This window comes from Tachysurus fulvidraco, chromosome 2 (assembly GCF_022655615.1).
Source record: "Tachysurus fulvidraco isolate hzauxx_2018 chromosome 2, HZAU_PFXX_2.0, whole genome shotgun sequence".
In the NCBI taxonomy this organism is placed as follows: Eukaryota; Metazoa; Chordata; class Actinopteri; order Siluriformes; family Bagridae; genus Tachysurus; species Tachysurus fulvidraco.
This window is the reverse complement of record NC_062519.1, coordinates 33032739-33104827: the sequence shown is the minus strand read 5'-3', so window position 1 is coordinate 33104827 and position 72089 is coordinate 33032739.

Sequence of the window (72089 nt, the reverse complement as noted above, 5' to 3'; positions counted from 1 at the left end):
GTTTAACAGGATGTGAGTGTGAAGCAGAGCTATCAGCCCTGTCCCAAACCTAATACTCAGCCACTACTTGGTGTTCTCATCACTGCTATCCCGTAATAGCATTTGGGATACAGCCCATGTATAACACAGGGCACAGGGGAGTATTAAAGACACATTATAATGAAATACGCTTTCAGATCCTATAATAGCAGACAGGGAGAGAGAGAGAGAGAGAGAGAGAGAGAGAGAGAGAGAGAGAGAGAGAGAGAGAGAGAGAGAGAAATAGTGATTAGTTAAACAGGATTAGGAGTTTGAATGAAATAAACACTGTGTTTCTGAATGCTATGGGGAAATAGGAGTGCATGTGTGTGTGCGTGTGTGTGCATGCGTGCGTGCGTGTGTGTGTGCGTGTGTGCGTGTGCGTGTGTGTGTGTGCGTGCGTGCGTGCGTGCGTGCGTGTGTGTGTGTGTGTGTGTGTGTGTGTGTTAGAAAAAGAAACAAAAGACAGATTAGCCATCTGTGTGTCTTTTTGCTGCTGCAATTAACATAAGCACACATTGAGAGGCAGACAGACAGAGAGACAGACAGATAGTTAATATCAGAAGCACCTACTATACCTTCAAAGCACCTACACAGCTATCGATCAATTCAGATTCATGTGTCGATCGATTCATCTACTGTTATATTGAAAGAAAAAAGAACCCTTGGCTGGATTATTCAGTGACAACTTGAAGCAGCATACTTCCATGTTAAAATACAAATTTCCTACACAAAATCCTTGCATCCATGTTGCCAGGTCTGACATTTTAGCTTCAAAGCTTTGAGGTTCAAAAAGGTAATGCGTTTAGAAAATGAATCAAATCCAATTTATTTTGGTAGTTTTTCATGTAGCAACCCGTTAACTATCTCTGCAAATGTAAAGATACAAAAATATAAAAACTAGTTGGTGGAACATGAAATTCTGTTTTTTTCCCCTATTATTTCCCTGTTTGTTTATGCTTTTTCAACTTTGAATGCATTAATAACATATACTAGAGGTCAGGACTTTAAAGGAATTATCAGAAGATAATTGGAATTATCACTAGGCCCTAAGAACTTGTGGCTGATGAGATCTGACTGAATGATGGCAGCCACGCTTCTCAAACGAATTAGAATATCTCTCTCTCTCTCTCTCTCTCTCTCTCTCTCTCTCTCTCTCTCTCTCTCTCTCTCTGACTTGGTTGGCTACAATGATAAGTTTCAGGTTTAAATAGGGGATTACTAAGGAATGATTTTTAAGTGAGTCATGAAGTGCACTTGATGTAAGTGCTCACTGCATGACTCATCTTTCACCACCACATTTTTTCCGTTGTTCTGTATATAATACGTGCTAAGTGTGTTTCCTGTGAATGTTTAAGAGGTTGTGATTACCTTTATCATGTGTGCATGCATATGTGTGACAATGACACACAAACGAGAAAATACAGTACACTCCTGTGTATTGAACATGAACCGGATTAGCAGGAATTTTTAATAATCACTTCTGAAACTGCAGCAGCTCAGTTTAACTCTAAAAGACAGACTCCATTAAAAATTCTGTTTAACTCTGTACAATGGTTTCTTCCCAAACTCTATACAGTGGGCTCTGTCCCAAACTCTGCTAAACTCTATACAGTTTGCTCTGTCCCAAACTCTATTTAAGTCTATGCAGTGGTTTCTGCCCCAAATTCTGTTTAACTCTGTACAGTGGGCTCTGTCCCATACTCTGTTGAACTCTATACAGTGGTTTCTGCCCCAAACTCTGATAAACTCTATACAGTGGGCTCTGTCCCAAACTCTGTTAAACTCTATACAGTGGTTTCTGCCCCAAACTCTGATAAACTCTATACAGTGGGCTCTGTCCCAAACTCTGATAAACTCTATACAGTTTGCTCTGTCCCAAACTCTATTCAAGTCTATGCAGTGGTTTCTGCCCCAAATTCTGTTTAACTCTGTACAGTGGGCTCAGTCCCAAACTCTGATAAACTCTATACAGTGGGCTCTGTCCCAAACTCTGCTAAACTCTATACAGTGGGCTCTGTCCCAAACTCTATTTAAGTCTATGCAGTGGTTTCTGCCCCAAATTCTGTTTAACTCTGTACAGTGGGCTCAGTCCCAAACTCTGCTAAACTCTGTACAGTGGTTTCTGTCCCAAACTCTGTTAAACTCTGTACAGTGGGCTCTGTCCCAAACTCTGATAAACTCTATACAGTGGGCTCTGTCCCAAACTCTATTTAAGTCTATGCAGTGGTTCTGCCCCAAATTCTGTTTAACTCTGTACAGTGGGCTCTGTCCCATACTCTGTTGAACTCTATACAGTGGTTTCTGCCCCAAACTCTGATAAACTCTATACAGTGGGCTCTGTCCCAAACTCTGTTAAACTCTATACAGTGGTTTCTGCCCCAAACTCTGATAAACTCTATACAGTGGGCTCTGTCCCAAACTCTGATAAACTCTATACAGTTTGCTCTGTCCCAAACTCTATTCAAGTCTATGCAGTGGTTTCTGCCCCAAATTCTGTTTAACTCTGTACAGTGGGCTCAGTCCCAAACTCTGATAAACTCTATACAGTGGGCTCTGTCCCAAACTCTGCTAAACTCTATACAGTGGGCTCTGTCCCAAACTCTATTTAAGTCTATGCAGTGGTTTCTGCCCCAAATTCTGTTTAACTCTGTACAGTGGGCTCAGTCCCAAACTCTGCTAAACTCTGTACAGTGGTTTCTGTCCCAAACTCTGTTAAACTCTGTACAGTGGGCTCTGTCCCAAACTCTGATAAACTCTATACAGTGGGCTCTGTCCCAAACTCTATTTAAGTCTATGCAGTGGTTCTGCCCCAAATTCTGTTTAACTCTGTACAGTGGGCTCTGTCCCAAACTCTGCTAAACTCTGTACAGTGGTTTCTGTCCCAAACTCTGTTAAACTCTGTACAGTGGGCTCCGTCCGAAACTCTGATAAACTCTATACAGTGGGCTCTGTCCCAAACTCTATTTAAGTCTATGCAGTGGTTTCTGCCCCAAATTCTGTTTAACTGTGTACAGTGGGCTCTGTCCCAAACTCTGCTAAACTCTGTACAGTGGGCTCTGTCCCAAACTCTATTTAAGTCTATGCAGTGGTTTCTGCCCCAAACTCTGATAAACTCTATACAGTGGGCTCTGTCCCATACTCTGTTAAACTCTATACAGTGGTTTCTGCCCCAAACTCTGATAAACTCTATACAGTGGGCTCTGTCCCAAACTCTGATAAACTCTATACAGTTTGCTCTGTCCCAAACTCTATTTAAGTCTATGCAGTGGTTTCTGCCCCAAATTCTGTTTAACTCTGTACAGTGGGCTCAGTCCCAAACTCTGCTAAACTCTATACAGTGGGCTCTGTCCCAAACTCTGCTAAACTCTATACAGTGGGCTCTGTCCCAAACTCTATTTAAGTCTATGCAGTGGTTTCTGCCCCAAGTTCTGTTTAACTCTGTACAGTGGGCTCTGTCCCAAACTCTGCTAAACTCTGTACACTGGTTTCTGTCCCAAACTCTGTTAAACTCTGTACAGTGGGCTCTGTCCCAAACTCTGTTAAACTCTGTACAGTGGGCTCTGTCCAAAACTCTGATAAACTCTATACAGTGGGCTCTGTCCCATACTCTGTTAAACTCTATACAGTGGTTTCTGCCCCAAACTCTGATAAACTCTATACAGTGGGCGATGTGCCAAACTCTGGTAAACTCTATACAGTGGACTCTGTCCCAAACTCTGATAAACTCTATACAGTGGGCTCTGTCCCAAACTCTGCTAAACTCTGTACAGTGGGCTCTGTCCCAAACTCTATTTAAGTCTATGCAGTGGTTTCTGCCCCAAATTCTGTTTAACTCTGTACAGTGGGCTCAGTCCCAAACTCTGATAAACTCTATACAGTGGGCTCTGTCCCAAACTCTGCTAAACTCTATACAGTGGGCTCTGTCCCAAACTCTGCTAAACTCTATACAGTGGGCTCTGTCCCAAACTCTATTTAAGTCTATGCAGTGGTTTCTGCCCCAAATTCTGTTTAACTCTGTACAGTGGGCTCTGTCCCAAACTCTGCTAAACTCTGTACAGTGGTTTCTGTCCCAAACTCTGTTAAACTCTGTACAGTGGGCTCTGTCCCAAACTCTGCTAAACTCTATACAGTGGGCTCTGTCCCAAACTCTATTTAAGTCTATGCAGTGGTTTCTGCCCCAAATTCTGTTTAACTCTGTACAGTGGGCTCTGTCCCAAACTCTGATAAACTCTATACAGTGGGCTCTGTCCCAAACTCTATTTAAGTCTATGCAGTGGTTTCTGCCCCAAACTCTGATAAACTCTATACAGTGGGCTCTGTCCCAAACTCTGCTAAACTCTATACAGTGGGCTCTGTCCCAAACTCTATTTAAGTCTATGCAGTGGTTTCTGCCCCAAATTCTGTTTAACTCTGTACAGTGGGCTCTGTCCCAAACTCTGCTAAACTCTGTACAGTGGTTTCTGTCCCAAACTCTGTTAAACTCTGTACAGTGGGCTCTGTCCCAAACTCTGCTAAACTCTATACAGTGGGCTCTGTCCCAAACTCTATTTAAGTCTATGCAGTGGTTTCTGCCCCAAATTCTGTTTAACTGTGTACAGTGGGCTCTGTCCCAAACTCTGTTAAACTCTGTACAGTGGGCTCTGTCCCAAACTCTGATAAACTCTATACAGTGGGCTCTGTCCCAAACTCTATTTAAGTCTATGCAGTGGTTTCTGCCCCAAATTCTGTTTAACTCTGTACAGTGGGCTCTGTCCCAAACTCTGCTAAACTCTGTACAGTGGTTTCTGTCCCAAACTCTGTTAAACTCTGTACAGTGGGCTCTGTCCCAAACTCTGATAAACTCTATACAGTGGGCTCTGTCCCAAACTCTATTTAAGTCTATGCAGTGGTTTCTGCCCCAAATTCTGTTTAACTGTGTACAGTGGGCTCTGTCCCAAACTCTGCTAAACTCTGTACAGTGGGCTCTGTCCCAAACTCTATTTAAGTCTATGCAGTGGTTTCTGCCCCAAACTCTGATAAACTCTATACAGTGGGCTCTGTCCCATACTCTGTTAAACTCTATACAGTGGTTTCTGCCCCAAACTCTGATAAACTCTATACAGTGGGCTCTGTCCCAAACTCTGATAAACTCTATACAGTGGGCTCTGTCCCAAACTCTGATAAACTCTATACAGTTTGCTCTGTCCCAAACTCTATTTAAGTCTATGCAGTGGTTTCTGCCCCAAATTCTGTTTAACTCTGTACAGTGGGCTCAGTCCCAAACTCTGATAAACTCTATAAAGTGGGCTCTGTCCCAAACTCTGCTAAACTCTATACAGTGGGCTCTGTCCCAAACTCTCTTTAAGTCTATGCAGTGGTTTCTGCCCCAAGTTCTGTTTAACTCTGTACAGTGGGCTCTGTCCCAAACTCTGCTAAACTCTGTACAGTGGTTTCTGTCCCAAACTCTGTTAAACTCTGTACAGTGGGCTCTGTCCCAAACTCTGTTAAACTCTGTACAGTGGGCTCTGTCCAAAACTCTGATAAACTCTATACAGTGGGCTCTGTCCCATACTCTGTTAAACTCTATACAGTGGTTTCTGCCCCAAACTCTGATAAACTCTATACAGTGGGCGATGTGCCAAACTCTGATAAACTCTATACAGTGGGCTCTGTCCCAAACTCTGATAAACTCTATACAGTTTGCTCTGTCCCAAACTCTATTTAAGTCTATGCAGTGGTTTCTGCCCCAAATTCTGTTTAACTCTGTACAGTGGGCTCAGTCCCAAACTCTGCTAAACTCTATACAGTGGGCTCTGTCCCAAACTCTGCTAAACTCTATACAGTGGGCTCTGTCCCAAACTCTATTTAAGTCTATGCAGTGGTTTCTGCCCCAAATTCTGTTTAACTCTGTACAGTGGGCTCTGTCCCTAACTCTGCTAAACTCTATACAGTGGTTTCTGTCCCAAACTCTGCTAAACTCTGTACACTGGTTTCTGTCCCAAACTCTGTTAAACTCTGTACAGTGGGCTCTGTCCCAAACTCTGTTAAACTCTGTACAGTTTGCTCTGTCCCAAACTCTGCTAAACTCTCTACAGTTTGCTCTGTCCCAAACTCTGCTAAACTCTGTACAGTGGTTTCTGTCCCAAACTCTGTTAAACTCTGTACAGTGGGCTCTGTCCCAAACTCTGATAAACTCTATACAGTTTGCTCTGTCCCAAACTCTGCTAAACTCTATACAGTTTGCTCTGTCCCAAACTCTGCTAAACTCTATACAGTTTGCTCTGTCCCAAACTCTGCTAAATTCTATACAGTTTGCTCTGTCCCAAACTCCGTTTAACTCTATACAGTGGTTTCTATCCCAAAATACGGTTTGACACAGTAAAACTCTGTTTAGGATTAGGATTAAAGATTAAGATTGTAGGATTGCTAACAGGCTATGTGTGTTTGTTTCTTATTTTAATTAATTATGTCAATTTTTCCAAATGTATCTGACTTGGGACACAACCCTGTAGTGTGAGACAGGCCCCAAATAAAGTTTTGTTTGTAAGACGTCAGAGAAAATTTTCACATGGAAAATTTTTATTCCGGATGTATCTGCATTATTGGAATGCTAGCAGTGCAAACAAAGAAAATAAAATGTGAATGGGAGACAAAAGACTTCATATCTGACATTTTGTTTGCATGTAGCTTTGCCAGAATAAACTAGACTCACCAGTTCCACCTGTTTTCTCTCTCTCTCTCTGTCTCTGTCTCTCTCTCTCTCTCTCTCTCTCTCTCTCTCTCTCTCTCACACACACAAACACACACACACACGCACAAACAAACACACACACACTCACACACACACACACACACACACACACACACACACACACACAACAAAAACACAACACACAACACGCACAAACAAACACAAACACACACACACACGCACAAACAAACACACACACACACACACACACACACGCACAAACAAACACACACACACACACACACACACACACACACACACACACACACACACACGCACAAACAAACACACACACACACACACACGCACAAACAAACACACACACACACACACACACACACACACATACACACACACACACACACGCATGCACACAGAGTAGTAACACTTATTAAAAAGTGACACTTGCTGAAATGATGACTTGGCGTGTTGTTTAGGTTAGCATATGTATTTTGAATCTTATGCTAATTTGTGGGTGTAATATAAATTTCATCAGAATAAAAGACAAAGTATCAAACATCGGTTTTGGTCTTAGCCGAATTAGAATTCGGCTGGAAATGTATCTAAATTTATTATAAATTGTTATAAATAAATTTAGATACATTTATTTATCTATTTAGTGAATACTCTGTACTTAACAGTGTTTATATGTGTAAAAACCTCATAAAGCTGAGTTTCAGATATAATGTTATTAATATTTTAGCATTTTATTGTGAGAAGGCGGGATGAGCCGTCTTTCTAATAGGTTTTTTTTTAAATGTTAATTCTTAATATTTACAATAAATTTCAAACACTATGAGATACACAGCTTAATAATTCATGGGCATAGACAGGAGAAGGTGGGGCTTCATAGATATGGGCATGGATGTGGATGGTGGTGAAAGTATAGTGTATATTGCTATAAGAAGGTTTGCCATCATGAACATGTGTTTGAAGAAGATGCAGGATTTTGTATATATTATGTGGGTGGGTGAGTGGTGGAACTTTGTGTACTTGTGTGTGGATGGAAGGCTGGGCTATCTATGCATGAGTATTGACAGAAGGCGGGGCTTAGTGTACATGAGTGTGGACAGGAGGCAGGGCTAAATGTACATGAGTGTGGACAGAAAGCGGTGCTTAGTGTACATGAGTGTGGACGGAAGGTGGGGCTTAGAGAACATGAGTGTGGACAGAAGGCGGGGCTAAGTGTATATGAATGTGGACAGGAGGCAGGGCTAAATGTACATGAGTGTGGACAGAAGGCGGGGCTCTCTATGCATAAATGTGGACAGGAAGCGGTGCTTAGTGTACATGAGTGTGGAAGGAAGGCGGGGCTTAGAGAACATGAGTGTGGACAGAAGGCGGGGCTTAGAGAACATGAGTGTGGACAGAAGGTGGGGCTTAGTGTACATGAGTGTGGACAAAAGGCGGGGCTTAGTGTACATGAGTGTGGGCAGAAGGCGGGGCTTAGTGTACATGAGTGTGGACAGAAGGCGGGGCTTAGTGTACATGAGTGTGGGCAGAAGGCGGGGCTTAGTGTACATTAGTGTGGACAGGAGGCAGGGCTAAGTGTACTGAGTGTTGACAGAAGGCGGGGCTCCCTATGCATGAGTGTGGACAGAAGGCAGGGCTTAGTGTATATGAGTGTGGACAAAAGGCGGGGCTCTCTATACATGAGTGTTGACAGAAGGCGGGTCTCTCTATACATGAGTGTGGACAGAAGGCGGGGCTTAGAGAACATGAGTGTGTACAGAAGGTGGGGCTCTCTATACATGAGTGTGTACAGAAGGCGGGGCCAAGTGTACATGATTGTGGACATAAGGCGGGGCTTTCTATACATGTGTGTGGACAGAAGGCTGGGCTCTCTATACATGAGTGTTGACAGAAGGCGGGTCTCTCTATACATGAGTGTGGACAGAAGGCGGGGCTTAGAGAACATGAGTGTGTACAGAATGTGGGGCTCTCTATACATGAGTGTGTACAGAAGGCGGGGCCAAGTGTACATGATTGTGGACATAAGGCGGGGCTTTCTATACATGTGTGTGGACAGAAGGTGGGGCTTTCTATACATGAGTGTGTACAGAATGTGGGGCTCTCTATACATGAGTGTGTACAGAAGGCGGGGCCAAGTGTACATGATTGTGGACATAAGGCGGGGCTTTCTATACATGTGTGTGGACAGAAGGTGGGGCTTTCTATACATGAGTGTGGACAGAAGGTGGGGCTTTCTATACATGAGTGCGGACAGAAGGCGGGGTTCTGTGTACATGAGTGTGGACAGAAGGCGGGGTTTTGTGTACATGAGTGTGGACAGAAGGCGGGGCTCTCTATACATAAGTGTAAACAGAAGGTGGGGCTAAGTGTACATGAGTGTGGACAGAAGGCGGGGCTCTCTATACATAAGTGTAAACAGAAGGTGGGGCTAAGTGTACATGAGTGTGGACAGAAGGCGGGACTTTCTATACACAAGTGTAAACAGAAGGCGGGGCTTTCTATACATAAGTGTAAACAGAAGGTGTGGCTTTCTATACATAAGTGTAAACAGAAGGTGGGGCTTAGTGTACATGAGTGTGGACAGAAGGCAGGGCTTAGTTTACATGAGTTTGAATGGAAGGCGGGGCTTTATGCATGTATGTGTAGATGTAAGGCAGGGCTTTTTAAATGGGAGTTTAAATGCAAGGTGGGTTTGTATACATGCTATACATGGAATGTAATGTAAGACAGGGCTTTATGCACATGGCGTGAATGGGAGGTGAGACTATTAATGAACAATGATATTAGTTTACACTTGGATGTTTCTTTGACATTTGGAGTTCGAATTCAGGAGCAGATCAATAAAACCAATTAGAATGAAAATGAACATCAGCTTTGTGTGTATGTGTGTGTGTGTGTGTGTGTGTGTGTGTGTGTGTGTGTGTGTGTGTGTGTGTGTGTGTATGTGTGTGTTCACACCCATCTCTAACTGCACAGGTTTGCGCAATGCAGAGATGCAGTTACTCTGCAGCAGTATTTTCAAATCATATCTATCAAACATTTAATCACGTCTGTACCTCATTATATGATTGTAGTCCCAAAGTATTAGCACCCTTTCAGAAATGATCCTGATCACCAACAAAACATACTGGGAACCAGCTGTTATTTTTACTCATAGACCTTTTTTCTCACCTAGTGATGAACTCCTCATGCTGAGTTTTATCTTTAAAATGATATATCAGATTACTTGTGTTGTAGAAAGATGCTATAGTTTACTAGAGTTAGGTCTCTTAATATCAGTTTATATCAGATTGGCATTATACATTTTTTTTAGGATTAAACAAGCACAATATCATTGATTTTATTCAGTATTGGCATCAGTGCATCCATAAATTTGTGTGTAAGGATATTATATTATATAATATTTGGTTTAATGCATATCTTATTCCTGTAATTTCCTGAAGTGCTTTTGCCGTCCTCTTCACTAGGGTCACCATCTGTTTTTGTAAACATTTTTCATGAAGATGTTGATTAGGAAAGAGCAGTGAGTTTGATGTTTTATCCTGCTTGTGCTATTCAATGCAATTATCTTCTCTCGTTACACGTCACATCAGTAGAATGCCGAAGTGCATAAAGCAGAAATAAACACTTTTTCATCCTGAGTGCTGCAGAAGGTAATCGAAGGTAATTTGGACTTAACATCCATGCATTTGCCCTGTGTTAATGAATTACAGCATCGGGATCGAGAAGCACTTTGGCATAAATAGAGAAACCTTAAACTGCACATCATCAGGAATTCAGCCATGACTGCTGGCAAGAAGATTTTTCCTAATTTTATAACATCACTATCTTTCCATCCATTAGTTTCAAAAATATTTTTTTTACTTACAGAGCTGATGAATTTCTCTGGACCTTTTTTTTATACAATATTCTCACATTCAATTGCAGCTTTTAGAGGAATCCTGTACTGAATGTGTAACTGAATTCTATATGAAGCTGTAATTAGTACATATACAAGCTATATAAAAAAGTAGAATGTGCAACAAAAAAATAATATTTGATTACATCATTACTAATAATAAGTATTAGTTAGTCAGTTAGACAAACCTAACATCAGTCAAGATACAATTTGCATGAAAGTTTATTATATAAAGTATTAAAAATATATATTTTCAAGGTTCATTTGCACCATTCTGTATAAACTGTATATACTTTTTTGTATGAAATTCCCAGGAGATCAGCAGCACTCAAACCAGACCAGAACAACCACACCACAACTGTAGAATCACACTTTTTCTTCATTCTGTTGTTTGATGTGCACATTGACTGAAGCTCTTGACCTGTATCTGTGTGATTTTATGCATTGTGCTGCTGCCACATAATCGGCTGTATGGATAAATGAATATAAATGAGTAGGTGAAATTGTGTTCCTATTAAAGTGGACATATAATAAACAAATTAATGTAAATATATAATCTTATGTGGGAGCTCTGGCTAGACAGATTTAGAATAAAATCCCAGACCAGAGATTATGGGAGAATAATTATATTACACACCTCTTCATGGAAAACTAATCCCATATGAATATGGTGAAAAACTGCAGCACTTTGTGTGTGAGTGTGTGTATGTGTGTGTTTTCAGCCCTGCGGTTATGAACAGATGGATACTCTCCACTGCAGTGTGCTTCTTTTTCTTCTTCTTTTTTCTTTTTCTTCTTTTGTTTTTCCTGTAAACTTTGTTCTAAAAATAGCAATGCAGCACATTGCAAACGGATGTGTGTGCGAGTGTGTGTGTGTGTGTGTGTGTGTGTGTATGTGTGTGTGTGTGTGAGTGTGTGTTCCTGCTGTCTGTAGCGGCTTTTGATCACAGTGATGTTGCTGGCTCTTCTGAGATCATGCGATTAGGAATGACATTAAAGGAGCTGCAGTGAGGCTCAGTGATATTTATTACAGCTGTGTGTACATTTTCTAATGTGTGCATATCTGTGTGTGTGTATGTGTGTTTCTTAATCTGTGTTTATCTGTATGTGTATACTTCTTAAAGTGTATGCATCAGTAAATGTGTCTGTTTCTAAGTGTGTGTGTTTCTTAATCCCTGTTTATCTGTATGTGTGTACTTCTTAAAGTGTGTGCATCTCTGTATGTCTGTGTGTGTGTGTGTGTGTGTGTGTGTGTGTGTGTGTGTGTGTGTGTGTGTGTATCAGCTGTCAGCTGATCAATCAATCTCTCACTTGCCGTTTTATCGGATACATTCCTCTCTCTCTCTCTCTCTCTCTCTCTCTCTCTCTCTCTTTCTCTCACTCTGCACTCACCTTTCATCCATCATCTCTGTCTTTAGAGTCACTGATCATCACTCACTCTTTCTAAGCTCTTTCTCTCCATCAGCTCTGAACAGAAATCTGTCCATCACTCAGTGGATCAGAAACCTGGGGCCACTGAACAGCATGAATGGAATTTCAGTGACATGAATTCTTTTCCCACATCACCGAAACTGGAAATCTTATAAAGAGGCATCACATTAATACTGATACAAGACAATAATGTGATTTAACACAATAGTCAATGCATTAATATTGTGTTCATGGATACGTAACATTCCAGAGTAAGCATTCTTAACAGAAATAAGCCACAACCCCAGGTCACGCCCCCAGGTCACGCCCCCAGGTCACGCCCCCTGGTCACGCCCCCTGGTCACGCTCTGCAGGTCACACTCTGCAGGCCATAGCCCCAGGTCACACCCCGCAGGTCACGCCCTCAGGCCCTCCTCGGGCAAATCGGCTGTAGGTAAGAAATAAATATTGTGCCATGAGGTGTTATGAGTTCTGAATTGTTTAATGTAATACAATGTCAGTGAAACAAGCTACTTCCTTTCTCACTTCTGTTAAAATAACTACAAGAGTAGTTCCCTTTTTTGTGATAAGGCAAGAAAACATGACATTAGAGATTCCTTTCATTGATGCTAATAAAGAAATGCTGGTTGTTTTTGTTCTCCTTCGCCTGATCCCTGTTCGGTTTAATTTTTTCTCACAGGTTTTACACTGGATGCCCTTCCTAATGCAACCCTCCCATTTTATCCATGCTTGGGACCAGTATTGAGAGTTAATCCCTCAGTGGATGGGTTAGATCCCTGCCTGGGAATTAAGCCCGGGACATGGCTGTGTGAGCGTTGGATCCTCCCACTGGAACATCAGGGATCCCCTCTTCAACAGAGCAATGGTTTTTATTAAATCTGTTTATGTGGAGTGTCCACCACACAATATAATGAATAAGCAGTTGCTATAGAAACAATAACATCTTCAAAAAAAAAGTATGTCAGGGAACAGGGGTGTCTTCAAGAAACAAATGCATTGATAACATAAAAAATGAGTTTTTATTGAGGGGAAAAAAATAACAAAGGGCTAGAAACACAAGGAAACCGGGAAACACAAGACACAGGACCACAGAAACAGGAGCAAACCAAAGACAAATACACACACAAGACAACTGGTATAAATAGGGAAGGCAATTATTGAAACACAAGGAACAGGTGTGTAGAGGCGCGACCGGATTAAGGAAAGTTTGGGGCTAACACACGTGAACACATCAAAAACAAAAGTGCAGTAATATAAATTTGTAGATATAAATTTGTGACTGTCAGAGCTGCCGTTCTAGAAGATTCATTAACAAGTTCTTACCAATCAGAGTCCAGAACTAGATCTGAACTCACATGTTTGAATTTGATGTTGTTTAGCAGAACCCACCATAAACTTTCTTTCTTTTCCTGTAATTTTATTTCTCAGAGCTCGTTATGTGCTGCACCCGGAGAGATCAGACACTACATTTCTCCACATGCTCAGTGCATTCTGGGTAATGAGCTGGGCGTTTCTGCGTCTCTCTTTCATCTGTTCTTTTATCATTTCTCTCTCAGTGAGTCGGTGCACAGAAACAGAGGGGAAATAACGAAAGGACAAAACGAACCGAGCACACAGCGAGGACGCGGAGGATGGACAGAGATGGAGCTTCTGTTCTTTCATTCTCTGTTCTTCACTCCCTCGCTTCCTTTATCTCTCACTTTGATCCCAACCCTTTCTGTCTCACCCTTTCTCTCTGTCTGTCTCTCTCTCTCTCTCTTTCACTGTCTGTGTTTATTCTTTACTAATAGTGTGAATATTTGTATTTCACACAAATATTATAATACAGAGATATTAGAGTTAAACTTCTCTCTCTCTCTCTCTCTCTCTCTCTCTCTCTTTCTCTCTCTTTAAATAAAATGCTGTCTGCTATTTATTAAAACATATTCTAAATAAAGAAAACCTGTGAAGGAGAATAGAAATAGGGCAGAAGAAAGAGCAAAATAGTGAATTTGAATACAAAGGGAAATATAAATAAAAAAATGAAGACATAAAATATAAGTTTGATTTTGAATGGATGATAACATTTTCTTTCTCTACTTATTGTCAAAAAGACAATTTCTTTTTTTTTTTTCCTTTTCTGTTTTCTCTGTTCACTTTTAGCTTTCCCTTGGCTCTCTTTATATTTGTGTTCTTTTATTTCAACATTTTACATTAAATATAAAATCTATTTTATATTTGCTAATTATTAACAAAAAAAGGCTTTTAGGAAATATATTATTTTTATGTTCCACTTACTTTATTCTTTGCATCTTTAAAGTGTTTCTATAACCAATGTTTATCCATCAGTCACCAAATGTGACCATTGCACCATTTTCTCCTGCTCTTATTAACGACTCATTCTCGTGCCTGTCTCTGTACAGCGCTAATTAATGCTCTGAGAGTTAATTAAGAGTTTCACTGCAGGAGAGACACTGGTGCTAATTAAAGAAGAGGATTAAAACTGTCTTGTTTCAGCAGCGGTCTTCTTCTTCTTCTTCTTAAATAATGAGGCTCTAAACAGCGCATGGTGCGATGAGCATAAAATCAAATCGCCTGTTTACTGTGAGATAAAACACTAAAACAACAAACACAAGATGAATGAATAAATAGTAATTAACACTGCCGCAGATATACAGCTCAATATAACACACATAGCTTGCTAACTGCTAAAAACAAAAATTTCACTCACAACTTTCTAACTGCTAAAAATAGTCACACATTACCCTTATAGCTAATACATTTTACCTACTTCCTTAAGTACACCTTGATAGCATGCAGTTATAATTCCTTCCCTGTTTCTTGACACTGATGTGCTGTCCCTAATCTGCCTTTTTTTCAGACAAAGCACAGAAACTAGCCTGTTATTGAAATAATCTTAAAACTAATGTTAGGTTATTTAATTAGCTGATGATTATTTACTCCAGTGACAGTTCCTCTGTAAACCAGTAGCCAGCTAGCATTATATAATGGCTTAAGTTTTAAAAATACTCTCCTCAAACTTTCCCTCACACAGACTAATTGCTTATGTGTTTTAATCCTCCACCATGATTCCTTCTTCTGTCTCACTCTCTCTATACCTGTCTGTCTTAATCTCAGCTGTGTGTCAGATTTAGAAATGAAGAAGCATCTCTTGGGACTTGTACAGCTTCAGGCTCTACTACTACTACTAATACTTTACTCCCTGTCTCACTCTCTCTTTAACTGTCTGCCTCTCTCAGTCTCCATCTCTCGATTTACCTGTGTATCTCTCGGTCTTGATCTGCCTCTCTCTCTTTGTCTGCTTTTTCCCTCTCTGTCTGTCTGTCTGTCTGTCTGTCTGTCTGTCTGTCTGTTTTTCTGTCTCACTCTCTGTGTGTCTGTTTGTCTGTCTCTCAGTCTCAGCTGTATGTCAGATTTAGAAGTGAAGAACCGTCTCTAGGGACATGTACAGCTTCAGGCTCTACAACAACATCTAATACAGTTTCTACTTCACTACCCATCTCATTCTGTCTATCTGTATCACTACCTGTCTTACTTTTTCTTTCTCTCTCTGTCTTTCTTTTTGTGTCTCTCTGACACTCTCTTTGTCTCTCTTTCTCTTCTCGTCCATTTTAGTGTCCAGATTCCTCTTCCTGGATTATTGCATGAGTGAGATTCAGCCTGCTGATTTCTCTCTCTCTCTCTCTCTCTCTCTCTCTCTCTCTCTCTCTCTCTCTCTCTCTCTCTCTCTCTCTCTCTCTCAGTGTGTTTCAAGAATTTATCTTTTTTTATTTTTTTTTTCTATTGTTTTATTAAACATTAAGAACATTATTAACCCTGACGCTGCTGTCACCTGCACTCTGAGGGTTAGTTAGTGTTCTGATGTTTTTGTCAGTCTGCATTATTTATTTATCTTAGTCAGAGAGGCTGTCAGCTGTGCATCAGTTCAGCATGATGGAGTTGTGTGTTTTATGACAGTAGGGATTCAGTGTATGAAAACACAGGAAACACTTGTCTTTCTTGAGCTTTTCTTATCTCTGAGATTATTGTTTTAACATGACAGAGAGAAAGAAAAAAGTAGGAAGAAAGACAAGGAAAGAAAGGAGAAGAATTTCAACAAAATAATGAATGACTGCTGTAGTTTCTGTGTGTGTGTGTGCGTGTGTGTGTGTGTGTGTGTGTGTGTGTGTGTGTGTGTGTGTGTGTGTGTGTGTGTGTGTGTGTGTGTGTGTGAATTTTTGTGTTTTTCACAATCCTAAATACAGGTAACTTGCTCTTTGTAGAGTTGGTTGCTCACTTGTTTAGGGAGCAGGTTGTCTTTCCGGGTAGCTGGTGGTGTGTTTGGGATGCTGGTCATCTGTTTGGATAGCTGGTGGTGTGTACGTTTTGCTGGTAATCTCTTTAGGTCTCTGTAGTGTGTTGGATTGCTGGTTAGCCATTTAGGTTTCTGGTCGTGTGTTCGGATTGCTCATAGAGTGTTTGAGTTGTTGGTTACCCCTTTAGGTTGCTGGTTGTATGTTTGGGTTGCTGGTAGTTTGTTTAAGATGCTGGTCATATGTTTTGTTTGTTGATTACCCCTTTAGGTTGCTGGTAATATGGTATGCCACACACTGCACCTTAACTTTGGACTATCCACACTGGACTATACATACACACTGCATTATACACACTGGACTATACATACACACTGCATTATACACACTGGACTATACATACACACTGCATTTAATGCCATGATCCATCTGTTACCACTAGATACCATCCGATGCACATCCATATCACTTCTGTACCTGTACAATCTGTTTTGCACTGTATAGTATTTTATATATAATATATTTACATATATTTACACATATACATATATAAGTACATATTGCTTATAATGTGTAATGCTACTGTAAGGATGCCCAATAGTACACTGTGTGTACTAACTATATGTATGAGTATATTGCACATGTTCATTGGTTTATTCCATTATCTGTTTGTTAATTGTACATATTGTACACACATATTGTACATAACTATATGTATGAGCAAATTGCACATTTTCACGTCAACTCATTATCTATATCTTATCTGCATAACTGTTCTGTAATTTCTGGAGTTTGCTCCTAAGAATTTCACTCACCAAGGCACATGTGCTGTGGTGATGTGACAATAAAAGTGACTTGACTTGACTTGACTTGGTTGTGTGTTTGTGTTGCTGGTAGTGTGTTTGGGATGCTGGTCATATGTTTTGTTTGTTGGTTACCATTTTAGGTTGCTGATTGTATGTTTGGTTTGCTGGTCATCTATGGATAGTTGCTTGTTTGTTTGGGTTGCTGGCCATGTGTAAGTTTAACTGTGGTGTATTCAGTGTGTGGATTTCTAGAATTTGTTGATGGCATGTTCAGGTAGCGGGATAGTGCCTTCGGGTTATTGATTGTGTCGTTTATTTGGGTGTTTGGTAATGTACTTGGTTTGCTTGTTGTGTGCTTTGTTGTTAGTCATGTCTTGGGGGTGCTAGAGATGTCTGAGTTGTGGGTCAAGTAGTTTGGGTTATGGGTCACGTGTTGTGGGTAATACAGTCAGTTTATCGGTTGTGCGTCCAGTTTGTGGCTTATGTGTTTGTATTGTTCGACATGTGTTAAGGTTATGGGTTGTTGGACTTTGTTGTGTCTTTTCATCTGTGACATTATAAACATTCTTCATGTAGATAAGGTATAGTGGTAACCATTTTAAGGATGTTTTTTATTTCCTGTATGTGTGTGTGTGTGTGTGTGTGTGTATCCGTGTGTGTGTTTGTGTGTGTGTGTTTGTGTGTTTGTGTGTGTGTGTAAACAGAGCTAATGGATCCATTAATCAGCTTATCAGTGCATGCCTCTTTTTCAGTTTCTTTTCTTTTCAGCTGCTGATTAACATCAGAAAACAAGAAAACTCCCTGGCCACCAGTTGCCAACTCTCATGCTTTTTTTTTACTCTTTGGTGTAAAGCATTACGTGTTAGAAAGGTGCTACGGAAGACTATGTTATAAAAGTTCTAAATGATAATAAAAAAAAACATTCTTTGTATGATTATTATAGTATATTAGGGCTGTGTTTTTTTGTGTTAACAACAAATAGAAATTGTAATAATTTGTAATAAGTCATTAGTTGTGAAGGTGTAGCATGCTCCAGGATTAGCATTGGTAATACCACTGATGGAATTTTAAGTTACCTGGAGCCGAGCTAATTCCAAACCAAGTTTCCGCCTGCTTCTGGAATCAACATGCAGTCACAGCTAGGCATCAGTCCTCAGGTGTTGTAACCCTGCACAACAGCAGCACTGAGTGTCATGTAAGCACATCTCAAGGGATTAAAGTGAATTAAACTGGAAGGTTAACTACATGAGGAGAAAGCAGAAATCCTGAAAATGTTGATTTTAAACTCACTCACTGAAAAGAAATATACACTGTGAAATCAGTTACAGCTTTATACACAATATTTAAACTCACCGTTTCTTTCTTTCTTTCTTTCTTTCTTTCTTTCTTTCTTTCTTTCTTTCTTTCTTTCTTTCTTTCTTTCTTTCTTTCTTTCTTTCTAAATGTAATCTTTTCTTATGTATATTATGGTTTTAATATTATACAGTTTTACTTGTTGTTTGTGAACTGCGGATTAAGTGGCTGAAATGTGGTGTGTAGCAGAAATAAAACCTCATATTTCTTTGTCTCGGTGAAAAGGCACTATAGTGACAGTAGTGAAACAGTAATTGTGAAGAAGCACTTAAAACAAAGCTTTCATATGTTTTATTCATGAGAACTTCCAGCTGCTTAACATGCCTTTATTTCATCTTTAAAGCATGTAGTGCTATAGACCTATCAAGGTATGTGTAATGTTTAACGTATAGAGGATTATTACATAGTGTTTAATTGGTAGTGTTTAAAGAATGTATTGTGTAGTGTGCAGTCTTTAATGTGAAGTATGTAATGTGTAATGTATAGTGTGTAATGTGCAGTGTTCAATATATAGTGTGTATTGTGTAACATGCAGTATTTATTGTGCAGTGTTTAATGTGTAATGTGCAGTATTTATTATGTAATGTTTAATGTATAGTGTGAAGTGTGCAGTATTTATCGTGTAGTCTGTAATGAAAGTGAAAGTGACGTGACAAACGGCTAAGTATGGTGACCCATACTCAGAATTCGTTGGATTCGTTGCATTTAACCCATCCAAAGTGCACACACACAGCAGTGAAAACACACACACCGTGAACACACACCCAGAGCAGTGGGCAGTCATTTATGCTGCGTTGCCTGGGGAGCAGTTAGGGGGGTTTGGTGGCTTGCTCAAAGGCAACTCAGTCGTGGCTGGCCCGAGACTCGAACCCACAACCTTAGGGTTAGGAGTCAAACTCTCTAACCATTAGGCCAAGACTTCCCCCAATGAGCAGTATTTATTATGTAGTGTCCAGTATTTACTATGTAGTATTTAGTGTGTAGTATGAAGTGTGTGAAGCGTAGCATTTATTATGTAGTGTCCAGTATTTATTCTGTAGTGTGTAAGGTGCAGTATTTATTATGTAGTGTATAATGTGCAGTATTTAGTGTGTAATGTGTAGTATTTATTATGTAGTGTCCAGTATTTAGTGTGTAGTATGAAGTGTGTAAAGTGTAGTATTTAGTGTGTAGTATGAAGTGTGTAATATGTAGTATTTAGTGTGTAGTATGAAGCGTGTAATGTGTAGTATTTAGTGTGTAGTGTGTAATGTGCTGGGACGTGACTCAGTGTCTGCAGAGGACAGAGCCAAGCCGAGGCAGATGGAGACAAAGCGAGACAAGTGCTCAGGAATGAAAATGAATGGTGTGTGTTTGGCAGAATGTAGAGAAATCCTCCCTGAACACTCTCAGTGAGCTTATCACTCTCAGACGCTGAGATAAATCTGAATCACACTAAACACAAGAAATGTCATGGTCAGGATCTGCACAGACGTCTTCCTCCACTCTCTCTCCTTCTCTGTAACATACCTCAGGGTTTACTCTCCAGTCCTGCAGCTTAAAAAAGCATTAACACTAAATCTTTAAATCTACTCAGGACAAGGCGACTCCTTCAGGCCTAAACACACTCAAACTAAATTTATTTTATTTACAAGTTTAAATAATCCTAAAGTTTAACTTTCCTCTTTCAATCTGGTGTTTTTCTCTCTTTCTTTCTTTCTTTCTTTCTTTCTTTCTTTCTTTCTTTCTTTCTTTCTTTCTTTCTTTCTTTCTTTCTTTCTTTCTTTCTTTCTTTCTTTCTTTCTTTCTGCTGTTTTAATGTAGTAGAGATTAATTTCCTGATGCACATTGTATATAGACATTTAACATACAGATTATGAATATTAATAAGGTGGTTAATAATTAATTATCCATTAATATTCATGACACCAAAAGGCCTGTTTGTGGTGTTTGGGTTTCTTATAAATAGAGCACTTCCTGTTTCATTTCCCAGCTTCCTCTGTATAACAGACCTACATGTGTTTCACTAGAATATGTTCATCTTGTCATTAGCAGACATTAGTGGTATTTTATTCATCATTAGTCATTCATATCGCCTAATTAGAAACAGATGATGTAAATGATGTCATGCAGCAAATAACAGACCACTAATGACTACTAATGAATAAACACTGTGACAAACATTTTCATAATATTTGCATTATTTTAGATCCAAACTTGCTTCTGAACACATCAACAAAAACATCACACACACACACACACACACACACACACACACACACACACACACACACACACACACACACACACACACACACACACACACACACACACTGTTGGCTGCATTATTGTATGTGTTGTAAAACCTAGCGATCGGATTTAAGCTGTTTTTTACTGTGACACTGATACATAAAAAGAATTCAAAGATCTTTAAAAATAAGTTTAAAATTTCATAAACAGTGAAATAGCAATTTTTTTTTAAAGATTTTTTTGTTACTATTTTTCTTTATTTTCTCAGTTGTTCTGATTTCTTTTTCTTCTGCTCATTCAGTGTTCTTTCTCTATTTTCTTTCTTATCTTCTTTCTTCTATATTACACACAGGACACCTGCCTATCAATACCATATGTTTCCATTCAAATCATACGGGCATTGATGTAGAGTTGTTTCTATAACATACTCCTCCACCCTTCTGGGAAGGTTTTCCACTAGATTTTGAAGCGAGACTCTGGGATTTGTGTGTATTCAGCCATAAGAGCATTAGCGGGATCACACACCGATGATGGGTGAGGAGGTCCGGGGCACAGTCTGGGCTTCAATTTACCCCAAAGGTGTTCAGTGAGTTGAGTTCAGGCCTGTGTGTGTGTTTTCATGGAGCTCACTTTGTACACGGGAGCATTGTCATAATGGAATCAGCTCCAGTGAAGGGAAATTTATATTGCATGCAAAATGTACAAAGACAATCTAGACAATTGTGTGCTTCCAACTTTATGGCAAGAGTTAAAGGAAGATCCACAGATGAGTATGAGGGTCAGGTGTCCACAAACCTTTGGCCATACAGGATATGTTTCTATGACAATTTTCCTGTTTGTTTTTTCTTTTTTGTTTCCTTTAGTTCTGTTTGTTCTAGAGAAATGAAGCTGAATTTTTAAAATAGTTTTGCAGGTGTGTGTGAGATAGAGAGCTCTTTCTTATCCAGCATTTCTATTTCTGTCATTTAGCAGACACCCTTATCCAGAGTGACTTACAATTTATTTCTATTTCTACAACTGAGGGTTAAGAGTCTTGCTCAAGGGCCATGCAGTGCTAGCATGGTGGATCTGGGATTTGAACTCATGACCTTCCAATCTGTAGACCAACGCCTTAACCATTAGGCTACCACGTCCCCCTACCAAGCAGTTCCCTTTTTAAAAGTGTCACTAATCCATTGCTAAAGCATAGATGAACCATATCACTGAAGCCGTATCTCTGCGTCAGTCCTAACGATCACCACCTGCGAACATGTCCGATCTCATCCATCGTACTGACTCAACTGTCGTCCCGACACACTCGGGTTAATACGAGTCTGACTCTTAAACGCTGCACACGCTCAGAGCGCTCAGGATAAAGTGAGAGAAAGTGGAGTTGAGGAGCGCTGCTGCTGCTTCGGCATGATTAATTAGCGTTGAAGGAGAAAAACGTAAAGCGACAGCTGTTTTCATTTCCATATCAGAGCAGAGACAGAGCGTCAGAACTGCACCGGAGTCATCCATCAGAGCTACAACACTCTCTCCATCTGCACATTTATCATCAAAACACATTCCGATTCAACGCTTTAGTTCAGCACAACTGCAACACGATCACTTATTGATTTGCTAAAACTCTTGCTAGGCTTCTAGTTAAGCAACTCATTGTCCTAGCTTACTTTTAGGGGCGGAGCTAAGATCATGTGATTGTAGGGCAGTCCTGGTGAAACATTAGGAAACAATCTTTTTCCTCTCACTCAGTCTTTCTTTCTTTCATTCTTAAACTCCAGACCATTTGACTGCTCCCTGTCACCACACTTTGAATTTGGTTTTTACATAAGATGCCTCCCACTTTATCCGGAAACATTAACATTTCTAGCATTTGGCAGACGCCCGTATCCAGAGAGACTCACATTTATCTCATATAGCTGAGCATTTGAGAGTTAAGTCCAAGGCAGTGAGAGCATGGGATCCTGACACTGAACCACCAGGTCTAAAATACTTGATGTTTTAATGAACAGTGAATACTAACAAAGCATGCAATGAATATAAATAAGCGTGTCATAAATATTAAACAGGATATAATGTCACAACACATAATAGGAACATTTTGTCCCTTCTGTAAGCAAAGAAAATGGGCAAGCAAGCAGATTCTTCTTCTTCTTTGTCTTCTTCTTCTTCTTCTTCTTCTTCTTCTTCTTCTTCTTCTTCTTAATTGTCGATAGATAGATAGATAGATAGATAGATAGATAGATAGATAGATAGATAGATAGATAGATAGATAGATAGATAGAAAGAACTCCATAGCTCTCTGTAGTCACCTGACCCTGTCACTAAACCTCTCTCTCTATATATATATGTGTGTGTGTGTGTGTGTGTGTGTGTGTGTGTGTGTGTGTGTGTGTGTGTGTGTTTGTGAGTGTGTATGTGTGTGTGTGGGTGTGTTTGTGTTTGTGAGTGTGTGTGTGTGTGTGTTTGTGTTTGTGAGTGTGTGATTTCAAGGATGTTTGAGAACTTTGGGAACACAGGAAACACACAAAATGTGTATTTTTTGTCACGAAGAACTGTTCAGTAGGAAGGCCACTATACAGTAATATTCAGAAGAATAAAGTATGAGGACATGATTATTTAATAACATTTATTATTTTCACTCACATAAGATCAATAAATTCTAAACTGAACAGCGTGTTTGTTCCCTCTTCATATACTAAAAGACAGTGTACTGAAGCCTGCCTGGAGCTCAAGGTTACCCCATGTTCTGTGCAACACGAGTGAGCAGATGTACTGAAGCCCCGTTCGTCTTGTTAATTAAATAATTAGTGCCAGACTTTCAGGGCAGACGTCTCAGCGGGGATGAACTGAGACGCGGCCGTCTGTTTTCCGCTCCTGCTTGCTTCTAAATGCTTCATATTATTCAATTAAACAAGCAGAACCTGGCTAAGCATCCTCTTGAGGACTTCACACTGAACTTTGACCTTCAACAAACTGACTATGACTTCATCACATCTGAGCAGGACACTTATCATATTAAAAAATGAAAATAAAACAAACTCAGATTATCAGGTTTCTTTAAGAGAACGTGATGAAACAAAGAAATTATGTACTTTACCGCCTTGGATGTGTAGAGTTTAGCCCCGCCCCGTCATACTTTTAAAGCCATCCACCTGGCCCCGCCCCATCTACCTTCCCCACTTTCACAGCTCTCTGGACACCCCCCACACCCACCCACACCCACCCACACTCCCTTCAGTTGTCTGAAAGTAATCATCCCCCATTCAGCTCTTTAAAGCCTTATCATCTCTGCACCCACATGGCTCCACACCTTCTCCTGTCTGGAGTTGCTTGGCCCCACCCCCTCTGCTCTCCAATTAAAGCTGTCATTCAGCTCCTTATCTTCTCGCAGTTGTCTATCTAGCTTCTTAATTTCTGCTCCTTATCTTCTCACAGTTGTCTACCTTGCTTCTTAATTTCTGCAGACTTCCAAGTTTCCACTCTTTTCTGCTTGCTGTTGTCATCCCAACCTCTCAATCTTCTGGAGTCACCTGACCCCACCCTCTCATCTCACTGAAGCTACCCACTTGACCTTGCCTGCTTAGCTCTCTGGAGTCACCTGACTCTGTCCTCAAACCTCTCAAACAACCTGGTACTTATATTTTAGGTGTTCTCTACCTGACTCTGCCCCTTCTGCTCTCTGGAATCACATGACCATTCCCCCTCATTAAAGCCATTATGCGTCAACACTCTAATTCTGAAGAAGACCTGTGTGTGTTATATCCTAACATTCACACAGATCTCCATCAGCTAAACAAAGAACACACACCTTGAGCTCACACACTTACACACAGAATGTCAACCATTTCCCCCAGTATTCCCGAGAAAACTTTATCGGCTAACTGCCCAGTTACAGTATGAGATGCAGACAGCGGAGAACATTGATCTTGTGTCACACTCAGAAGAACACCACTCACATACCAGCCATTTTTGGCACTCTGAAGAAAACACACACACACACACACACACACACACACACACACACACACACACACACACACACACACACACACACACACACACACACACACACACACACACACACACACAACCATTACAATTACAAAGAGTGGGATAAAAAAACCCACATTTTTTCCTTTGAAACCGACTCAGTTCCCTTTACTTGGCTGAGCTCAATGCTGTCACATGTAAAATATGTTTTCTGGTCATTTTACTGAGGGAAAGAAACATCAACTAAAAAAACTACACACACACACACACACACACACACACACACGAAATTTACATTAGAACCTTACATTAATACACGTGTATAAAGTAGCTTAAGAATGACTGATACAAGCGTTATTTATCCACTGACGGGTTATATTAAGCTATGAGTACCTTTGTGAATATACTTGATTTTGGTGTAAATAAATTAAAAATTAAATAAGTAACATTTGAACTTTTTCTTGTATACTGTATATGTGGTGCCTTGTCTGTGATATCAATGATTACACATTTTTTTCAAAAAATGTATGTGAAGAAGTCCCAGGTAATGGGCTGTTACTATAGAAGCAATTTATTAAGATAACAAGCACATTAAGATAAACTTATGTTGATAAAGCTTCTAATATATAAAAGTAATCAACAGCTTTTGTTGCAGCACTGTGCTTATACTGTGTGACACAATGTTAGTCAGAACATCAACAGTTTAAAAGGGAAAAAAACCCTAATCCTGGCAGTAAAAGACACAAACGATTTGGACGTCTGAATGTTTTTATTCTGTATTGATTCTCAGTAGTTGCTGCAGGAGAACACATCACAAGTGAAATATGGGCGTATGAAAATAGAAGGTTTCATCGAGTTGTGGAAAAAAAAAACAGAAGGGGAAAAGGTTTGTTAAATGAGACTGTTGTGGCCTTATATCAGAATTGAAACTTGCTGTATATGAGAGCAGGAAAGAGGACTGACAAACACCACGATAACAGCAAGCTACGTTCACTCTGGATGCTCACTTGATCCTTCTATACATTTAGTGCCACTGAAATTGTTCCTACTTCCCCCTTGTTAGGGGCTTTCAAGACTTTCTGAACGTTTTCATCTTTTAAAGTCTCTGGAATCATTTATATTAGGGGGTTAAACACATCTTTAAGTGAAGAAGCTTTTCTGATGCTAGTCATATTTTTTTTGAGATGTATGAGTCGAAATCGATGAGGTTTTTGCTAAAACTAACTTTATAATGGGTTAAACTGATAATTAATTATTGATTAGGGCTAAAGGCACCAGGACTGTCTTAATTTTAACTTTAGAGTTTTTTCATGACAGGATTCCTTCCAATGAGGAATGACTTAGCTCTGTTAGCATTTGATGCTAAGTGTAAATATGGTGCAGTTTTTTTTCTCAGTAAATTCTATTTTGTTTCTAGATAAAAGATTTAAAGGCTACATGTTATCTTAATAGTTAGGATTATTTTTATTTAAGTGATTATGTGTGCATTTGCTAGTTGACTAGCAACAATAGTCTATTATCTTTATTTATTTGAACTGAGTTCAAATAAGTTGAAGTGTTTTGTATCAAAAATACAAATTCCTTCAAGTTTCTTCAGTAAAACATATTATATATTATATATTATAATTTTAACTTTACACTCAGTGCACTCACTTTACAACAATACACTCCATCATATACAGTGAGAACACACACATACACATACACTTAGTGTGGGGCTGAGAGACAGATTTTGTGTCAGATTTTGTCATCGTTGTTGAGCCATAATTTGGAGTTTTATTTCATACAGCTCATCTCTCTGACTCATACTGTTATTAACACACACACACACACACACACACACACACACACACACACACACACACACACACACACACACACACACACACACACACACACATCATGGTCTTTACACTCTGGGTTTGTTGCAGGTTTTGTAATTACAGACTTGCTAAGACTTCACCCCAAGCAGCTAATTTCTAATCAGCTGTTGTAAAATATGTGAACACACACACACACAAATTTATTCCCTCTTCCTGGCAAACAAGCTTGAGATCTTTCAAAGTGCACAGTGAATCTAATGAAAGTCATCATTTTCCTGTACTGGTGATGTCAGTGTGCTGCTAAATTACCCCCACATGTTGATGAGGACTTTCATGATTTCTAAGGTTCTGTTAATGTTTTTGCACCCATCTCCTGATCTACACCTATCAGCTGTGAGATGCTGTACATGCTTCGTCAGCTCTTTGAGGACCATAGCCATGATTAAAATTTTACAGAAACAGCTGATCTTCATTTTGGAGATGACTGCTTTTAAGCTCCTAACACAAACATGGTACCTTTATATTAAAGGTAAGTCAGAGTAACATCACTGGTGTCTCTGACAAAGTCATTCACAATGAGGATGCTTCAAATTTAGATCTAAGGAATATGGTGCAAGACATATGGTTGGCCAAGCCTCTTGGTGGTCCAGTGACAGGATCCTGCCTCTCATTCATGCGGCCCGGGTTTGATTCCCGTGCCGAGAGCCAATCCAGCTACTGAAGGGTTAAGTCCCAAGCCCAGATAAAACAGGAGGGTTGCATCAGTAAATGCATCTGGTGCCAAATCATATATGCATACCATATGATTCATTGTGGCGACCCCAATCTGGGAGCAGCAAAAGAACAACAACAAATAATGTCCAAACCCTCTGCCTGCATCTATACCCTCATCCTGAATTAATCTCGGGGTGAGTGGACTTCACTGTGTGTTAAGTAAAGGATGTAATAATGTGTTAATTACTAAAACCAGGTGTAGTTCTGCATTCCTGTTCTGTGAAATGGTGTTAATAAGAGTTTGTTTAAAACACTAAAGGCTGCATATGAACATGGTGTAATTACAGACAGGGTGATCAGTGTGTTACCTTTTCATCATGGTGGAGGAGCAGGACTGAGAAAATAATTTGGGAAGAATTTGGAAAATTTAAAGGCAGTTATGTCAGTAATGGGAACACTGGATTAGTCTTGCGCCTCCAAGGTTGGGGGTTTAATTCCCACCTCCGCCTAGTGTGTGGACTGTATATGTTCTTCGTGTGCATCAGGGGTTTCTTTTGGGTACTCCAGTTTCCTCCACCAGTCCAAAAAATCAGCTGTTGTAAGCTGATTGGCATTTATGGAATACTCTGCAGTGCGTGAGTGTTTGTGCGATTGTGCCCTGTAATGGGTTGGCAGCTGCCCACAGTGTCCCCTTACTTTGTTTCCTGAATCTTTTGAAAAAAGTCTCAGGGCTTCGTGTGACTCTGTGTAGGATAAATAATACAAAAATGGATGTCAGTAGGGAAAAAGTATTTTGAGCAAACGGTAGTGTTGTGTATGTAGTGAAACTTACAATGCAGGTTTTAACGGGGTCTTTGTACAGCTTCTTATTATGCAGAATTCATTTATTATGCATATTTCACATTTTTCTATATTGTCTGACATTTAATGACCTGTAAACATGTTTAGAAAAGTGACAACCTTTCCAAAAAAAAAAATTATTATAGTTTTGGCACCTAATGTATATTGTACTTACTGTATATATTGTGTATTATATTATACTTTAATATAGTATACTAAAATAGTATGATAAATATGAGATCAAATCATGTTAAATCTAATCATGTTAGATTAGAAATACATCAGATTATATAGGCAGGTGATGGTAGTGATGGGCTTGAAGACAGAGGAGTGGCTAATAACAGCCTGCCAATGTTGATTTACAAATAGTGTTTTACACTGATGATTAAATATTTTAGCTAAATAAATAAATAAATAAATAAATAAATAAATAAATAAATAAATAAATAAATAAATAAATAAATAAATAAATAAATAGCTGCTGGGTTTCTGTTACTATTCTGCTGAAGATATTTCAGAGAATACATTACGATGATGTCATCAAAGCCCATCGGCTTATCACACATTAAATGACTGATACACTCTTAGATTTATTGTCAAATGAGTATCTGTCTGTCTGTCTGTCTGTCTGTTTGTCTGTCTGCCAAAGTATCTGTGTGTAAGTGTTTGCATGTCTGTCAGAGTTTCTGTGTGTGAGTATCTGTCTGTTCTGTCTGTGTATGAGTGTCTGTCTGTCTGTCTGACAGAGTATCTGTGTGTATGAGTGTCTGTTGGTCAGAGTATTTGTGTATATGAGTGTCTGTCTGTCTGTCTGTCTGTCTGTCTGTCTGTCTGTCTGTCTGTCTGTCTGACAGAGTATCTGTGTATATGAGTGTCTGTTGGTCAGAGTATTTGTGTGTATGAGTGTCTGTCAGACTGTGTATATGTCTTCATGTCTGATTATCTGATTAAATACCTGTCTGCGTATCTCTCTCTCTCTCTCTCTCTCTCTCTCTCTCTCTCTCTCTCTCTCTCTCTTTCTGTTTATATACAATGATATAAAATCTGAAAAAGGTAGACGGCTGCTTTATGTTGGCTAAATGTCAAAAAACTTTGACCTGCGGTACATGACGGATTCCACTAAGGGAAGCTAATGAGACTCATTTTCACAAATTTACATCCAGTGTGTGTGTGTGTGTGTGTGTGTGTGTGTGTGTGTGTGTGTGTGTGTGTGTGTGTGTGTGTGTGTGTGTGTGTGTGTGTGTGTGTGTGTGAGAGAGAGAGAGAGACGGAGAGGAGAGGGATGAGATGAGGAGAGAGAGGGAGAGAGAGAGAGAGAGAAGAGAGAGAGAGAGAGAGAGAGAGAGAGAGAGAGAGAGAGAGAGAGAGAGAGAGAGAGAGAGAGAGAGAGAGAGAGAGAGAGAGAGAGAGTATGTGTTTAGCTCTTTGAAGTAATGCAAAAATAATGATAAACAAACAGAGCAGAAGTTGGTATGCAGGGGTTTTGCATGCTAGTACAAAGAACACAGGGAGGAGATGCTTAAATTCACGTACATGCACACATACACACACTGCGCGCGCGCACACACACACACACACACACACACACACACACACACACACACACACACACACACACACACACACACACATAAATGCTGACAAGCTCTGGTTCTGACTCAGAGTGTTAATGACAGGGCAAAGATACAAATCCAGGTGGTGCAGGACCTTTTCCCCCGTCTTTATGTCTTTCACACACACACACACACACACACACACACACACACACACACACACACACACACACACACACACACACACACACACATTCTCTCTCACACACACTCATCATGAGAACATTGGTGGGTTTTCCAGCCTTTGGCAAAACAGTAATTAACCTCATACTGCACTTCCTGGACGCTCAGCCATCTTTCTTGAGCTGATGAAAAACTCAGATACTGTATTATTGTATTATTGCGGGTTTTGTCCCAATCTACTTTTCCAATACTCTACACCAGTTATATAAACATCCTCATGTCCACTGTAGATGTGTCCCAAATCCAGACTGCAATGTTGAGTTGCCTATATAGTCGACAGTTGTTTGGTTTGGGATGTGGCCAAAGTGGACTCCTCGCTTAGTATATAGGCTGCATACTATTCTGAGATGCTACAGTGTGAACAGAGATATCCGGTGCTGCTGGGGTGTAATGATGGCTGATGGATGAATGTGGGCAGGGTTACCTGAGGGCAGGTGAAAGCAGGAAACACAATGGCTGTGTTAGTCATCAATCTCAAAATGACAAATAACACTAAAGGAGACTGCGAGAGAGAGTGTGTGTGTGTGTGTGTGTGTGTGTGTGTGTGTGTGTGTGTGTGTGCTGCCCTGCAAATGGTCAAATTAGTTAACCCTGAGTCTCCATATCATGGACCTATTTACATTTACATCATTTGGCAGATGCCCTTATCCAGAGTGACTCACATTATATCATTATACAGCTGAGCAACTGATGGTTAAGGGCCTTGATCGGCGGATGCTTAGATATAAACTTACAACCTTCGAATAGTTAATACAGCACGTTAATCACTAGGTTACCGCATCCCCATAATTGCGGCTGCTAATAATTCCAGTCGTGAATGAACTAAAATTGTCCAGTGTTTGTTTCTCGATTGAATTGAATTCAATTTGTTTCATAGCAACAGAACTCCATCAATCTACCTTATTCACTGACCAATAAGCAGAAACACTGTATCTTATGACCACGCACTTGTAGTGAACAGCAGTGAATGAATGTACAATGGCGTAAACACTCACTCCCTTGTACTGAGAAGCAACAGATTTGTCCTGCAAACATATTTAATATTTAGAAGTGAAGATTATATTCCTGGTGACTAAACCAAATAATTTCCTGAATTAAATGAACCTATGACACCAATGAATGAGTTGTGTGAGTCATGGTTACACATGCTGTCTCACTTCACGTTAAACATAAAGCATGTTTATCAACACGTTTCTCCGGTGAGACCCACATGTGCCCATGAGCTGTCCTCGACATTACAGAAACAATGATGAAATATTTAATCAGACATTAACATAGCTGATTTACGAAGACACGGTGTACACTTACATGATTAAGTAAGGAATACAACACTTGTTTTTATGATGCTGTTATAGTAAATTAATCAACAATTGTAGAACAGCCAAAGAACATCAATTAGATTATCAATCAAAAACTGGAAAACAAAGCTGGCATGACTTCACAATGAACTGAAGAAATCTGATGTTGTGTCCAATTATTCAGTTTACTTCAATTGGATTTTATTTATATGGCACTTTTTTGACAATGGACATTGTCTCAAAGCAGCTTTACATAATAATAAAAATGTAGAATAGATATATATCCCGACTTCCACATTATACAGTAGGCGAAAAGCAGGAAGCCAAAAAGAAGCTTCTAGTATGTCCACATTCTCGTTCATAAAACAGCTGGTATGAAATATCCAGATGACCTTCTGTCTCCACTGAGATTCTGCAGTATGGAAGCAACGAACATTGCGCTATCCCATAAAGCAATAGGACTAATATAAAAGAGCTGTTAGAATCAAAGATGGTGGAAAGCAACACCTATTACGTGTCATTTTAAGTGTTATAGGTTAAATGCTGTTCTTTGTGGTTGAACCGTACTTGCTTAACAACACCTGAGTAACTTATTAAAGGCTTAAACAAGAAAAAAAAACAGTTGTGGTTTAAAAAAAAAAAATGCCGTAGTGAATGACGTGGCAGTGCCAGCATGGCAGATGCAGTTTGTCGGGATTGTAGTAAAACTACATGTATATCATCCATACTGCATCAGTGCTTAGTTAGTGGTCAGTTAGTAGATACTAAATGAACTGCAGTCGGTACTGTGACAGTACACGATTTAGTCAGTAAACAGTCAGTAACTGGGGAAATCATGTTGATCATGTGACCTGCAAGTGACCTCGTATTCTGGTGATAAGGACCTCATGTGGGGTGGAACTCACAGGCGTGACTGTAGGAAACACAGGAGACAACAGACAAATTTGGAAAGCCTTATTTATTTATTTATTGTTGGCATTTTATTTAATAGCATTATACCTGTCTGTAGTCAGTGAATCACGAGAATGCCAGTAAAACCTACTGAGCTTGACTTGATTAATCTCTGTTGTTAAGGCACACAAATGTCTTTTTTCTTTTTTTTAATTGCAGAAATGCTTCTGTTTCTGTAGTCTGGATCAGGGGCAGCATGAACATTTGAATATTTCCATGTCATGTCAAATGAAAGTGTCCAGGCTGCAGGTTCTGTGAAGTGTCACTATGAAGTTCTTGTCTCAGCAGGATTAGGCTCATCACTGTCACTCCACAGTGATGTGTAGGGGTAAAAGTGATGGGGGAGTAAGTAAGGGGTGTTAGTAAGGGTCATCACTCAATATCGGCGTGTTTGCAGTGGAAATGCAGCTGGACAGATTCTTTGTACTAAAGCAATATCATTAAAGTTGATGGATGTTTGCAAATATTTATCCGGAAACAAATTCGTATGGATGCGGAGGGATGCTCGTGTTACAACTGAGCTACTCATATAGGATTTTAAAACACACAAACATGAACACGCACACACACACTATGACATTTTGACATCATTCTCACATGTTCCTATCCTTATCTATAACCTTTCTACCCTAAATGGACACTCATGCAGTCATGTGTTGTGACCCAAATGACATACTGTTGCCCTACATCGAGTTTCTCAGCTGGCTAAGAGCTTAGCTAGCATACATACACTTTCCTACTAATCATGATAATTAGCTGCATCTCAAATCCCAAACCACCTTACTGCTCTGAATAGTTAGTGTACTATTTTAACAGCCTGTGATTTGAGATGCAGCAATTGAAAGATTGGAACGGAGACTCATAACATCAAAGTTTTTTTTGAAGCACACCAATTCCCCTTTTTCTCTTTACCGTGGGCTGTGTTCCAAACTGCATTAAAAAGTATGCAAAAATAGCACTTTTAGTGTATACTACTTCACACAAGGTGATAATTAGCTTGCCTATTCATCCTGCTAGCAAAGCAATTACTAACCACAACCAAACCTTCTTTATTACTATGACTGTGTGGCTGAGACCCAAATCACTCTACTAGTGTACTGATTAAAAAAAAGGTAGGTGTTATACAGTACTTTTTATGCTTATGGGTGCAATAGGTACAAACCAACCTTTCACATACTTACACACACACACACACACACACACACACACACACACACACACACACACACACACACACACACACACACACACACACACACACACACACACACACACTCAGAGTCGTCTGGCAGTCTAGAGCAGGGGATGGAGAGTGACCCGAGGGTGTTTTGAGTCAGAGATAAACTCAACACCAGCACCATGATGGATTACTGAGCACAGGGCAGCAGGAAACACACACACGTATATACACACACACACACACACACACACACACACACACACACACACACACACACACACACACACACACACACACACACACACACACTAGTTCAAAGAATTTCAGGAATCCTCTTTTTACCCTTTTTATGGAAAGAAGACTAACATCCGGACATCTAGAATGCTACATTCATGTTAGTAGGTGATGACTATCACATTGCTTGTAGTTCTGTGGTTTTTAGCAACCGCTACTGTTTTCTTGAGGGCGTGGCCTGTCTTTTCTTTTGTTGAGTTCAGATGAGAAAAAGGAATACTAAAATGTTTCACTGGTAGTGATTTGTAACTGCACTATTGTTCATATTAATATTGTCTTCACAACTAATCAGAATCTAGAATTCAACAGAACTTTTTCATTGCCTATTTTAAAGATAATTTGAGACCTAATATTTGCAAGAAGTAAAGTCATGTAGAGAAATCATACTTAAGTGTGGAAGAAATTGTTTTCAAATCTGCCAAAAATTGTCTGTGTGTGTGTGTGTGTGTGTGTGTGTGTGTGTGTGTGTGTGTGTGTGTGTTGGGGTGGGTATGTAACAGCTATGATGTTATTACTACAAACTTCTGATTTACAGATAATCGTTTAAAACAGTAGCAAACAATAACCTAGCACTGGGCATTAAATATGATCTAAAACAAATATTGAAGGGAAACAGTGATGCAAAGACCAGAACAGAAGCCCAGACCATTAAACCTAATAAATATTTAAATCTAATCTAATGTATGAACATCATTTCTCCTAAAAATGAGAAGCAGAGACGCACGACTTCAGGAATGAGGAAGAATATGTATTTTTTTTTCAGTGTAACTGATTTCAGTAACAGATCAGTTTCAGTAGTAAATCAGGTTTCAGGTTTGAGCAGTTTCAATAGTAAAGCAAGTAAGGCGCTTTGTATCTTATGAAGCACGAGCAGGTAGTGACATGTAGAAGACTTACACACAAACACACACAAGCTGGTGGTGATATAGTGGAACTGGAATCTAGACGAGATAGAGAGAAAGAGGATAAGATCAGAGCTACAGGAATATGACGCATCTCTTTCAGACCTCACACTCACACCACTGTCATCACACCCGCCTCACTCGCACTGACTCACACACACACACACACACACACACACACACACACACACACACACACACACACACACACACACACACACACACACACACAGACATCATCGCCCTCGTGCCCTGTTCATCCTTACGTCTCATCTTTTATTCTCTTAAACTAAAAACACGTGATATCTGGGTTTGAGCATAAATGCATGTGCGTAAGTGATTTTAATCTTCAAAACACACACAACATATCAACCTTCCGGAACATGATAACAAGCTGAAAATCTGTCTGGAGATACAGCACTAAGCATCAAAGACGGCTTTAACCTTCTTCTGTAAAGTACACACAATAGCCATAATCAGCAAGAGTTGCACTCCGTCTGAGTTACATACAACGACTAAATCAGACATTTCTTATCTGCAGGATTCATTTTTTTTTTTTTTTTTGTGGATAAAATTATGAACAAGCTGCAAGCAAACACTTTGCTTTCTCATCTTATCCATCAAACGTATGATCTTTACAGGAAAACACATTAAATGGACAAAAACATTGGAGTTATTTTATTTAATAGATAAATATGAAATAATAAAATAAAAGTGAGATCAGCTCTTTACGCACATTATACATGATTATGTAGGTTGTAGCTTCATTAAATTGTGTGCACAAGTAACTGTAATTACGTTTGATAAAAAAAAAAAAACAGGATGTGCTGGATGGATCATGCGCTATTTTATGCATTGCTGAATAATAAGTGTAGAAGCTAAAATGATAATCTGTATTAAAGTCATATTAATATCAGATTAGTTCATATGATCATTAAGAATAGGACTAATCATAGATAGATAGATAGATAGATAGATAGATAGATAGATAGATAGATAGATAGATAGATAGATAGATAGATAGATAGATAGATAGATAGATAGATAGATAGATATGCCGTTTAGTATCTACCAGAAGTGCAAATAGTAGAAAAATAAAATGTGCAAAGGAACAAGTGCAGTTAAATATATCAGTATCTGTCCAATTATAAATAAAGTTATCAGGTCGAATGCGCAATATAACTTAAAAAAATATAATTATATATATTGTGAAAATGTGTACATTATGTATATTGTTTGTACAAGAGTAACCAAGAAAAAAAGTGTATGTACAGATAATATACACAAACAGAGGTAAAAGAAATGAATGTACGGTTATATACAATTAGAATTGGTAGAAAAAGATGGAACAAAGTGTATAGAGTGAAGGGTGTTCTGCTATGTGAGTACAGATAGTGAAGTATTAGTGAGACATCAGGGTCCTAACGGTGTAGTGTAGAGTTCAGTATGTTTATAGGTTTGAACCTGCTGGTTCTGGTGTGGATGGTCCTGTATCTCTTCCTGGGTGGAAGAGGTTGAAGTGTTTGTGACTAGGGTAGAAGGAGTCTTTGTGCAGACATCTACTGTGGTGAAGAGACTCAATGGCTGGAGGTTGTATAGCAGTGATATGTTGGGTGGTTTTCACCACCCGTTGTAGTGATTTCTTTTGACAGACTGTGGAATTGCCATACTTTACCATGATGGAGTTTGGCACTATGATCTCTATGATGCAGCAGTAAATGTTGGTCGGGATCTTAGGAGATAGATGAACTTTTTGGATTCATGAATCATTTTTAATCATCTCTAGGATTTAGGATACATCCTATTATTATTTTCTCTCTCTCTTTGGTAGACACTTCTGAAAAACCTAATGTCAGACGCTTTTACTCAAGAAAAATCTGTCAACCTCTGAGGCATGAACTACATATTGGTGATTTGAATAATCTAAATATGGAGCTCAGAAAATCCACTTAAGCAGCCGTCTAATTTCACTTTGTATACAAGGAGATTTTCTCATGTAAAATATTAACGGAAGTTTTGGAATTAACTCGCCAACCCAGCCCACAGTTCACACTGTATGTGTGTATACAACATGAACTGTGGGCTGGGTTGGTGAGTTAATTCTAAAACTTGTATAGTGAGAAGTGTGCAGAATCATAATTGGCTCACTATTGGTTATTACGTGCACTATACGTACATTTCACAAGCTATGAAGTGCATATGTAAAGAGAGCAAATGAAAGTGTGGCTCATTTTTATGAAAAGGTGAAACTTTACTGGTGTGAAAAATTCGCTGAGAGCTGAAAGGTAAAGATTTTAATAGACAGCAAGTTGTTTCCGAGTGTTAAACGTCTCCTTTGTTATGATCGAGAGATGAGAACAGACAGGATGCGTGTGCATTTATCACCTCATCACATTTCTCCATGTTTGCTTTGAATGACACAAGAAAACACAGCTCTGTTTATTCTGTAATATGAATCTCTCATTCCTGTGTGTGTGTGTGTGTGTGTGTGTGTGTGTGTGTGTGTGTGTGTGTGTGTGTGTGTGTGTGTGTGTGTGCTCATCCAGTTTAATATTCCATCCTGAGTGAACGCGTCCTGTTCTCACACGTCTGCCGTTCAGTTTCAATCCATGTCCTCATAACTTAAACAAACATTAACAGAAGAGTCAGCTTAAAGACGAGTAAATGTGTGTATTTCTATTAGAGTCGTGTATAAAGGAACAAGATGACATCATCAAAAATAGCAGCCTATATTTTAGACCCGGGCCACGTCCCAAACCGCAGAATAGCATTCCAAGCACTTAGAATAAATCCTGAAACAACATATTTTATTAAGGATATGAAGTGTATGTAGAAATCACAAATATTTATATATTTTTAATCTGGTATTTATTTTAAAGTCCTTATTCTGTTTTGGTTTTCATAATTTAATTTAATTTTATTTCTAGTTCCATTTCTATAACAGTATATTTTATTCAACCTATTCTATATTGTATTTATTTATTTGCACTTGAGAGTTATAGTAATGTGAAATAAATAGAAACCATTATGCTTAAAGTTTACAATCTGAACAATGCAATCTGGAGATTAAAAAGTACTGTATGTAGCTGTGATGTACAGTTTACAGTAAACTAGTTTGATCTTAACACCATCATGAATTATGGAGGTAGTGTGTATGCTGTGTAATGACTATTATGTACTGTAATCTTTATTTTTTTAAACTTTTTTGGAGATGAACTGCACTATAATAAGTCCAAATCCAGATTTATCTCACACAGCTGTCATGGATAGAAAGACATTTAATTCAAGGAACAAAATAATAAACCATTCAGGAAGCGCAGTGAGTCAATATTTCTGCACTCCCTTAAATATCTTGAACTTCTAGCCTGTTAAATTTCCCCTCATATCTCTCTCTCAGTGGAATAAATTGGAAAAACTCCAAGATTGGATCCAGTGTTACTGTTTCTTCCCTTCTGTTTCGTTCGGAGACAGAAAATTAACTAAAACACAACAATAAATACACTTAGGGTCAAAAGATTGAGTGCACAAAAGATTTAGTTTTTTATGTAATGTTATCATACTGTAATATATTTATACCAGACAAATTACATTTCTTAACAAATTCTCTCATCTGGGAGTGTGTGTATTACCCATGATGCACCGTGGGTCATATTCAGCTGTGAAATCAATATATATTTGGAGCAGAAGCATCCTAGAAAGGGTTTTTCAATATGTCTAGATTTTTAAACACAAACACTAGCCTATAGTCCTGAAAAAAAATCAGGGATAGAAAATACGGACTGGAGAAGGAAATAGTGTGTATAATTTGCAAATGTAAATCAGTGTATCATTAAAGCTAGTGACAATTTAAAAATAAAAAGACTACTATGATAATATACCATGAATGAAAACATGATGAGGATTGAAATGAAGCCAGTAGAATTATTAATAACATAGCACTTGATCCAGCATATCCTATTATTTACCATTTTGTTTTATATTTATATTATGCTCACAACTTAAAGCTACGAGATACTAAATCGTGGTCATGAAATTGTAATGTCTGTATGGACTGTAGGCGATTTATCACATTTCCAATTCATTCTTTTGAAGGATAAGCTGACTGAGCGCTCATCTGTTATGCTTACAGCTCAGGGTAAGTTCACTCATAATTTATTTACCATGTCTGAGATTAAGATGAGTTTCCTTCGGTGTTCTGTGTGGAAAAAAATGAACCTTTTCAGGGTGTTTTCAAGTGTACATACAGCACTTAAGTTCAAGGTCAGAATCGAGCTTAAGTGAGACTCAGTAATACCGAATACTGATGTGAGTAATTTCATTATTAAATCCTAACAACACACTTAACTCTACTCTGAATATGGTCCAGTGTGAGCAGCATGTGTGTATGCGTGTGTGTGAGTGAGTGTGTCTTACTCATAGTGCCCTGTGTAAATTTTAATCTGAATTTAAGATGCAAATGTGTGTGAACTGGATGTTCAGCTAGATTTGCATATCTCTTTACCTCTGAGAGTGAAAGTGTTGCTGGAACTTTCTCTAATAAAAAAAGGCCCCAGCGTTATTTAGTTTCCTGATGCACATGCAGCTGAAACTGATCTGCTCTCCTCGGCCCGCTTTGACACCATGGCCGAGACGAACATCTCAGATTGAACACAAAAGCCAGTGTGCTAGCTGAAATCCGAGCTTGGAATAAAGCGCTATCCAGGGGACGGGAGGATCCTGGACTTTGCTGCTGTTTTTATAAAGAACTGAGGTGAAAAATGCTAATAATGTGACCTTTGGCAGGCAGCCGATACTCTTAACGTGCACTTCCTGCTTTCTTCTTCTGTGAATCAAGATAACAAAGGTTCTGTTCATCTTCACTATCAAGTGTCTGAGTGTTAAAATGGTGTGTGAGCCAGAACAGTTTATCACCACACACCTGCTACACACACACACACACACACACACACACACACACACACACACACACACACACACACACACACACACACACACTTCTGTAACAACCTACATCAGTGCTGCGCTGCTGTTTATAACTCTTCTTTAAATACTGTCAGGAATAAAAAGTTAGCATAGCAATCACACTCACTGAATAAACACTGATATCATGTACAAGTGTGTGGCAGTTTATTTGCGCTTTAGCTTTAAACCTTAACTCGAGCTTTAAAAATGATCTTTATCCTTGTTTTCAAATTGTGCCATTTTGCAGAATGTTGAAATTACATAAATGAAATTACATAAATGAATTAAACAGCTAACATTAGTGTGAGATTGGAGCTATTTTTTTACCTAAAATTAGCAAAAAAGGTAGGCTAATACTATCATAAAATAAATATGTTTTAGCATAACATTGACATGAGGCGAATTGATGTAATAGTCAGGTTAGTTTACATTTAGCTTATCGCTACACTGAGGTTGTCCTAATTTTAGCATGATGTTGGTGTTAGCCTAGAATTACCAGAGGTTATGCTAGTATTAGCTGTGGGTCTATTATTGTTCAGCCTCAAATTAACATGATGCTGGTCTAGTTTTGGTGTGTGATTAACCTAATCTTAGAATTGTATTAAGCATGAATTTTTCATGTTATTTTATGTTAACGCTATTGTTAGTTTAAGCTACTATTTGTATGAACTTAGCATACTGTTAGCATGAAACTGGCAGTATGTTAGTGTGAGGTAGGATAAGTTTACTAGAATTCATTAGAGTTGGATTGAGTTTTGCATAGCGTTAGCATGATATTTGTGTTAGTGTGACATGTGAGTCGGTTTACTCTAACATTTAGCATTGTGTTAGGTGAACATAAATGGAATGTTTGCATCAGTTTATCTCTGCTTTAGTATTTAAACAGGAAATACACAGAACAACTCAACATTTGAGAATTAAATTCAATATTTGATGAATAAATACTGTGTTTACTTTAGATATAGCATTTTTACTGAATTTATATGTCCAGTATTTAATTAGTAGACACAGAGTATAAAAAATCAATTCATTATTTAAATATATGGTAGGCCTACACTGTTAAATAATAGACATTTTACTATTTTAATATTTGTACATTATAGTGTTTGTACATTAGAGACAGTATTTGGACAGTAGATTGATACAGAATGTACAGTATTTAAACAGTGTTTGAACCTTATATACAGTGTTTGAACCATAGACACAATATGTGAGTATGGAAGCTAGAATAGATGTGAAATTTAAATACAGTTTTTAAACAGTAAACAGAGTTTGAACCTTGTATGTAGTACTTACAAGGACAGTATAGCATTTAAACAGCAGTATTTAAGACAGAGCTGAATCAGGGATTCAACATTAAGCCCAGTATTTATTTTATGCAGCGATTGAACATTGGATACAGTATTTGAACTGTGCATTATGACTAATCGTCGTCACTCATTGCGGCCGGTCGAGGCATCTTCATGCCATGTGCAGTATTTAGGGTCACTTTACTGTCAGGGTTTTGGACAAAGAGCTGCTTTGTTGCGTGTGTGTAGGACACGCTGTAATTCTCATCCTCCTGAAACATGAAACAAAGTGAAAACTCTACACCGCCGCCATTAACAAATCACTTTCTTGTGTTCACTGTGGTCCAGGGCAGGAGGAGTGGAGGGAGATGGGGGATAAGAGTCAGATGATATCTTTCCTCTACGATGGCTTTTCATCGGCCTTTGTGCTCCTTTCTAAGCGTGAAAGCCATTCCTCATTTTACCGGACAAAAACGTTGAGCGAACGTGCCAAATGGAGAAGTTTGTCTTTACCGTTCTTCCTGAAAAAGTAAACTTGAGGCTGCGGAAGGAATGTCCCACCTGTTTATAAAGACAACCGGACCAAAAAACCTGGAGATATACAGCAGAGTTCAGAGTTTAATTCGAAGTTCAAATCTATCCCTGCTGTGATATATTCAAATAATGGATTTATCACGATGTATAAGTGCTCTACATTTCCAAAAGGAAGTCATTATGGCTCTCATTTTATTTTTTTAATACAATATACAGTATTTCCAGACTTGCAAACACCATCAATGCTGACTGACGCTACAGAACAAACAGAAATCTAAATAACTTTCTAATTAGTATTAGCATAAAGATTGTAAAGTGTTAGTTTTGACACTTTGTTATAGATTTATTTTATCTTTTATACCAGTCAAATCATTTTATATATATTTTTTCTCATAAAGGCAAAATATTTTCAGCTATTCCTAGTAAATATAATATGTTTCATAGCTAATGCTAGCTAGGATTAGGCTTAGTGGAAGAGACGCTGATAGATTTTACTTCACATTAATAAACTTAAAGCTTAATCATTTTCCATGACAGAAAGCGAGGACGCAGCCTCAGCGTATAATTTCTATATGAGAGATTACCAATGAGAAAGATAAAGGGGGTGGAGCTTCAGCGAGTTTTAAATAAATAATTTAAATAATTCAAATAATTTAAATAATCTTGTTGTTCGTTTCATCTGGTTTTCTTTTTGTTTATGGGGGAAAAGAAGACTCTTGCCATGTTTTTGAATGATAACTCCTAGCAGTTTCATAATCTTTAAACATTTGAAATCAGCTGAAATAAATCTGTGTTATTAAGTTTATCTTTTCTTTTTAATGAAAGTGTATGGACACTGATTTCAAAACCAAGTTAGAGTTTAAAATCATATATACACACTATTGCTGCTAGCACAACTCATAGATTTTGTATTGTATAGTGTGTATTGTACACACACTCATCATGCGTGTTGCACACTACTGTTATTTGCACTACTCACACTATATGTACATTGCTGACCTGTCACATACTCTGTATAATGTGGTCTTTATTTAATCTCTATAGCATTGTCTGTAAACCAAATGTATATTTATGGCTGTATTTTTAAAGGTCACCAACAACCAGTAAAAAAATGTCTTGGCCAATAAACCTGATTCTGATCCTAATCCTGATATTTTACTGATCATTTCTATAGTCTGTAATTGTTTCCTTTGGTGCTGTTACTGTGACCATTAGGAATGTCTCTGTGTAAATTCCCCACACTTCATTGTGTCTGTATAAACCTGTGTTTTCTAAAGTGATAGTGGTTTTGGAATTATTTCCATAACAAATAGCAGTTAAATTCTGCAGGAGCGTCACGCAAATCTCTGCAGAATGTCCTCCATCAGCTTTACATTTGTAACATAGCATTACATCATGCAGGACCAGAAGTCGACGAGCTCGACTAAGGTCCGGAGTTTATTTTCTATTTTATTAAACTGCTCCCATAGTTACTGTTCATTTGACAAAAATATGTTTTTATTTTTAAAACCGTGTTAATTCCAGACAAGTATGTTGCATTCAAAGAGCAACACACATGTATGTGCCTAACACACAGTGTTAACTGTTGTAAAATATTGCAGAGAACCGTGCATTACTGTTTGCTAACCTGCTAAATAAACAGAGCTCGCTAGTGTTCACTTTAGCAGTAAGGACATGCTGTCTGTGCCCGCATCAGCGCTAATAAAATGCACACCTGCACAAGTCCAGGTCGCTGCCCATCTGTCAGCATTAGCATTAGTGCTGTGTGTGTGTGTGTGTGTGTGTGTGTGTGTGTGTGTGTGTGTGTGTGTGTGTGTGTGTGTGTGTGTGTGTGTGTGTGTGTGACTGCACCTGCTTTTACCCTGACAAAGACAGCACTTTAGTCACTTCCTGCATTCAATGTGTCAACATTACCTTCTTTAACCCTTTCTGCATGGTTTTAGAACTTTTAGGGAATATAGTACTTTCTATTGACTGCATTTGCTGTGTATTAATTTACCTACTATCCGTCCTAAATAGCATCCAAGATTAAAATGAGTGTGTCCCAAATCATAGTATGTTAAAATGAGAATCCCAGAGGTACCCAGATGGTTTACTATTTCCGGTAGATTTTTGAAGAGTGGATTTGTGGATCAACAGTTTTTTAGGTTACAGTATATCACTCACAACTCACAAGAGGAGTTTTGAAACAGTTTGCTTTACCAAATTCAACTTTTACAAAAATGGCAGACGAATGTAACGTCTATTTTTAGGGGGGTACAGAAGGGGGGTTATTTTTAAATGAAGTACAGAAAAAAAGATTGAGGGAATCACTCACTCACTCACTCACTCACTCACTCACTCACTCACTCACTCACTCACTCACTCACTCATTTTCTACCGCTTATCCGAACTACTCAGGTCACAGGGAGCCTGTGCTAGATTGAGGGAATATTAAATGAAATGATGTAAAGTATATAAAGAATAATGAATTTAGAAATGATGAAATGCAGTGAGGAATGTGTTTATGGTGACAGTGTGTGTAACTAGGTAACAACGCTCTCTTCTGTTACATGATGTGTCCAAGTACTTACATAGTCTTCTGATACATGCTGAAACATTTGTGCTTTTTCTTCACAAAATAAAGTGCATAGTATAAGTAGAATAAGTGAAATGAGATGCAGCAACTATGTGTGTTTGTGTGTGTGTGTGTGTGTGTGTGTGTGTGTGTGTGTGTGTGTGTGTGTAAAACCACACCAAAGCTGATTATTTTCCTTGTTTTTCCGTGTTTTATTCTTCTTAAAGCACAGTAAGTTGGCACATTGTACTTTTTATCAGTTTTTTTCTTACATGTAATGACATGCATTAGAGCAATTGTCTCCTTTGTCTTTCACAAAGTTCTAACATTAAACACACATACACACACAACTTGTCTTGTTTTCTTGTTTAAGAGAAAGATATTGTATGTAAGAAAGCTTATATATTCAACTTCATTTCTGACTGTTCCAAAGACCTGACAATGGAGACACCTTCAATAAATGTGAAATAAATACCTCCATACTTCACCATGACAGTGTTTTTTTATTTATTTATTTATTTATTTATTTATTTATTTATTTATTTATTTATTTATTTATTTTAAATCTGTCTGTGTGAAATGTCCACTGTACAAATCCTTGTATTAAATGGCACATGGAGATTAGCTGTTTAAAAATACAGCTCATGTATAAAGTTTTCAGTGCAGTTAAATATAGAGACTGGGACATACACTGACTACATCCCCGTTTATTACAAACACCGCACAATACACTCTACACACTATTCTACACACTGCACTACACACTACACACTACATTTACCTGCTGTGGTAAAAAGCTATGACAGCTGGTGCTGAAATGAACCTCTGAGCTCCTGAGTGATCTCGTCTTGTCTCTGTATAAAGCAGTGTTTTATTTTTTCATTTTTTTTTCCATCTGTACATGACCTCAGTCTTCAGCAGAGATTAAATTCACAGAGATAGAAGAGATCTATAATCTATTTTTGTACAGCTGTCCTACTTTAAACTCCTTCACAGCATCTCCTCACTCCCAAAACTCCATCGTTTTTATATTTCACACCAATACAACTGTAAGCTTTAGTTATTACATCTCTCCATCTGTCTTTTGTCCATCTCCATGAAGCGGACGATAAACGATCCTGACAGAATGAACACAATGCCAATAAACACAATCTGAAATTTTTTCCTCTGCTTGTAATTTCTTGTTCTTGGTCAAAAACAAGATTTTTATTTGTACAAGCTTACTTTAAAATGCGATGACTTTTAATGACTAATTTCAGATTTTATCATTATGTATGTGGGTAAACATCAATTAAAAACAAGGGTGAAGATTCAAAAATTTTCACAAAAGAACCAAAACAGTTGAACACTTAAACAAAAAATAATAATTTGCACTATTTACATGGAGTGAAAGCAACAACAACAACCGGAATTACTGTAAGGCTCATATTAGGCTACATTTTCATTTTACACGTATTATTTTAAGTAAAATTAAATCCTGAATGAAAATATTAGATATTTTGAAAGTTGGTCACTGAGATTCTGATCTAATGGAAAGCATCTCACTGATTTTATTTTCCTGATTGTTTTCATAGGCCGTGACATTATCTAATGTACCAGAGCAAAAGCCCAAACCACCACATTTGTGCTTCAGATCTGGTTACACCTGTGTCCTTAAAAACATGTCTAGTTTAGAAACGTTGACCTACCCTCTGTATCATCATCTAATTATACACAGATTTAAAAACATGATACTAGTTAACCAAACCAAATATGGGTCACTGATATGGTGAAGTTTTCTGTTTTCCGAGGTTTATTTCATGGTTATGGAAGGAGTCTCCAGTGTTAGCGTTTTGTAACAGATTAAGTTTTAACTAGATGTTTTCCAGCTTTTCCAGGACAGAGGAGTCTACACACTGTGTTTTCTTGGAAACTTGACAAGCTAATTTCAAGACAGAGAAAAAAAATCAGGCTAGTTATGGAAGATAGATTTACATTTCCAGCATTTGGTGGATGCTATCATCCAGATTGACCTACATTTATATAGCTGAGCAATTGAGGGTTAAGGGCCTTGCTCAAGGGCCCAGGAGAGACAGCTTGGTGGACCTGGGAGTCAAACTCATAACCTTCAACAGTAGTCCAACAACCTCTCAGGGTGACAAAGAGATGTTGCTGTTTTGGATTTATACTGTAGCACTACAAAATGATGGAGGTTTGTTAGCGAAATCATTCTTTTCTGAGAGTGATGAGGAAAGTTGTGTTGTTTTTGTACAATAGCTTGTGTGTTTCTGAGAGCTTTCTTCAGTTCTAAAGTGACCGTAACGCCTCACAGCTCCACTTTCCTTTAGAGCTCTCTCTCTCTCTCTTTCTGTCTCTCTATCCTCTGCTGGTTTTAAATAGTGAGATATTTCCCCCTCCGTTACAGCTGACCTGTCTTAAACCCGGTCTGCAGATTAACACACCCCACCCTCAGAGAAACACACAGAGCCAGTGTTGCAAATTTGTCACCCATAGTGTTAAAAATCCCTAAAGAATGTTAATCTCCTCCGCCGCCTCACTCTAATCCTCCTGCTCCCTCCGGCAAAAACCTGACGTCCTTTTCCACCCAGGATACGTACGTACACGAGAGGAGATGAACAAAGCTTCACTTTTAAAAACAAAGAGTTTAACAAGAAAACAATATTTATATCAGACTAAACTCAAGTTGACTTTGAACTATTTGTCATTTTTGTATATTTGCTATAATAGGCTTTTGTTTGTATGCTTTTCCTTTTTGTTGTTGTTGATGTTGTTTTACTGTAAATGTATTAAAAAGAAATACTTTTAATATGTGTTTTATTAGATTTGATTTTTTTAACCGTTAATATGCTATTCATAAACAAGGACAAGTTTTATTTTATCACTTAGACCCAACTTTTGAAATGTTATTTGTTAGTGATTGTACTTGCATATTAACAAGAAGGTGAAGCTAGGAGACGTTTACATGCTAATTACAGTTTTGAACATAGTCATGTTTACTGATGCTGTCACATATACTTTAAAAAAAATAAAGTCTTGAAAAATAGGAATTTTAGTGTACTTGTCATCTCATAATGAATCATAGCAATATTTATCATGGTTATAGCTACAGCTTATGCTAATTTTAGTTAACAATATTTAATGGCAACTTTCACTTTTAGCTTGTAGCACAACATTACTGTGTAAACACTCGGAACAGAAAGTTTTCCGGTTGTAAATATGGAGTGGGTTTGAAAGGAAGATCTGTCTGTTAGAAATACAGACACCATAGAGACTCCTGAGTCATTTTTTATGAAATTCTATAAAACCACAGAAGTGAATCAAATGAATAAAATGCCCACACAAGTACATTTTTAATCTTTCGACTCGACTCTGTGCTTCAAGAGACGGACGGTGGGAGGACGATAGGACCTTAGACCGATTCTCAGATAAACAGACGAGTCACGGTGAATCAGAAATGCTCTAACTCTTTTCTTCCTCTTATTTACTTGTTCATTTATTTATTTATTGGCCCTATCCATCTGTTATACTGCTGTGATTCGGCCCATAAACACACTCTCTTTAATATGCAATATTTTGCTCCTTACACACATTTGATTTGAGAGAGAGAAATTAGCGAGTACTGTAAAAAACATTCAGTTTACTGCTGCACATTAGCAAGTGTGAAACTTAATTGCACGTACTGAACTTGTTAATATGACTTCAGTTCTCTTAATCACATAACACTATTGCTAAGTACCTAACACAAAACATGAGTGTTTTATGCTAACGCATTTATGCTAAACTGTGTGCACTTTGTTAGAAACACAATGAATCAGCATAAACCTGCGACTAGCATAGATTGCTATAACCATTAGCATAACACACACTTAGTGTATTTATTAACCCACAGAGTTTTTTTTAAGTCAGAAAATATTACTTTACTCTTTTCTTGATTGTGCTGTAAAACAGAATGAAGGGCTAATGCTTGGCATAAAACCAAGCTAATGACATGATAACTCTCTGGAACAAAATAAAAAGTCTAATCAAATCAGACAATCTAAGGATTGATCATATGCTTAAACTGAGCTGCTGATGCTCTCCTTCTAAGCGTCTGGTGTGCCGTGTGCTCGGGGGCGTTAGCATCAGGGGGTTTGTGTAACACTTCATGCTGAGTGGCTGATTTTTTTTTCTACAGCACTTTATTTTTGCCCACTCAGGCCAAACAGAACAAATCATATCGCTTCTGATGGAGCAGCTTTGATATGGAGCAGTGCTGCGCTAAACTTAACCACACTGAAAGAAATGTGTAAGAGAAAAAAACTGTTTCATTCCAGCTTTAAAGTCTGAGGTTTTACTTCTTGACTGTCTCTTTTGGTTTTATAATGTGAATGCTAACATGCTTCAAATTAAACTCTGCAGAATTAGTATTGAGGTTTAACGGATTAACTATTTCACTCTTTGTACTGATAAAATCACTCACAGTTCAGTGGTACATGATTTAAATACAGTATTATTGTAAAAACACACATGTAAATACAGTATTATTGTAAAAAGCACACATGTACTGTATGATGCTATACAAATGTCAATGGCTTGATAGCTATATTAACTTAGACGTATAACCAGGAATTATAGCGATTTTAAAACGGACTCTTGTGGTGCACTGCATTGTGTGTGTTAAACAATGCTAAACTGGTAGCTTTAATCTTCCATTACTTTTTATCTACATTCATCTCCATTGCATATTTATTAGCTACATACCACAAGTCCAAATATAAAGACGTAAACTTCAAACACTGAACCTGACCATGTCTCTCAGATGTCCCTGAGGTTTTAAAAGGTATAGTGTGTGTGCGTGTGTGTGAGTGTTTAAGCTTTTTTGTTTTCTTAAGCTTTGATGGTCACCTTTTAACCCGTTTTTACAAACACAGGTACTGAGAATAGATTTTCAAGAGACTCTTAGTGACCACAATGTCTGACAAACAGAGAGAGAGCTAATCCCTCAGCTACCACTCCCTACACACACACACACACACACACACACACACACACACACACACACACACACACACACACACACACACACACACACACACACCTGTCCAAATAAGGATGGTCATTGTTGAAAGAGATTGAGGACATAAACGAGTGACAGATGGATCACTTCTTTTCAGCTGAAGAGACAAAAAAAGTCAGAGTAATGCATTAAGAATGTTCACTTTGTCATGACTTTCCTAGAACAGCGTGTTCCAAATTGTGTTATTCCTTTTATACCACAGCAATTGACCAGCAATTACATATTACATTATAATATTTTTTCAATTATTGTTAATTTATTGTTAATTCATTATTTATTTTATAGCTAAATGTAGTGTTGGTGTGGGTGAATGTGGGTGAAACAAGGTCCTGTTCACACTTGCACTATAGCAGCTATAAACATCCGCTCCCTCATCCGTTTCTATTTTTTCTCTCTCTAAGTTAATAAGACAAAATAAAAGCATCTTTTCATGTTACCCAGAAACCCAGAAAGTGTCATGAAGATGTCACCTTCCAGTTTTACCTCTGAAAGGTACTGTACAAAGCACTGACACTGGAGACTTCTATAACTGTGAAATGAACCTCTCCTTACAGAAAACCTCACCATAACAAACAATGCCAAGATCAACAAGACATCAAGTCCCTGTGAGGGGACTTGAACACATTGGTATAAACCTGTGATTTATATCTGCACATCTGTCAGAGCTGCTGTTCTAGAAAATTCTGACCAATCACAAAATGTATGTGTATAGAGAAATGCATTATAAAGTATTATAATATGTGTGAATAGAAATGCAATAGATCTGCAGTTTATGTGCCGCTTGCAGTTTATGTTACATTCGCTTCTATTTATACACTTTCTATTTCGCTCTCTGCAGTATTTTGTGTGTGTGGAGGCCGTATTAAAACATGCAGCCCTGCAGAGACTCTTCCTGACATCTCTCGGCCTTGTGTCAGCGTTTCCTCACGGCGTTTCTCACCTTTTGTCCCAGCGCAGATTATTTTGAGATTTTCTGATCCGGAGAAAACCCTCACACTGAGTCCTGAGATGAGAACAGAAAATAAGAGCAAGAAGATGGAAGTGTATAAATGAGTGCACAGGATTTACTTACTGCACTATAAGATAGATAGATAGATAGATAGATAGATAGATAGATAGATAGATAGATAGATAGATAGATAGATAGATAGATAGATAGATAGATAGATAGATAGATAACATCAGAAGCTTATAAATGGAGCAAGTAAGAAGGTTATAAATGGAGCAGGGTTACAATAGAGATGGAGTTTGAAAGGGGGTGAGGTTTAAATGAGAGGTTAGAGTTATGGATTAAAATGAATAGTAATGATGGATTATAAATGATAACATGAGTTGGATAAGTGATAATGTGAGGTGTGTGTGTGTGTGTGTGTGTGTGTGTGTGTGTGTGTGTGTGTGTGTGTGTGTGTGTGTGTGTTTGTGTGTGCACCCAGGTAGAAAGAGAAATTTAGGATTGCGGGACACAGAAATGCTGAATTAATAAAGTACCCAATCGTGTGTGTGTGTGTGTGTGTGTGTGTGTGTGTGTGTGTGTGTGTGTGTGTGTGTGTGTGTGTGTGTGTGTGTGTGTGTGTGTGTGTGTGTGTGTGTGTGTGCACCCAGGTAGAAAGAGAAATTTAGGATTGCGGGACACAGAAATGCTGAATTAATAAAGTACCCAATCCTGTGTGTGTGTGTGTGTGTGTGTGTGTGTGTGTGTGTGTGTGTGTGTGTGTGTGTGTGTGTGTGTGTGTGTGTGTGTGTGTGTGTGTGTGCTGATTGGGTCATCAATAATGTTTTAGTGCTGTGTCATTATCAGTGAACTTACACGGTTATTAATTAATTCCCGTGTTCATGTTCATTCATCACCAGAAGCTGAACCCTGATTAATGACTCTTCCAGCTAATGTTATGCTAATTCCTTACAACAAATGGCTCCTCCTCCAGCAACCGGCCATTCTTATAATGCTGCGCTAATAACTAATAACTAATAACTATAAATCCCCCCTCCTCCTCCTCTGGCATCCAGTCCTGCTCACTAGTGCTACACTGCATCCTCACAATGAGTGACTCTTCATTAAGCACACAGCTCTACTCATATACTCTACTCTTCTCACAATTGCTATTTCAGTACAAGTAAAATATGCTAATGCTTGAGTTTAAATGTTTTGTTCAATATGCTAAAGAGGAACAACAGAATGACATAATCAAAAGACAATCGGGTGTGTGTGTGTGTGTGTGTATGTGTTTGTGTGTGTGTGTGTGTATGTCTTTGTGTGTGTGTTTAACCCCACTAATCATTCCAACACCTTCTAACTTGCCTTATTCTTTTTTTCTAATTGTTTAATATAAAAGTCTGCTCCCCACGTCTCGCTCCAAAATGCAAACATTTAATTGCATAAATGATAAATAAAACACTTATTGTAATTAATGTAATATATAATTAATGTACATGAATAAACAACAACAACAAAAAAATAAAGCTAAATAATGAATTAATTAATATGTGATATTAAACCTTCAGTGCACAAAAACTTGTTAAAGTTTACACACACCTACACTATGTTTTCTCTCAACTGTTCTAAAGTGTGAATTTAACAGTGCTCCTCACACTCTGAAGCTCATTATGCTGCAGAGTTCCTAGTTCTTCGATGCTCTAATCACTCAGGATTAGTTCTCCATGGCTGGCTGAGGTAATTCCCTCTGATACAGGTGTTCCACTAGGAGTAAATTTCTATCCGGAACTGCAGGGATGGTGTTCCTCTCAACCCCGTGAGAACATTCCAGCACAAAACACCTCCGTTTAATCTCACAGGAGATGGACGAGATGTTTTATTACACACACACACACACACACACACACACACACACACACACACACACACACACACACACACACACACACACACACACACACACACACACACACACACCTTACATCCCTTACATTAGGGCATGCAGTTAGACTTCTGATTTATTTTTTAGCCTAAGAAGAACCTCAGCTGTGCAGAGAATCATCTTCATTTATATTCTTCTTCTTCATTAATTATAAACTCTATTTTCACTTTAACTACAATATGCTATACATCCTCATTACCATACACAAACACAAAAACACGCACACAAACACACACACACAAGCACACACACACGCAGACATGGGATTTAAACACACTTCCACTCTGAGGTGTGTGATTTTATACAATGAATTCCACAACATGGATAATGTTTAATATACTCACCATGTATTGTTCCACAAAATACCTGTGTGTTTTTGTGTGTGTGTGTGTGTGTGTGTGTGTGTGTGTGTGTGTGTGTGTGTGTGTGTGTGTGTGTGTGTGTGTGTGTGTGTGAGGTTGTGCTACAGGTGCCCTCTATGCTGCTCATGTTTAATATTCATGATTACTCAATAAAATTTTAGACTAATCTCAGATCAGAATCCAAAACATTTTGCACATGGAAAATAGTGAAAATAATCACACAAAGACACAAAGACACAAAGATCATACAAATTTAGTCATGTGCCATGCAATTTCTTTTTAACACTAATACTATTGCTATTGTAATTATTATGACTAATGTGATTGCTACTTATATAATTATTACTCCCTATTAATGATTTTTACTACTACTTCAACTACTTCTATTATTATTATTATTATTATTATTATTATTATTATTATTATTATTATTATTATTATTATTATTATTATTAATGCCAGTACTCCACTACTTCTACTCTTACTACTATTACTTTTACTATTGCTAGGACTACTACTACTATTATTTATTTATTTATTTATTTACTTACTTACTTACTTACTTATTTATTTAAAGGATTTATAAAAATGAAATGTAGTAAATCTTAAATACACATTAAATTAATTTACACCTAAACATTCTTATGATTCCATTTGCTGAAATGTTATTAATAATATAATGTCTGTTATGTGATTTTTGTTTATTAGTGATTGTTATAATAATTTATTACATTCTTTCACTCTAGTCCAACTATATTTTCTTGTAAAAACATATTACTTTTTTTCTCCTTCAGTCCTTTTTTTGTGTCCCGTTTCCACCAGGTTTTGATTTAAAGGGTTTTGTTTTAAAGGTATATTATTATATGTTGGTGTTTTCATCCTAATAAAACTCATATGAATGTGGAAACCTGAACATTGACTGAGCTGAATTTGGTGAGAGTGAGCGGCTCTGAAACTCGACACAGCTTTATGAGAGCAGTATTTATGATGGCTGTTGGTTTGTTGCGGTGGGTCGGTGCATTACTGTGCCCCTGCGTTTACTGTCGCGGCGTTTAAGAGTTTTAAACATGCGGCTTGTCGTGTAATAAAAGGCTGCAGGGAAGCCGGGTTTATGTCTCAACCTCCTCTGAGCTTTATGAAGCCATAAAACACATTTACATGCTCTCTGACGTCGGGGCCTCAAGGCTCAGGAGGTGAATAGGTTATCAGGAATATCGCATTACTGCTACTCTCAAAAGCTGAACACAAAATTCTGAAATGATGAAAGAAGATAAAGTGAGCTCATGTCCTTTTTATAATAAGGTCGTAGTTTAACATGTGGAAAACTACATATGAATAAACTCAGACCTGGAGTTTTATATTTACATTTACATTTAAAGGATTTGGCAGACTCCCATATTCAGAGCGACATACTAAAGCGCTTTGAAGTCTTGATGAATCGATGAATACATTAACTCTGGCTCACTAGGGTACAGACTTACCATCATATATATCACCATATATCACTTACCATATATATATAACAGAGAAAATAAGAGTTAGTTTAAGTGTTTCAGGAAGTTGGTAGGTCTTCAACCGTTATTGGAAGATAACCAGTGACTCAGCTGTTCGGACATCTAGGGGAAGTTCATTCCACCACCTCGGTGCCAGAACAGAAAAGAGTCTTGCTGTATACCTACCTCTTACCCTGCGAGATGATGGGAACAGTCGAGCAGTGTTGTTAGATTGGAGGGAGTGAGGTGCAGTTTACACACAATTGTAGTTCAGTCCATTTGCTGTACAGTTTAGTTTTGTGACTTTATCACACTAATGCAGATAATTATTCAAACTTGCGGTTAAAGTACACTAGTTAACTTGATAGTGCACTGTTATAGCCGATATAGACGATTAGTGTGATGAATATACAGGAAACAAATGAAAAAAAAGTTAAACAGGCAGTGTAGCAAGAAGATTCTGATTAGACACTTTCTTTGTTCAACTTTTTTGGTTGCATTTCAAAAATTTCTGAACAAAAGTTTATAACAATGTATAAATATTTCTGACAGTGTGTAGCATTTAGATTTCTTTTGTAACATTTGCACAGAAGGTGGTGATGGATGATGGATGATGGAACTTGATCTACTGTATAGTGCACGAATACAGAATGGTGCAGAGTGAACAAGTAAGTGAAGGAGGAAATACAGACACAATCTCCTAGGACCAAATTCAGAAAGAATCTTATCTTTCTACCTCCTCAGTAGCATTAAAGTAAAGAGGAAGATTTAGTAGGGAATTTCTAAAGTAAGAGAGTGGAGTCAGTCCTGTTGATGTGGATGAACAGAATGAATTGGTGTTTTTATGACAATCATTGGAAAATCCGGAAAGCTCCTAAAAGTAATGATGGGGGAAAACTGGGGGTAAAAAGAAATGAAACAGCAGTGTAACTTACCGATTTAATGTTTGATTATGATAATGAAATGTTAATGATAATGAAATGTTAATGATAATGTTTAATATTGATTCATTGGCAGTTTTATCTTACTGATGTGTTGATATCTATGAAACTGAGAAAAACATTCTGCCCAAATAGCACAAGAGTTCCTCTGTGTCCCTGTTTATTATTAGCATCTCTTACATCATCAGTAATAAAAATATTTCGTTCACATTTCACCTTTACTTTATCCAAGTATTTTTTTTTATATTTTGGCTTTATTATTAACATTTAACAGTTGTATAAAAGAAAAGACTGTAGTTTCAGATAAAAAAAAAAAAAATCAGTCCAATGAGTAACTGCAATATTACGCCTACACTTAACCCATAGCTTTACCCTCGGTACCTAATTGAATATTCTATGGACTTTTTGTAAAAAAAAAAAAAAAACACCAAACAAACAACATGGTTTTATATAATACAATATGTATACATAATATATATTATATATGAACTTCTTTTTTTTATGAGGCCGAGACTAAATTTCCTCACAAGGTCAAAATGATTGTGTTAAAAGTTTTATTACTATGGAGCCAGTTTTTACTCAGAGATATAAACACAGATTTTGAAATTATTCTGATTCTCCAAATGTGTGTGTGTGTGTGTGTGTGTGTGTGTGTGTGTGTGTGTGTGTGTGTGTAGCAACAGCAGTGATTAATGTGTCTTTCTCTCTGAAATTATAACTCTTAAAAATAGCACCAGAAATGGAACTTGAGAGAAATTGAGTCTCTCTCTCTCTCTCTCTCTCTCTCTCTCTCTCTCTCTCTCTCTCTCTCTCTCTCTCTCTCTCTCTCTCTCTCTCTCTCTGTGTGTGTGTGTGTGTGTGTGTGTGTGTGTGTGTGTGTGTGTGTGTGTGTGTGTGTGTGTGTGTTATTGATGATGCTTTGGCCAGTGTGCAGTCTCAGTGTAAGTGACTGATGACATGTGGGAGTCAGAATGAGGTCAGCAAAGAAAAACGTTCCGACATTTTCTACATTTTGTGAATCTTTTATCATTTTTTCATGTTCTCTGAGAGTTCACACACACACACACACACACACACACACACACACACACACACACACACACACACACACACACACACACACACACACACACACAGAGTATATCCTGTAACAGTAAAATATTTATTAACATAAGATATTTGTCAAATTATACTGCTAATTATTTTAACTTTTATTGAGACTACAGTTACCGATGCCTGATCAGCATTATTACAAATATTAGCAGACAAAAGACAAATATTTCTGAACTTCTCACTTTAAAATCTTTTCAAATTTTATAGTTTAGGCATTTGCATTACTTTTTCCCAGTGTTATGGGGAATAAATCAAGGCTGCACTTAACTTTACTTACTCTAATCTGACTGCACCTTGTGGTCACAGCTCTGCAGCCCAGACAAAGAAGTCTTCTGCAGCATATGTAACTGTCTGGTTTGGGGAGTGCGACTGAAAAGCAGATTTCTAAAAGATTCTGTTTGTCATAGGCAACGAGGCTAAGGACGTCTAGCAGAAAAAAAATAAAAATTGCAGACAAAAAAAAACTGGGTTGGAGTTAACAGAATGGCAGGCATATTCAGCACCATCCATCCATCCATCCATCCATCCATCCATCCATCCATCTATCTATCTATCTATCTATCTATCTATCTATCTATCTATCTATCTATCTATCTATCTATCTATCTATCTATCTATCTATTTTTAGTTCTCTCAGTTACATAGACAGATACACATTATAGAAAATTATAGTTCAGATAGATAGATAATTTATTTATTTATTTATTTATTTATTTATTTATTTATTTATTTATTTATTTATTTATTTATTTTAAGACTAAGCTTTTAGATGAAAATGTTACAATTTTTAATAAACTAATTATTTTCTACAGTAAATTATTAGTTATGAAAATATAATATTAATGCACACATTTAAAGTTTTAAATTAATTTAAAAAATATTAATGTAATATTTAAAATACTATTTATCTCTAACATTTATCCCTAATGAGCAAGCCAGAGGTGACGGTGGCAAGAAAAAACCCTCAATATTATATGAGGAAAAAACCTCGAGAGGAACCAGGCTCAGAAGGGAAACCATCCTCATTTGGGTGATAATGACCAGTGAATAATGTAAATGTAAATAATGTCCTTTCTACAACAGTTTATAATACAATAAAACCAATACTTTATTTTTTAATAAACACTATTGTTCATTATATTAGTGACCAGAAAAATAAAAACAAAAGATTGACCTCGAATCATTTTAAATAAAAAAAGAACAGTTTACATAATTTTCTTGTAAAATATATACCTTTCTCTCTTTATTTCTACACCTGACTGCTCTGTTCCTCTTTGTCTTTCCCAGGCTCTCCAACTTGTCATCAATTGTAAGAGCACCAGTTAACCTTTGACCTTTCACCCCTCCTGCCCTCTTTAAAACTTTTTTTAAAAGGAGGCGCCCTTCACATTAAGAGACGGACATGTTTTTGTAAAGGAAGTGCTTCTGACAGGTCGTTATGGTGAAGAGGAGATCTGTGGTGAAAAAAAAATATTTCAAATGCCCCAACAACCCCCCAACCCCCTGTCAAGTGCACTTCATTGACTAAATATTTACACACTCTTTAGTAGCATGGTGCTGTGTTTACCCGCTGCTCATTTACTGATAATTAGTGCTTAAATTCCTTTAAAAAACTCTTCAGCTTCTTTATTTTCTGCTTCATTCACTCATTAATCTTCAATCTTTATTCCTGTCATCTTAAAGCCAACAGGTGTGTGTGGTGTGTGGGAATTACATTTGCTACACAGGTTGTGATGTTGCCGCAAAATATCCTGATAAAATCTAAATTCTTTATTAATGTTCTACTGTTGATTTGATCAATGAGATCATTGTTGTTTACATGACTTAATAATGTATTTTTATAAAGTACTAAGTACTTAAAATGTTACTACTTTTGTATAGTTTTAAACTATATACTTATAGCTATTATTTCACATATATTATTGAATATTTTGCGAATGCTTTATTAAAACAATTTCATTTAATACACTTCTGGTTTAACAATGGACATTTCTGTCTATATAAATTGTTTTGTTACATATGAGTAATTACACAAAAGCAGCGCAGGACTTACAATGCACACCACATGCGTCATAGTGTCTTTTTCTTTTCTTTGTTCTTTGGATGTTTTTGTCTGATTTACCTGATTTATGAAGACGTTTCTTTGGGACACATTATATTGGGTTTTAAATGTAAAATTTGTCCACACAGGACCGTTAAAATGCAGCCAGCTCTTAAAAAATACTCACTTCCATAAATCTCGATGTCAGTAAAAGGTCAAACCGGTGTGTGTGTGTGTGTGTGTGTGTGTGTGTGTGTGTGTGTGTGTGTGTGTGTGTGTGTGTGTGTGTGTGTGTGTGCATAAAACTGAAATGAACACAAACACGCTTGTTGTATGACAAACCCTGGGTCATGACCTCATCTCATGCACAATGTGTAATATATCACTGTATTTCATTTGACTGTAGTGTGTTGAAATGCTAGCTCCGCCCCTTTATTTGACTGACTCCTCCCCTTCGCTCAACCTAAACTGTTTTTTATTCAGTGATATTCTTCTGTGTTCATGTTAAACTTGTGACTTCATTCATGTAGATGCAACACTACTCATTATCACAACATAAACTCATTGTTTAAATACATTAAAAGTATTTAACCTCAGATAAATGCTGAGGCAACCAAGCCCATTAAGAATATATCTAATGGTTTCCATCAGGTTCCATTTTTGTCATTTCCATGAAGCATTTCTTGCATTAGGAACCAGTAGAAATCCGTAACATTTTTAATGGTTTCTCATTCATTCATTTATTCATTCATTTTCTACCGCTTATCCGAACTTCTCGGGTCACGGGGAGCCTGTGCCTATCTTTTATTTCATTTTATTTTTAGCAATCTCTAATGAAAACCTACTGGAATATAATGGAAACCATTAAACTAAATCACATTACATGATTGAAACCATTAGATATAGATATTCTTATAAAAGAATTGCAGTAATGTTTTTTTTAACTAGAGAAATCCTAAAGTAAAGGAAATAATAAAATGACTATAATAATTTTGCTAAATATTTATGCGTGTGCTGAACAGAATCTGTCACTACAAGGAAGATTGCATGGAGGAAAAGAGCACAGATGGAACCAACTGAACATGTGTTTTTGATTTTTCTGTGTTTTTTGCACGAGTTGACACTGAACCATGCAGCTGCATCCCAAACTCAGCTTCATTCTAACACTTACCAGTAATTAAAAGAAGTAAAAAAAAAACAACAACACATAGCTTGGCACAAAGATGACCTAAAAACAAGAAAACATGTTCTTGTGTTTCTTGTGCCTAACTTTACACTATTTTACTACCCACATGTCTGAATGGTACAGTTCTAAACTGACTCAGTGCGAACAATACAATTTGGGTAATACAAACACGATTGAAAGCTAACCCAACAAGAGAAAGCTAACTTATTTAGTCAAAGCTAACCTTTCGGATAAGCCAGTGGGAGAAAGCTAACCTAATGAATGAAAGCTAATATAGCAGCTGAAAGCTAACATTGTAAATGAAATTTAACCTAGCAAGTGAAAAGAAAACTAGCCTAGTAATAGAAAGATAATCTAGCGAGTGAAAATCTAATGTAGCTTAATGACAGGAAGGTAAGCTAGTGGTTAAAAACGTACATAGTAAATGATAATGTGGTTGGCATCTCAAACAGAGAGCTGTCAATCAAAAAGCTGCTTATTTGAATAATAGGCCACATCCATTAGGACATTCACAGAAGAGAAAGTTCAGCTGCTTTTTAAGTGTTTTACAATTTGTGGTCTGTTTTTTTTACTGTTGTTATTTACATTTAAACTTGAATAGATATGGAATATAATCTCTCACACACTAGATATTACAATAGATTCCCAGAGAATTTAAATGTCTCCTGCCAGTTTAGTATGTCACTGAAGCATTTAGATGAATTTGTGGTTTGAGACTTAGAGTTAGTGTGTGCGTGTGTGTGTGTGTGTGTGTGTGTGTGTGTGTGTGTGTGTGTGTGTGTGTGTGTGTGTGTGTGTGAGAGAGAGAGAGAGAGAGAGAGAGAGAGAGAGAGAGAGAGAGAGAGAGAGAGAGAGAGAGATGAGGTGGAGATGTGTGTGTTCACCCGTGTCTGACCCAGTGTGGGCGCTGAGATCGGACCACTGCTGCTGTCTCATTATAATTTAACTTCACTTTTCTCACTGTGTAACGGTGGGAAGCTTCTGCTAAGGACATGGCCCTGATGGAAAAAAGACACAGAAGTCCAACTCTAACTCTGTAGCTGTAATTAGAGAGCTAGCAGGAACAAAAAAAGGAATTATAATAACTTTCTTATAAATTTCGGTACTGCTTTTCACCTAATTACACAATCCACAGTGTTTTATTGTTCATTCATTCATTCATTTATTCCGTTCATCTTCAGTTAGAAGCTTTCTTCTGGTCAGATTTGTGGTGGATCTATAATCTATATTCTATAGTCTATAATCAGGAACACCAGTTCTTCTCACAGTTTACCCAGATAAACACTTTCACATCTAGGAGTAATGTGTCTTCCCCAGTACACCTACCTGCATGATTCTGTGAGATGGAAGGAAACAACAGAACCCTGAGGAAACCAACACTGAGAACATGGGAGAACATGAAACCTGAACTCAGGATGGAGCCAGGAATGGAGTCTGGAGCCAGCGCTACCTACTATGTCCACATGCCCACACTTCACTTGCCAGATCAAGATCCACTTTTTGAAGGAAACTGTTCTTCTCCTAGATAGAACGAATGTGAGCTGTTAGTAGTCATTGCCACAATTCATTTCTAGCAAAACTTACATAATTTGTCAAGCTTTCCATGGCATAATCAATATAAAGACTACAGTAGGCCAGTGACATTTTTATACTGATGTGAAGATCTGAGTTCCAGCTAAGCAGCGCTTAAAAAACTTTCTTAATAGTGAACTCTAATTACTTAAACTAGCACTTGTTTATAAAGTTGTTTGTGTGTTCTCTTACTGAAATTCCTTCCAGCAGAGTGTTAGACTAATGGTCTTCTTAGTCCATGACCTAGTGAACCACTATAGATGTATTCATTAATAAAACCTTCAAAAGCATGCCTGACTGGATAAGCAGAGCATCTACAAAAATCTCTGCATTAAATGTAGGTCAGTGGTTACGATGAAAGTGGTAGGTCAGTGGTTACGATGTCAGTTCAAATCCTGGCTTTTGTAGTGGGACTTTTAATCTGAGTTAAATTTTTTTTTATTATTATCATTGTGTAAATACTGCAAATAAATAAATAAATAAATAAATAAATAAATAAATAAATAAATAAATAAATAAATAAATGCTATTAAATATCAAAGTATCTACAAACATTGCAAGGTGTATTTTTATTATTTACTTTTGCATGTACACATAAAGGTCAGCTGTATTCTAACTGCTTTCAGACACAAGTCAAAGTTATAAATAATAAATACACGTTTAAATCTGTACAATGTTCTCCGTTTTCAGTTCAGTGTTAAATAAAAGTTGTAATAAATTGCTCAGTGTGGCTGAGTTGTATCCCAGCAGATTGAAAACCAGAGCAATTTTATCTCATTTAATGTTTTTTCTCTCACAGGAGAACACGAGGGCCATCAGGGTTTAATGGCGTTCACCGCGGCCTCGTCCTAATCCGCACTCCGACCCTCCACACGGGCCCTCAGGTACTCGTGCTCCAGAGCGCCTATGTGACCGAGAGTTTATTTCCAAGTCAATTACCAGAGTCATAATCCCCAACCTCGTTCACGCCAAAGCGAGGTCGGCTTTTCTCTCTGAAAGCAATTACAGTGCTGTATCTCAGAGAGAACCGAGGGAGAACGCTGGCTCGAAACGGCTGAGTGAAGATTCCATCGTTCTTCACTGATACACGACCAGAACAGAGGTTTCTTACGGACAGAACCTCTGAGCTTCAGAAAAGTTACTTGTTCACATTATTTTTATTTAGAAATGCAATGTACAATTAATCCTTTTCATTTATACTCAACCTGGGTTAATATTAATGTTGTTAAACATCAGGGTCTTTTTCACATCTTTCATCATTTCTTTAGGGCATCACTTCAAGTCAGATTTATTTCAGCAAATTTATTTCAGAATTCCAGTTGGTCCGATGTTTACACACTCTAAGCCGGTTCATTAACCCATTTTACCAGTACGCGGGTGTTTTTAATCCAACCTTTTTAATCCGATTTGAATTATTTTGTTGACACAAGTCTGATATAATATGAGTCAGGATGCTGTTGGTGTTTTTATCTTTTCTCAAATAACCTTACAAAATATTTGCTGGGCAAAAATAACAACTTCTCAAAGCTGGACATGGACACACATTTTTTGGGCTTTTGGTAAAAAGATTTAAAAGCTTGGAAGATTCCAGAAATTGACGTAATGACATTCAGAAGCTTCTGATTGGCCAGCTGTGATAATTAGAAGGTAATTGGTAGTGCAGCTGGTGCGACTTAGCTAAGTCTAACTACAACTGTGGACCTTTACAAATCCTTTTCCTTCTTAGGAGCAATTCCCAAACATCTGAAAGGACTCTAAGCATCTGTACAAACACTTGCAAGAAAGTTAATTTAATTGACAGAAAGACAGAAATGTATGCTGTTTGACTTGAGTCTCGCAGTCCTGTCTTAAATCCAGGTGATTACTTTAATAAAAAGGAACAGGGTACTACTCAACCTTTAGCTCTTGAACTTGTTTAACACAGCACCTTTCTTCTGCTTTTCTGTTGTTTTGAAAGTAAATATTAATAAATATTTAACAATATACTTAATATCAGCCATTTTAATTAGATCCATTTAAAGCTAAATGTGTGTGTGTGTGTGTGTGTGTGTGTGTGTTTGTGAGAGAGACAGAGACAGGTGAGAGAACCTTCGGTATGCTAATGTTTAAACACTTCTAGAAAAAAAATAAATGTTTATTAGAAATTAATAAGCTTTATGCTATTTATTATACAACAGTTAGATTTAATCCTTCCTTCCTTCCTTCCTTATCTGTCTATTTTCTGTACTGCGTATTTCCACTGCGTCACACCCGTTCACACACTATGGATTATTTAGAGACACCAATGAGCTACAGCACATTGTTTTTGGAATGGAAGAGGAAACCTCTGAAGTGAAGGGAGAACATACAAATACTGAGCACACAGCATCATGGAGTCAGGAACTGAATCCCCAAGCCCAGAGGTGTGAGGCAACATAACCACTACCGTGTCCCCCACAGTGTAACTATAAAAGGCAAGAATCAATCACACAATGACAAATAAAAATATCTCTCTTCTACCTGATGACAACATTTATTTGGAAAATAATAATAATTTTTATGTTGTACATTTTTATGTAAGTAAAGTGCGAAGCTGAGAAAGAGAGATGAGGAGTGTGAGACGAGTGGGAACAGTGAGACAGGTCATGGGAGAGACATTGTAGTGTTTACACAAAGACTCTGAAACACAATGCCAAAATTCCTCTTTTTTTCACTTTCTCACACTGAACACTCACAGATCTGTTTAATCTCATTCTGTTGTTTCTTACTGTCAGTAATGTGTCGGATTCACTCACAAATCATCCATCAGAAACAAGTGAGTGTATGTAAGGAGACGGCATTAATCAACGCTTACACACACAGTTCAAGTTCAGGCACAGAAGAACTCCAGTGTTGGACGAAATGTGGGATAAAAAAATGCAGACGAGTGTTTGTTGAAGTGTGTGAAGACGTTCCAGTGTGACACAGACACTTCATCATTTTATGCTGCAGCAGTGTGTGTGTGTGTGTGTGTGTGTGTGTGTGTGTGTGTGTGTCTAAGGAGTGAGATTTATGAAGTGTGTTAAAAGCTGGAAGCTGATAATGATTAGTGCCTGAAAATATCTGCCTTAATTTACCGTATAACAGATTTCTTTCTTTCTTTCTTTCTTTCTTTCTTTCTTTCTTTCTTTCTTTCTTTCTTTCTTTCTTTCTTTCTTTCTTTCTTTCTTTCAGTCTGAGTGAGTATGTTACAGTTAGTGAGAGTATTACCGTCTGAGTGAGTGTATTACTCTCTGTAATACAGTGTTACCATCTAGGGGAGGGCTTTATAGTCTGAGAGATACAGACTGTGATAGAGTGATACAGTTTAAGAGTACAGAATTCTGAGTGTGTTACAGACTGAACATATGTTTTACAGTCTGAGCATGTGTGTTACACTCTGAGAGAGGGAAAGAGAGAGATACAGTGAGTGTTACAGTTTGAGAGTTTTACAGTCTGGGAGAAAGTGATACAGTTTGAGAGTGATACAGTCTGGACGAGAGAGTGATACAGTTTGAGAGGTTTACAGTCTGGAAGAGACTGTGATACAGTTTGAGACTGAGGCACTCTGAGTGAGCATGTTGCACTCTGAGAGTGATACAATCCCGATGAGAGTGATACAGTTTGAGAGTGATACAGTCGGAATGAGAGTGATACTGTTTGAGAGTGTTACTGTCTATGAGAGAGTGCGATACAGTTTGAGAGTGTTACTGTCTATGAGAGAGTGCGATACAGTTTGAGAGTGTTACTGCCTATGAGAGAGTGCGATACAGTTTGAGAGTGTTACTGCCTATGAGAGAGTGCGATACAGTTTGAGAGTGTTACTGTCTATGAGAGAGTGCGATACAGTTGGAGAGTATTACTGTCTATGAGAGAGTGCGATTCAGTTTGAGAGTGTTACTGTCTATGAGAGAGTGCGATACAGTTTGAGAGTGTTACTGCCTGTGAGAGAGTGCGATACAGTTTGAGAGTGTTACTGTCTATGAGAGAGTGCGATACAGTTTGAGAGTGTTACTGCCTGTGAGAGAGTGCGATACAGTTTGAGAGTGTTACTGCCTATGAGAGAGTGCGATACAGTTTGAGAGTGTTACTGCCTATGAGAGAGTGTGATACAGTTTGAGAGTGTTACTGCCTGTGAGAGAGTGCGATACAGTTTGAGAGTGAGGCACTCTAAGTGAGTGTGTTACACTCTGAGAGTGATACAGTCTGGATGAGTGTGATACAGTTTGTTACTGCCTGAAGAGAGTGATATAGATTGAAAGTTTTACTCTCTGGGAGAAAGTGATACAATTTTGAGAGTGTTACCGTCTGGGAGAGAGTGATACAGTTTGAGAGTTTTATTGTCTGGAAGAGAGTGTGATACAGTTTAAGAGTGAGACACTATGAGTGAGTGTGTTGCACTCTGAGAGTGATGCAGTCTGGATCTGGATGAGAGTGATATAGTTTGAGAGTGTTACAGTCTGAGTGCTATGAGTTAGTGTGTTCATCTTTTGGCCTTCACCACTGCCATCATCAGGGGTTTCACATTTCGTCTGTCCTATTTTACCGAGACTTTCCTGGCTCAGTGTGGACATTTGATCAAATAGAGAGAGAGAGAGAGAGAGAGAGAGAGAGAGAGAGAGAGAGAGAGAGAGAGAGAGAGAGAGAGAGAGAGAGGGAGAGAGGGAGAGAGAGAGAGAGAGAGAGAGAGAGAGAGAAAGACAGCAGTTTAAGTTTATGTAGCTATAATTAAATGTTTGAGTGTACTTGAAGTGACCATTCTCACAATAGATAGATAGATAGATAGATAGATAGATAGATAGATAGATAGATAGATAGATAGATAGATAGATAGATAGATAGATAGATAGATAGATAGATAGATAGATAGATAGATAGATAGATAGATAGATAGATCTGTTCTTTCCACAGTCATATGTTAGTGTCCAGAATGTTTCAGGACAAACTGCAACTCTTATCTCATGTTCTCATCTTTTAAACTCGTTCTCTTGTTTCTTTGTGCTGGCTTCAAATCGCTGCAATAAAAGAGCTTTTAACCCCAAAACCCCATTCCACCTGGACCAGAGCACCATAAACCTTAAACGAGGAGAGACAGACAGACTGAGAGCAAAAGAGTGTGAAAGAGAGAGAGAGAGAGAGAGAGAGAGAGAGAGAGAGAGAGAGAGAGAGAGAGAGAGAGAGAGAGAGAGACAAAAGGTCAGACAGGTTAAAAATGCAGGATCTTTTACACTTCCATTCAGCTTGAGTGCTTGTGGAAAAGTCGTGTATCACGTGTCTCGTCTTCAAACGTCACATTGTGCTTTAAATGTTCTGTACACAGATAACAACAGCGCACAGCCAAAATCTGTCTTACCTTCATTTACTCATCAAAAACTAAACAACTTACTGGAGTTCTTGTGGGAAAATCCTCCTGGTTCATTATTAAAAAATAAATGCTGTACATTTCATTTCCACAAACTTTTGATGTAATTCTGGATCAAGTGCTTTAGACTCATCTTCCAGTGAGCTTATCTTTCACTCACTTGTCTCTTACTTGTCACTGTTAAAGAACAATTCAATTCTATTCAAATTAATTTGTATAGCAAATGGACATTGTCTCAAATTTGTGTTTACAGAACATAAGAAACCTAATACAAAAAAAGTATTATATATTTAAATGTGCTTGTATTTATCCCTAATGAACAAGCCTGAGGTGACTAAGGTGACTGTGGTGACTGTCGCAAAGAAAACTCCATCGGATGGAAGAAAAACCTTGAGAGGATCCAGACTCAACAGGAAACCCCATCCTCATTTGGGTGACACTGGAGGGTGTGATTATAAATATACAGTCTGACAAAAGCGCATTAATGAGGAGATTGTTGTCCTCAAAGACCACATGTAGTCTCCTCTTGGAATCTCCTCTTGGAATGTCTGAATTCTTTATGAAGTGGCATTCAACTGGAGCTGGTAGATTTTAAAAGGTTTCAGGATCCTCACAAGGTTGACCTCATCTCAGGGAAGGTCCATAATCTTCATGTCACAGAACACAACTGGAGCTGGAACAATCCTCGGGATGGGTAGAAAAAGAGAAGCATCCTCAGCATCCTCAGTGTCATCACTTCTAGTTATCTACAACATTTATTTATTAGCTATGACTCCTTTAGCTGAGAATAAATCATACAAGTTCAATATAGAAGCACAAGAGATTTTTTTTTGGTTTGTTAAAAACCCTTAAAATTTCCTTTCAAAGATCCAGAGATTCCCAAGCAGGACCTTATTCGTTTAAAGAATTAGCTTGTTGGAGAATTTTGCTGTTGTAATTTACCAACAATTACATTTTTTAAGTATTTAAAAAGCAACACATTTTATATAGTTTATATTGAATATTGAATATTGAATTGAATATTAGTTACTTACGTTATAACCGTAATTATATAAACAGTCGTCCTGTCCCCAGCCTCCCATTCTGATTGGATGTTTATTAATGCAAACAAACAAACAAAAAACAGACTGAAATTTTGCTATAGTGAAGTCGAAAATCTTTACGTTACATCTTTTGGAATTTGACAAAAACTTAACTACTGTCTTCTGTCACTACAGAAGAACTAACTGGTCACATCATTGTTGGTTTTGGGTGCATTATGGGCTGCCTTGAGCTTCAATTCCCACCAGCCTCATCAGATCACATCTAGGTCACATGATCCTGTCTCATGCTGTTACTATCTTGGTCACACTCATCTGTTGTGTGTTTTTCTTCTTTGAATATTCTTACCATTTAAATCCTGCTCTTTTGTCTATTTGCTAAGCCTCTGTTGCATGTTATGTGTTTCCTAGCTCTTGTCTTGCTCAGGTTATGACTCTTGTTTTGACTCTCTGTCTCCATGCTTACCTGACAACATATTAAAACAGGCACTACATGCTGCTGTGTCATAAAAATCTCATGTAGCATCATGCTGTAATAATAGTTGGATATTTTGGAAAATGCAGCATGCATGTTAAAGGAACATTTCCTGATTGCTGTCTGACCTCTACAGATGTTGTCTGTGAGTTTGGACATCTGGTCAAACAAAGGAGATCACAGTGTTTTTGCAGCTTCTTATTGCATTTCATTGTATAAAATGTAAACAAAAAAACGTACTCTTATGCTTCAGAAGACAGATGTGGGAATTATAAAACCTGATCCAGAGAGTCCTAGCCGGAGTCTTATCTGAGCCGGGAGACTGTTTTCTCAGATAATGAAATCCCAGTGCAAACATGGAGATGATGGCTTTCTGTTTGTACAGCTTCACATTCCAGGTGGTAAAATATCACACAGCAACCAGTGGCATGGAATATCCGACACGCTATAGTATAGCATTATGCATCACGAAAACATGATAGTATTACTGTTTTAAAATATCTGCTTACAGTGTGTCATTAAACTCAGCATCACTGTGTCGGAGTCATTCTCTACCCTGTATTACACGCTCAGTTCTGTGCTGCCCCGTTCTGAGAGTTTTGCAGTTGCAGATTATATTAGCACACTCGTTCTAATACGGTATTGTTTCCATATTAAGAGCTCATTTACTGGGATTTGTGCAGTGGACACAGGAGTGCTGTTTTGGGAAATTAATCAACTGCAGGATGGTAACAATAAGTCTATCCTATCACACACACACACACACACACACACACACACACACACACACACACACACACACACACACACACACACACACACACACTGTTTATTACTTACCTCCATCATTGGAAAATTAATCAACTGCAGGATGGTAACAATAAGTCTATCCTATCACGCAAACACACACACACACACACACACACACACACACACACACACACACACACACACACACACACACACACACACACACACACACACACACACACACATTGTTTATTACTTACCTCCATCATTTATCTGAGTTCAGGTTTAACTGCTTGCACATAAACTGCAGCAATCAATATGTTGAAGATGAATGGAATCTCATATATAATTTTTTTTATACTTCAAGTAGATCCTTAGTATAAACTTTAATACAGCATTCACTTTATTGATTTGATGACGTTTATGAAATACAAAACATCTATGTGGTTTATTACTGTAAATTGCCAAAACCTCGTAAAATGTCAAACATTTTACCTCATAAAGTTTTAGGATTTAATATCTGTGAAGTTTGAGGTTAAAATGATGTTTTAAAAAGTGGACTCCAATAAATCATAACACATCTGTCAGGGAGGGAGTTCTGCTGTCAAGACTGAACTGGAGTTTAAACACTCAAACACACACACACACACACACACACACACACACACACACACACAACAGCAACAACAACAACAACAACAAAAATATTTAATTAAACACTGCAATAATTAAACACTGAAAGATTGATAGTCAGAATTAAAAGCCATAATATACCTTTTAAAAATAATATAATGATAATATATATATATATATATATATACATATATATATATATATATATATATATGTATATATATATGTATATATATATATATATATATATATATATATACAATATATATAATATATATATATATATGTATATATATATATATATATATATATATATATGTGTATATGTATATATATGTATATATATATATATGTGAATATAAGTACAAAAAACTCTTTTTGTGTAAATAAATAAACAAACAAACAAACAGACAATTATATATATATATATATATATATATATATATATATATATATATATATCACTTTGACTTACATGTTATTTCTTATTCTGTCATTACTTTCACATTACATTTATTGTACAATTATCTGTCACTGCTGTTATCTGGACAGTTTTTTTTTTTTTTTTATAAATGGTTTATGTTTTACATTATTTTTCCTTCTCTTTGTTCATAATTTTAGAATGTATTATATTATTTATTATTTATTTTCTAATACATGTCTTATTGTGATTTTTACTAAAGTAAAGGAACAAAAGCAAAATAATTCAACAAACATACACATACACTATAAGATAAAGTCAAGACCAAGATTTTTTGTTTCAAGTGTTTAGCTTTGACTAAAAAATGACTTTTAGTGTTTGGTCTGTTTTTCTATTGTTAATAAGAGGAAGTAATTATTATTGTTGGTGTAATTAATCCCTCTAAATAAAAGCCCATACAGCTTTGAACTCGGTTCCTTTTCTCCATGAGAACACTTTACTTACTGCATTATGGGAACATTCGCTGTGCAGACGCTGGTTGTTTCCCTTGGGGTTAAATCCCATCACAGTGGGGTAATTAGGGCAAGTGAAAGGGGCAGAAAGTGGACAAGGGGGCCTTGTTCTTGCTCTGACACTGAGATGAGATCATGTCGGATTTCAGTAAAACCTTCTAAAGTTAGCAGAATCTCACACTCAGTGGACACTGAAGTTACTGGCAAAATCATTATCAGACATAAAACATAACGTTCATTAAAAATTTAGCAACACGTAATGTAAAAGCCAATACAAAGAAAAGCCAATGAGATCCACCTCTTTTCCACAAAACGCTCACTCTTATAAGTATAGTGAAATTCAGTCAGGAGAGGGCACTAAAAATTGCATATAGCTGTTTAAAAGGTCAAATTAAATATCGGAACCTTCTCTTATATCTTGTATCGTATATCGTAAAGATGTCTGCTGTGTGAAAATATTTATTGATTTGCTGGAGATACAAGGATAAAGAAAATAATAATAATAAAAAAAGAAATAAAATTAATTTCTCCGCAACAATCCCTAACGCAAATTAAGCCCCACCTACCAAAGATTATGGGTAAAATTGTAACACAGCTGCAAGTCATGCAGAAGATAATGAAGTTAAAATGTATTAATGCTCTGAATCTCACTGCTACTTTACACAGTCAGTCATTCAACAAAGCGATTACAGATTTAACGATGTTCAAAGAAAGCTTATAAAAAAAGATATTTCTGTGTGAATTTTAGCATTTTTTAGCCTCAGCACACAACTACACAACCAAACTTCAGACACAGAACATGTCCTGACTTGACTAAATTTTCGGTAAAGGCTAAATAAGCAAAGAAATAATGAAATCATACTGAATTAAACACACACACACACACACACACACACACACACACACACACACACACACACACACACACACACACACACACACACACACACAGACACACACACACACAGAGCTTTACTTTAAAAACATGTTGAGTGCAAGTCTATTGAGGAGCCTCCATGGGAATGAAGCCACTGTTGTGCTTATTACATCAGCGTGTCAGAGCAGTGTGTGTTATATAAGAAGTATGTGTGTGTGTGTGTGTGTTATAAAACAATGAAACTATCTCTGTGGTAGCAGGCAGTGCAACGCAATTTGCTGCAATACATCATGTGAAACATGGAGACGGGCAAATCTGTCCAGGAAAAGCTTCAGTGCTCAGTGTCCTCCTCCTCCACCTCAGCCTTCATCTCTCTCTCTCTCTCTCTCTCTCTCTCTCTCTCTCTCTCTCTCTCTCTCTCTCTCTCTCTCTCTCTCTCTCTCTCTCTCTCTCTCTCTCTCTCTCTCTCTCACACACACACACACACACACACACACACACACACACACACACACACACACACACACACACACACACACACACACACACACAAACACTCTGACTCTCTCTCCCTCTCTCTGCTCTGGGCAAGATAAGGGCCTGGAGGCTCTGAGTTCAGGCTTAGCATAATCCCTTCTTCCCATCCTGAAAAAAGTGTTGGAGCACCACAGCAAGAGAATAGAAAGAGGAAGAAGAAGGAGAGGATTGAGGGACGAAAAATTGTTCGGCCAGTGTTTCATTCTTACACTGTTTATTTCAAGCACTTTATGATAACCAAAGATAATTTGTTGGCCAGTCATTAAAGAGAGGTGATAATATACTGATATGACAATTTACCATAATTTTACATTTGTGCAATTTCCAGTTTATCAAATAATTAACAGAATTTAAAGCAGCATATACTGTACACACTAAAATCAACCAGAAATGTAACAAAAATGACACAAATCTGTGTAAACATTCAGTGAAATCTTTTCTTATTTGGGTTTATTTTGCATTTGCATATTTTGTATTTTGGTCTTGATGCTAATCACTACATTTGGCAGGAACACCAACCCCACTGTAAAGCATGGTGGTGGTAACATAATATTCTGCATACTCCTTGTGCTCTTGGTTGTTGCCCATCTAATCCCCTCTCAGCCTGCTCCCTGGGTTTGGCGGACTGTCTCCTCTAGTTAATGGATTATGGATTTTTCAATTTTTATTTTTTATCAAGAACCAAACTCAGATTCTTTGTATTGGAAATGTTTTGATAGCTCATTGGCCTGCGATTGGGGTGGAAGTGGGTGATGGGGTGAAAGGGTGGGGTCTGGGTTGAATACTGATGTACAGCACTGTATAACATTCCAGATCGCACCTTAAATCCAATCCTCTGTGACACACAGGAAGCTGGTAGCTGATACAGGAACATGATTAAACTCTATGTTTGTCATCATATAGCGAGCCAAGCCACCGATCCCCACCATTCCCCTGCTGCATTCCCCATTTTGAGAAATAAGTAAAAATAAATCAGCGCACACGGTTCTTTGTGAAA